Here is a 72,089-nt window from a genome sequence, read left to right as displayed (position 1 = left end):
AACTCACCATGCCTCTTACTAAATACCTTGGACTGTCTACTTTACAAAAAGGGGTCATTTGGGGGGTATTTGTACTGTCCTGACATTTCAGGGCCTCAAGAAAGGAGATAGGCCATCAGTACATCTGGTGTGATCAATTTTCAGTAATTGGTACCATAGCTTCTAGACTCAATAACTTTCACACAGACTAAATAATATACACTAATTTGGGTTAATTTTACCAGAGATATGTAGCAGTATAAATTTTGGCCCAAATGTATGAAGAAAAATTAATTTTTTGCAAAATTTTATAATAGAAACTAAAAAAAAGTGTTTTTTTGCAAAATTTTTGCTCTTTTTTTGCTTATATCACGAAAAAAAAAAACCCCAGTTGTGATCAAATACCACCAAAAGAAAGCTCTATTTGTGTGAAAAAAATGATAAAAATTTTGTTTGGTTACAGTGTAGCATGACTGAGCAATTGTCATTCAAAGTGTGAGAGTGCTGAAAGCTGAAAATTGGTCTGGGCAGGAAGGGGGTCTAACTGCTCTGTATGGAAGCGGTTAAAGTCAGTCTGGCTATCAATGCTAATCAAATCGAAACGCCTAAAGAGATTAGAATATTAGAGATATTCTATATTTTACATTTGGCAAGCCAGCCATAGTCGTCATCCCCAATGCCTGCCAAAAGGGGGGAGACTTACACGATTTCATGATTGCCAAGTCTCGGGGAATCAACGATCAAAGAACCTAGAAAGAAAAAGGCGTTTGATCCATCAGATGTGGACAAGACGTCCAGTGATTGAGCCGACTGAAGACGAGGAAATCTTCTGATCACGGTGAGTAAAAAAATTATGGAATTTATTGATGACTTAGCTAGAGAAAGCAAGCTAGCATTTAAAGATGTGTCTTTTTATCCAAATGACAGTCACTTATGGGAATATATGTACAATGAATGTTTACAGGCCAATACAAAGATTGACAAATCCAGGTTTATTATGCACAAGTTACGAAAAAAGATAAATAATGTGTTACAGTTAGTAAGAATATTTAATAAGATGGTTATTACTATACCTGCCAAAAATGTTTGCACGTTAAATCAGACAGAGACTAACAATGTACAGAACACAGGAATACATGAAAATTTGTCCCAAGACTCTCTTAACTGTCCAAACTGTGAAATCTTCTGTAGTTATATAGAGGATCTTGAGGAACAAATTGACTCAAAAACAAATCTTTTGTTACAACTACAGAATGACAGTAGACAGATTGCTGTAATAACAACAGGTGACAAAAAGACTGAATGCAAGTCAAAAGCTCAACCTTCTTATATTCCTCAAAGTTCGGAAAATGAGAAAGTTGATGCTGATGACGAAACAGAGATTAAACATAAAAACTTATTATGTAGAACTGCAAAACTAAAGTTGCAAATACATGACCAACTAATGAAAGTTTTAAATGATATCCCACCATATAATTTGAATTTGAATGCGTTTCACAACGCAGATGTATTTGAGTCATACACTGACAGATACAATCTGATAGACGAACAGCGCAATCATATATTCTATCTCTGGTTGCCAGCACAGTATGCTCAACGGTTAACAAAGTCTCCTGTTGCTGATGACCAAGGTCAGGAGAGACATAGTGACGCAATGGACAGATTGCAACAATTGCTGCTATGTACGACTGGTGAAGAAGTACCATCCATAGAAATGTTAGAATTATTACAAACTACTGTAGACGAAGATCCGTTTGAATTTAAGATTAAATTTTGCAAAGCATATAAAATGATTTTGGGTGTAGACGATGACAACGACACTGGATTGATACATTCATTTGTGAAAAAGTTCAATTACCTTGACCCAACTTCATTAGCCATAGTACAGGAACGACAAAATTTGAACGATATAGTAAGCTTCATTGATAAAGTTAGGAGACAATTGAAACAGAGCAATCTCACATATGAGGTAGCTATGATTCAATGTGACGACAATAGTCTGACTGGAGACATGTCAGATACTACAGATCTCAGCGAGAATGATGACGACAGCTGTAGGCAAGTGAGACAAGGAGAGTCTATCACATGTTTTTACTGTCATAAAGTTGGCCATATGAAAAAACATTGTTGTAAACTTAAGAGAGACTCACAAATAAACCTTCAAGACATGGAGAATGAAAAAGCAGTTTTTGAACAACCTGCTTTATTATGTCAAGATATATTTTTGGCTGAATTGCCTTATGCCACCGAAGTCAAACAGATCAGTAATTTAACTGTTCACAGCAGTCCAGGCAACATGGCAAAAGGAGCTGTCACTGACAGAGATGGTTTATTGCCATTGCCAAAATTAGAATCACATCGACCTTCAATTTCTCTACCATTAGAGTATGTTGCACCAATTATATTGGATGAGAATGGTAGACCACATATACAAGGTTTGCTAAATGGTAAAAAAAATGAATTTTCTCATTGATAGCGGAGCTGAGATTAGCCTAACCAGAGAAAACATACCTGTGAAACCAAATACCCCTATATGTCATATTATGGGTTTTAAAAATACAAGTAAATCCACTGCTAGACAGGTGTCTAATGTAACATTTGAAGTGCCCGGACAAGTTAAAACTAACATTGACATTTGGTTTTGTCACGGTGCAGAGAATATACTTGGCAGTGATGTAATCAACAAACAAAAGTGGGTGATTGATTTGGCTAATAAAAGTATTTGAAAAGATCCATCTAGGCCCAAATCAGTGCTAATAGATCCCTCTGTGTACAGTAATGTTGGTTCCATTACTGATATGTCCTCAGAACAAAAATGGCCTAATACTGATGGCAATTGTGCTTTAAAGGAAGTGGTACAACGTTTTCCATGTTTGTGGTCAAAGTTCAAAAATGACATAGGGACTTTGAAAAATACTGAACTGAATATTGAAGGAAAAGATCCAGAACCTCATAATCAGTATGAGTTACCACTAGAATCAATTGGTCCACTTTCTGCCATTATTCAAGAGTTTGAACAACTAGGAATTGTAAAGAAAGCACAATCAGTGGTAAATAATAGTATTTGGCCTATCAAAAAACTGACAATTCATATTCTTTATCAGTTGACCTAACGACATTGAACAAACATGTCACAAATAATGTGGTCATTCCTGATAAATCTAACTTAAAGCTAAATTTGGATACCAAAGCTAAAGTGTTTTCGGTATTAGAAATCTCTAACAGTCATTTTTCAATCCCTTTAACTAAAAGTTGTCAATACAAACTTGCGTTCACATTCAACAAAGAGAGTTATACGTTCACTCGATTAATACCTGGCCTAGGTATTGGTGATGGTGTAGTTCATGAAACTATAGCAAAAATATTGTCAAAATTTTCAAGGCCAGAATGTATTTTTCAGCATGTGGATATGATTCTGCTGAGTACTGAGAATATTGATGAACATATTGCTCTTTTGTCTGAGTTGTTTACGTTGTTACAACTTGCAGGTCTAAAATTAAACACGGCAAAAGTTCAGCTGATGAAAAGTCAGGTGAAATACCTTCACATGCAAATTAGTCAAGGAAAGAGACAGTTGTTGCAAGAAACAATTAGAGATATTACTTCTATCCCAACTCCAACAACTCAAAACGCATTGCATCAGTTTTTGAATAAAATAAATAATTGTAGAGAATTTTTAAACAATTTCACAGAGAAAGCTAATCCACTATATAATCTTTTGAGGAATAAAGGTAATGTAGTTGACCAATGGGGTCCAAATGAGAAATGCGCTTTTGACGTGTTGAAAAAAGGTTTGCAGAATGCTCCAATGTTAAGTACAATTGAGGTTTGTTCTGAAGTACCTTTTGTTTTGAAAACTCATGTATCTGAAAATGCAATCTCAGTAAAGTTGTCTCAACTAAAAGATGGTAAGGAGAAAATAATTGCCTATTTCTCCAGAGTTTTATCATTTTTGGAAAAAACTTTTGAGACAGATGTAAAGCAACTGCTAAGTGTTTACTATGCAATTAAAGCTACAGAGAGCACAGTGAAATCAAACAAGATAATTTTAGAGACATCTGATTGTTCACTAAAAGATATTTTTGAGAAAGATGGAAAATATCGAGAAATATATCCTCAATGGATTAGAACATTTTCATCTAAAAACACTCAGATAGGTGTAACAAGACATTTTCAGCTAAGCACACAAGCACATGTTTGTACAGCTGTATCTGAGAAGTCTGTACCTCGTGTTTCCAGCATAAGAGCTGAGAAAGGTATTGAGCCAGTACTTGTTACTGCAGAACAGTCTAACACTAGAATAAATGCTTCAACACAGAAAACAGTTACGCATATTTCTAAATTTATAGAGATGAGAACAAAGGCATAGTCCATTGTCTTCTCTGGGGTGATACAAAACCTTTCTTTGTTTGTGAAAACAAGATTTTGTGTCATGACCAAAAGGAGATGTTGCGTTCTGTCACACCTAAACTTCATAGGATATTTGTATTATAGTTTAGGGCATCTTAGACAGAATGAGTAAAGTACATTTCATACAGAAGTTTTTCTTGAAGAAACATATAAAGTATTTTTTCACATATAGTTTTACAAATTCATGAAACTTTTGTCCCATAATGTTTTAACATTTGTTGGAAAAAGAAAAAAAAGGGGTAAAAGAATAATGTAAATTGTTTATGCCAAAGCAATGATACTGCATTTCTTTTACAGAATGGCATTTAAAACCATATTGGGTTGGTGAAATTCTCGCGCTGTCACTCTATATGAATCCTAAATTCCTTTAAAGCTGCAGGTACTGTTATTGGTAACCTACGCAATTCAGAAATTTATAACAGGGGGGAGTACCGCGCTTAAAAGGTGCTTAGTGCATGTTATTCATACTAATTACATTTAATAATTTACTTTCAGTGCTTTCAAATGTTTATAATAAAATCCCTTGTGCTAAAATTATATAGATATTCTCCAGTGCATAAAATTATATAAATATTCTCCAGTGCATAAAGTTTTAAAAAAATTCTCATTAATAAATAAAATATTTCTTACAAGTGATGTAAATATGTGCTATAAACAATCCTTAAATATATCAAAATTTGTTAAAATAAAGTGCCAGTGATAAATTATGTGCTTATAAATTTCCAATAATTAAATAATTCAAAAGTGAAAAAGTGCCAAAGTGTCCTTATATATATAAATAAAATGGTGTATATTCAGACGCCTTTTCTTTCCCAAAATTCATGCAGGTGCTCTTCCATGCAGTGGCCACTAGGTGTCCTAAGCGCTCACCTCAATTGGCTTTATAACCAGCTTTGTATGGTATCATATGTAATGTTTCCTCCTTTTCTATGGTTGATGGGTCCGGTCACTAATTCTCACACTTATCCCTTTTAACACGATATTCCAGGGGGTGTGTGTGGAGCCTTTGAATCTCCAAAATAAATGGGGCCACAATAGTGAGGTACCGTTTGGTGATTTTATTAAAAGAGATTAAAAATAACAGACTCACATTTTCCTTCGTCTTTGCCAATGCATAACAATTGTAATGTCGCTACGTCACTTCCGGTTTGGCGTCCTACGCGTTACGCTGCGTGCCCACACAGCTTCTTCCAGGGATACCTTGCCTACCGTTGTGACGCTCTATTTATATCACTGAAGCCGGAAATAAGCTTTCCGCCATATTTGTTGTTTATATAAGCTTTAATAAGAACCGGAAGTGGTGCTATGGCCATTTTCTTGGAGTCTATTACAACATCGTTCCCCTTACTCTCTTTTTCTCACTCTACATCTATAAATAATAAACTAATATTGCATATTCCCCTTTACCATTAAAATCCTTTTATTCATTGTAATAACGTTAAAATCCATGTCTAAAACCCAAATTAATCTAAATAAAAACCGGAAGTGATGTATCGGCGAATCCATATACCAAATGATATAATATTGTATACAATCACTATGCAATTGTATGAATCATTATACATTCCATTTAGTGTATTATTATTCTTCTATATCTTAAATCTACCCTTAGCCTTATAATGACCTGTTATTATTGTATTATATTTCATCTTCACCTACTTTTACTATGCTCCATTTATATTATTATTATATCCAACTTTTTTTCTTATTTCTTATTTTTGTCAAACTTATGTATACTCTTACTTCTTTTCTTGTATATATTAGGACTTTTTTGGGGTATATTTTCTCTACGTTCTTCGTCCACTATTTTATAAAACCTAAAATTTAAAAGATTAAAATCTTCCTCTAAAATAATTTTCTAAAAATTACTTATAAAACAATTCACATCAAATTCAATATTTAACCCATTTGGTGTTAAACAATCCAGTGTGTGAATCCAGTATGATTCCCTTTGACTTAACGTACGGATTTTATGACTTCCTCGCCAATGCCTCTTGTATGGTTCAATTGCCCAAAATTTCAGATGTGTGGGGTCCCTTCGATGGTATTTATCAAAGTGCCTGGATACACTGTGTTTATCATAACCATTTTCAATGTTTTTCACGTGTTCCTTTATCCTGATTCTTAGTAATCTCTTGGTGCGGCCTACATACTGTAGACCGCAACTGCATTCTAGACCATAGACTACTCCTTCTGTATTGCATCCTATGAAATCTCTTATTTTGTATATTGTGTTCGTTCTTGTGGATTTAAATTCATCTATTTTTCCTTTTGGTTTTTTTGTGTGGAGGCATGCATAACATCTTTTGCATGGATAAAATCCCTTTCCTGTAAAAAATGTAAATTGTGCTTTAGGTGGATCCATAACTGTTTTCACTATCATGTTTCTGATGGTTGGTGCCCGTTTATATACAAATGCTGGGTGTTCCGGTAATGTGTTCTTCAAGTGTTTGTCTCTCTTTAAGATGTGCCAATGTTTTTTTATAATTTTCTCCACTTTCTTGTGTTGCATACTGTACTCCATTACTATAGGTAATTTTTCCATAAATTTACTCTGAGTTTTGTTTTTATCTTCTAATAGATTTTTTCTTTCAATCTTTTTGACTTCATTAATCTTTTCTTTTATAAATGTTGTTTCATAGCCCTTTTCTATAAATCTTTTGCCTATAATATCTGCCTGTTGTTCAAAATCTTGGTCCTTTGTGCAGTTTCTTTTTATTCTTAGGAGTTGTCCTTTTGGGATGTTGAATAGCCAATTATTGTGATGACAACTGTTTATTGGCAGGTAACTGTTTTTATCTACTTCCTTAAAATGTGTCTTTGTGATGATCCTTCCATTTTCTTGTGTGATAGCTAGATCTAAATATTTTACTTCCAGATTGCTTATATCCCATGTCAATCTAATGTTCTTATCATTTTCATTTAATTTATTTAAAAATTTAATCAAAGTTTTTTTATTCCCTTGCCATAAAATCAGTCCGTCATCTATAAATCTCTTGTATAAAATCATTTCCTCTGGGTTGTTGTTAAAAATATTGTCTTCTTCCCACTGTGACATAAAAATGTTGGCGACACTTGGAGCAAATTTCGAACCCATGGCTACTCCCACTTTTTGGTAATAATAAGTTTTCTTGTACCAAAAATAATTTTTCTTCAGGCAGAAATCCAGGCTTTTAATTATAAATTTTCTTTGCTTACATACCAAATTAGTGTATTTCCTTAATGCCCATTTCACTGCTTCACATGCTTCAGTATGGTTTATAATGGTGTACAATGCTGCGACATCGATGGTTGCCATATATACATTCCTATCAAAATGAGGTAGATTTTCAATTATTTGAAGAATGTGTTTAGTGTCTCTCACATAAGCTGTTGTGGCTGGTATTATCGGTTGTAAAAACGTGTCTATATATTGGCCTAATCTTGCTGTTAAGGACTCTATTCCATTGACTATCGGTCTTGGGGGTGGGTTTTCTCTGTTCTTATGTAATTTTGGGATTGTATATATGATTGGGGTTCTGCATGCCTCTGGTGATGGAAGAAGATAGAAGAGCATCCCAAAATCAATATAGAGAAGAAGAGAGAAGTAAAGAACAACCCCAAAAAAAAGAAAAAGAACAAAGCAGGCCTTTTTTAGAGAAGGGCCAGAACACTCACACACCAAAAAAGAAAGAAGAACCAAAGAATCAAAAAAACAGCACGGAAAAAAGAGAGGAAGTAGAGGAAGAAAGAGAAAACAAAAGGAAAAGAAACAAATAGGACAAGGGGTATTCAATTTGAGTGAGAAAACTTTAACACAAGAAGAATTGACTGTTTTAGATAGGGGTTTGAAATATGCCCCAAAGAAAAATTTAGACAGATTTGGCACATATATAGGCATTCAGAAATATGTGAGACAACTGAATGTAAAAAAGTATATTTTAAGCAATCCGGTTAGACATACAACGACCACTACAGCCAGACAATCAGTAAGACAAACAACAACTACCTCAGATAAAGATGATATCCAACACAGCACTTTACGTAATAAATCAGTTTTTAACCCACAGAACACAGACAATAAATATATAAGTGTTTTTAAGGATTTGGTTTTAGAAGATGTGAAAAATTTGAAAATAAACAAATATGAAGAATCCAGAGCAATGAAATCAGGCCTCAATAAATTGAAAAAGAGGAAAGACATAGTCATAAGACCGGCGGACAAGGGAGGAGGAATTGTGATTGTAACGAAAGAACAATATGAAGAACAAATGATGGAAATGTTAAGAGATGAAAACACATATGAAATACTATCGAGTAATCCTCTTGGAAAATATAAAAAGGAATTGGAAAAATTAATTCATCTTGGTTTAAAAAAAGAAGTGTTAACGAAGAAAGAAGCTAAATATTTATCACCAGAGGCATGCAGAACCCCAATCATATATACAATCCCAAAATTACATAAGAACAGAGAAAACCCACCCCCAAGACCGATAGTCAATGGAATAGAGTCCTTAACAGCAAGATTAGGCCAATATATAGACACGTTTTTACAACCGATAATACCAGCCACAACAGCTTATGTGAGAGACACTAAACACATTCTTCAAATAATTGAAAATCTACCTCATTTTGATAGGAATGTATATATGGCAACCATCGATGTCGCAGCATTGTACACCATTATAAACCATACTGAAGCATGTGAAGCAGTGAAATGGGCATTAAGGAAATACACTAATTTGGTATGTAAGCAAAGAAAATTTATAATTAAAAGCCTGGATTTCTGCCTGAAGAAAAATTATTTTTGGTACAAGAAAACTTATTATTACCAAAAAGTGGGAGTAGCCATGGGTTCGAAATTTGCTCCAAGTGTCGCCAACATTTTTATGTCACAGTGGGAAGAAGACAATATTTTTAACAACAACCCAGAGGAAATGATTTTATACAAGAGATTTATAGATGACGGACTGATTTTATGGCAAGGGAATAAAAAAACTTTGATTAAATTTTTAAATAAATTAAATGAAAATGATAAGAACATTAGATTGACATGGGATATAAGCAATCTGGAAGTAAAATATTTAGATCTAGCTATCACACAAGAAAATGGAAGGATCATCACAAAGACACATTTTAAGGAAGTAGATAAAAACAGTTACCTGCCAATAAACAGTTGTCATCACAATAATTGGCTATTCAACATCCCAAAAGGACAACTCCTAAGAATAAAAAGAAACTGCACAAAGGACCAAGATTTTGAACAACAGGCAGATATTATAGGCAAAAGATTTATAGAAAAGGGCTATGAAACAACATTTATAACAGAAAAGATTAATGAAGTCAAAAAGATTGAAAGAAAAAATCTATTAGAAGATAAAAACAAAACTCAGAGTAAATTTATGGAAAAATTACCTATAGTAATGGAGTACAGTATGCAACACAAGAAAGTGGAGAAAATTAGAAAAAAACATTGGCACATCTTAAAGAGAGACAAACACTTGAAGAACACATTACCGGAACACCCAGCATTTGTATATAAACGGACACCAACCATCAGAAACATGATAGTGAAAACAGTTATGGATCCACCTAAAGCACATTTTACATTTTTTACAGGAAAGGGATTTTATCCATGCAAAAGATGTTATGCATGCCTCCACACAAAAAAACCAAAAGGAAAAATAGATGAATTTAAATCCACAAGAACGAACACAATATACAAAATAAGAGATTTCATAGGATGCAATACAGAAGGAGTAGTCTATGGTCTAGAGTGCAGTTGCGGTCTACAGTATGTAGGCCGCACCAAGAGATTACTAAGAATCAGGATAAAGGAACACGTGAAAAACATTGAAAATGGTTATGATAAACACAGTGTATCCAGGCACTTTGATAAATACCATCGAAGGGACCCCACACATCTGAAATTTTGGGCAATTGAACCATACAAGAGGCATTGGCGAGGAAGTCATAAAATCCGTACGTTAAGTCAAAGGGAATCATACTGGATTCACACACTGGATTGTTTAACACCAAATGGGTTAAATATTGAATTTGATGTGAATTGTTTTATAAGTAATTTTTAGAAAATTATTTTAGAGGAAGATTTTAATCTTTTAAATTTTAGGTTTTATAAAATAGTGGACGAAGAACGTAGAGAAAATATACCCCAAAAAAGTCCTAATATATACAAGAAAAGAAGTAAGAGTATACATAAGTTTGACAAAAATAAGAAATAAGAAAAAAAGTTGGATATAATAATAATATAAATGGAGCATAGTAAAAGTAGGTGAAGATGAAATATAATACAATAATAACAGGTCATTATAAGGCTAAGGGTAGATTTAAGATATAGAAGAATAATAATACACTAAATGGAATGTATAATGATTCATATAATTGCATAGTGATTGTATACAATATTATATCATTTGGTATATGGATTCGCCGATACATCACTTCCGGTTTTTATTTAGATTAATTTGGGTTTTAGACATGGATTTTAACGTTATTACAATGAATAAAAGGATTTTAATGGTAAAGGGGAATATGCAATATTAGTTTATTATTTATAGATGTAGAGTGAGAAAAAGAGAGTAAGGGGAACGATGTTGTAATAGACTCCAAGAAAATGGCCATAGCACCACTTCCGGTTCTTATTAAAGCTTATATAAACAACAAATATGGCGGAAAGCTTATTTCCGGCTTCAGTGATATAAATAGAGCGTCACAACGGTAGGCAAGGTATCCCTGGAAGAAGCTGTGTGGGCACGCAGCGTAACGCGTAGGACGCCAAACCGGAAGTGACGTAGCGACATTACAATTGTTATGCATTGGCAAAGACGAAGGAAAATGTGAGTCTGTTATTTTTAATCTCTTTTAATAAAATCACCAAACGGTACCTCACTATTGTGGCCCCATTTATTTTGGAGATTCAAAGGCTCCACACACACCCCCTGGAATATCGTGTTAAAAGGGATAAGTGTGAGAATTAGTGACCGGACCCATCAACCATAGAAAAGGAGGAAACATTACATATGATACCATACAAAGCTGGTTATAAAGCCAATTGAGGTGAGCGCTTAGGACACCTAGTGGCCACTGCATGGAAGAGCACCTGCATGAATTTTGGGAAAGAAAAGGCGTCTGAATATACACCATTTTATTTATATATATAAGGACACTTTGGCACTTTTTCACTTTTGAATTATTTAATTATTGGAAATTTATAAGCACATAATTTATCACTGGCACTTTATTTTAACAAATTTTGATATATTTAAGGATTGTTTATAGCACATATTTACATCACTTGTAAGAAATATTTTATTTATTAATGAGAATTTTTTTAAAACTTTATGCACTGGAGAATATTTATATAATTTTATGCACTGGAGAATATCTATATAATTTTAGCACAAGGGATTTTATTATAAACATTTGAAAGCACTGAAAGTAAATTATTAAATGTAATTAGTATGAATAACATGCACTAGGCATTTAAAACCAAATAAATATGGAGGATAATAAGCTCCTAAGAAGCGCAAAGATAATATCAAGAAATTCAAAGTTGAAGAAGAGATCTTTTCGAGAAGAAGATTGGACGAACGATTTATACTTCATATTTATGACTGTTTTATCTTAAACACAAGGTTTTTCTAACCTAAGAGAACATTAAAGAAGAACATATTTCATAAACATTACATGAAGAAAGGATTCATCAAAAGAAACTTTATCTATTACAGATAAAAATAAGGACTGAAACATTATTATTTTTTTCCACATATACATTTTTAATTATCCAATTATTTTGAAACTAATGTTCATATTAAGTTAAGATTATCATTATTATTTTTTTTTATTTTTATTTTATTTTTCCTTATTCATATATTGAATATTTTTAGGTTAAAACTTCACTATCATTCTAGTTAATAGGACATCCTTTGTTAATAAGTTAAGAAAATATATCACTCTTAAAAAAGAAGAAAATTAGGAAGTTATGACAAGTATATTTCCAAAGAGCTAAAATACTATTTAGGCACAAATATGGAAATATAATATTACATAATTGAATTATTATTATTATTACCATTATTATTCATTATTTTATATAATTATTTTAGAAATTTGAATAGTTAGATCCAAGAGGAGCTAAAGTTAGGAGAAGAGTTTAGAAGGAGAGTTATTTCTGGCTGGTTCAGTTCTGAAGAATATTGTGTTCGATCATTTGATACAAGGTTGTGTAAATGAGATACGAATGTTTTGTGTGGATTTATTATTTTAGTATGATTAATCATAATTCAGGGGGAATTGTTAAATATTTATTCCAAATTCATAATTCGGCACTTATTGAAATTATATTATATTCACAGCAAGCTTGCAAAATATATGTGATTTTATGATTAATCATAGTATTATATGTGTGAATGACCTTGATCCAGTGATTAACAATGGAGTTCTTCATCTGAGCTGAGACAGTAAAATGTCAGATTCTGGAGTATGTAGCTAGTTGGAAGATGACATATAAGGTATCTGTGGGATAGTATGTCATGGAAGTCAAGAATAGGATCCATGTGTAATACTAGGAATAGCATATATTAGTTTAAATAATGTTAGGATTAGTGTAATCCCAGTCATAATTAATCGTATTTGTATGTATTTACTTAAAGTTATACAAGTCGTATAAGTTGGTTATATGTGTTACTTTTGTGTAAGATAAATGATGGTTATATGGTTTACACGACATCAGCCACATTAGACGTACAAGAATAGAGTGTTACATGTGGGCTTGTCAATCAAAGTAGTTCAAGACTAATCAGCTTTTTGGTCATATACATATTAGGAATTATGACTTTATGGGCTTAGTACCTCCTCTTGTATAGAATAACTGACGTTAGCAGAAGTTATGGATGCCATACAAGGCTTGGAGTATTGGAAGTTCATGACGTATACATGTAAGATAAATTGTCAGGCGATTCGGACCTTGATTGAGACTAGAGCACACAGACACTCAGACCAAGGAAGATCACACACATTACTTCTGCTCCACACAAATCTATTGATAGTCCTTTTTGACAACCTAAGCAGGTGTTTTGCTCTCTGAAACCTAGCAACGTCATTTCCTGCTTCTAACTAGACATTTGACACTGAAGGACGACTCTGAGGATCACATTTGTCTATACAGCCATGTCTTCAAACTGAACACATTTTTCCATGAATTATTGTTTTTATTCTTCATATTTTTGACCTACACTGAACTGAACTGTTATACCTTTTACATTGTATTGTTGATGTCAAGTGTGTTTGAATAAACTCACACTTTGTTTTTAAAGTCAGTCTGGCTATCAATGCTAATCAAATCGAAAACGCCTAAAGAGATTAGAATATTAGAGATATTCTATATTTTACACTGACACAGTCATAGCTGATCAGCTGCATTCCCATGGGGTGAAGAATTTACTGTTACACCAGTTCCATAACTGCCTGTTATCTTGTCCCAGTGCAGTTTAGTGTGCTTTATGTAGTTAGGCTTCCCACTCCTCTCCCCCAGACTGCTTCCTGACCTATGCAGCTTTGCTTCTTCTCCCGTACACTGTCAGTTCCCTCTGCATCCATGTATCAACTCCTTCTATTTAACCATTTATTAAATGATCTAGCAGGAGTAAACTCCATTTTTTATCTTGTATCTACAGGTAAGCTTATAATAGGGCTTACATGTAGGTACAGTGAATATCTCCTAAACGTAGCAGCTGGTTATAGCACCAACACATGTGCACTGCGCTCTCAATGAATGACATAGAGCTGTGCTGTGACCATCATAGCAATTTGACCAAACGACTGGAACCCAAGAAACCAGATGAAGATAAAATCCCTCTTAGTAGTGACAGCACACGGCTGGAGAGATCTGTTTTTTAGGTTAGTTTACATACATACATTTACATACAGTAAATGAACCACTGACTCACAGACCACAGCACCCATGTGCTTGAGCCCCAAAACCTCATTCACACACAGAGATTTATTTATCAACTCAGTTTCATCTTTTAGATTTAGCAACAATTCTGTGAGTTATGTTGTATTTGTGTCTGCTAGTAATAATTTTATTGTATTTTTATCGAAAAAAAAGTTTTAATGTTTTTTTTGGTGGGCTGTCAGGTAGTCTGTACGGGGCCCCGCAATTTCTATCAGCAGCCCTGCTTTTCATGTTCAAGGTAACCAAAGAGCTGTGTTGGATGCTGAAAATGACTCACTTATATACCTCAATGTACCACCCCAAACTGATGGGCTAGTAGAACAGTTCAATAGGACCCTGATGATATAAATAAACAATTGGTTAATGAAGATGGAAAGGACTGGGACTTCCTGTTACCATACTTAATATTTTCAATAAGGGAAGAGCCACTGTCCTCCACATGGTCTCCTAGTTTGAATTTTGGATCGGTAGACATCCTCTCCTCAATGTATCCAGGATATACCCTGGATAACATCAAAGGCATGTTTTTACAAGAAATTCTTGACTGAAGTTGGGAGTGGTTAAAATTGATCCTTTACATATTCCATTTCAAAATGGTAGACTTGCTCTCTTTAGTGGGAACAATAAATGGAGCTGCTATATTAGCAAAGTTGGGCACAAACCTATAGTAGCTTCTGACAATCTCTAAAAAAAATATTTCATTTCTTGACGTCGCTGCAGATCCTTAGACTTCCACCCAGCTTAGGGATGAACACTTGACCTTGTTTGATGTCTCTCTGACCCCTGTCTTTTTTTCTGAGCTCATGACAAAATTCTTAAGTTCAACCAAGTAATTCTGAAATTTCCTCTTGATTTTTCTGCATGATCTCTATCACCCCCTAAAACTGAGTAGCAGACAGGGTCTCTGACACCCTAGCCTCTTGCATCCCTTTTGTCATGACCTGATACTTAAAGGTCACTTTTTTTAAAACAGCCACACAATTCTTTCAGTGGTTTTATTAGGTTAACATGGTATATTTGGAAGCACCATAAATAAGACTGTCTACTAGGTTAAATGTTCTGGTTTTACCAGACCTGGTATAGACTTTGACCTGCACCTCTTGAGCTTGCTACATATGTTCCCAAACTGTGCACACATTTGGAACCTTTTGGGGGGAAGGGGGGGGGGGGGCGGGTAGCTGGTTTTGACAGGTACTCACTCCCGCTTCCGGCTGATCTCGCCAGAGCGACCCCCTCTTTCTTCCCCTGCTGCCGGGTCATTCACAAAGTGCAGCGCGCTTTGAGCATGCGCAGTACGGAATGGGCTGTGATGGGAGTGAAGATAGCGGCGGCAGCACCCGACAGCCAATTGAAAAATCGGCTGGGGTGAAGACAATGCTGGATTTGTGGACAGGTAAGTGTCCTAATATTAAAAGTCAGCAGCTATAGTATTTGTGCTACTGACTTTTAACTTTTTCTGAAAGAGCCTGGAGCTTCGCTTTAATAACCTAGTCATAGGAATGGAACTCAGTCATTAAGTGAGGAGTGTCTGTAGTCAAGAAAAGCAGCCAAAAATAAATTATGGATTGTTGGATCACAAACATTTCTGCCAAATTATACTTTGTGTGATTAATACTATAATTTGTTTGTACAGGCTCTCACATTTACAAATTTTTTGCCCTTAAGGGTAAAATTTATAAGAAATTCCAAAAGTGTATGTGATACATAATAGCCAAAGAAGCATAGGTAAATTATTTGTGTATGATGAAAATACTGGTACCATTATAGATCTTTGTGGTTATGCAGCTGCAAAACATCAGCATGTCAAGAAGAATTTTTCTTTTTTTTATACAATTTACGTTGAAGGTGATAAATAGGTAGCAAGAAATGCACTCTTACCCTAATGTGACGTAACCTGGTCACTTTGCAAGTATTCCTCTGGAATTTTACATTAGGTCACAGTATTTTTAAAAGATGTCAGTGTCTGTAAACATTTGCGAAATTGGATTGTGAAAGGAACAAAAAAATGAAGGTATTTCTCTTTGAATAATTAAGAACTGGCTGACCTGTTCATCTGAAGACAGGTAATATTTTCTTTTATGAGCAAATCTTGTAGGAAACCAGTTAGGAGAGGAAGAGAAAATAAATGGCTCCTGAGAACATTTTGGGGGTACCTTTGAGGTCCAAAGGGAGATTTCTACCCATGCTGGTGGTTATGCAAATGTTTTATCATCTGTGCAAGGTATATTTAGCATTACTGACTTGTCTTTTTTAAAGCCTTAGTGTCAAGAACATAATTTGTGATTATTGATTGTTTTCTTTATTCACACTGGCCTTGTACTTTTCAGTTTAAAATATTGTATGGTGGTTTTATGTTTACAGTGTTCAAAAACTGTATTTTGAACATTGTTTTTTAAAAAAAATTGTTTCTTAAAGTCTAAAAAGCACATTGTAATCAAAAGTCATATTTTGTTTTTTGTGTCCTGTTTGTCCATTATCATTCTCCTGCAACTTATTTTTACAATTATCCTTTTTTTCCCTTCCAACTGAGTAGAGGGGCATGTATTTAAAAATTATACGTTTCTTCTCTATAGATACATCTAAACTACCCTTTAAAAAATGTGAGGGTTTAGAGAAAGGCATTCAATAGATGGACGATTTACTGGAAAACAGAGTACCCAAATCATTTGCAACACTGGCAATACAATATAACCTTCCTAAAGCATCTCAATTTACTCACGCAAGTATCACTAACGTTTTTGCTAAACACCTGCCCCCCCTCAATCCAAATTTACTCACAAGTGTGGAACTTCTACACTAATACATTATCTTCGCATTAAGGCATATCTTCACTGTATAACATACTTCAACAGAAGCAAAAATTTGTCAAATCTCCTCCAATGTTGTCGTGGGAGGTAGATCTAAAGACAATATTTGCACCCCAGCAGTTGACTGCAGCCTTTTGGTATAAATACACAGCATCCTTCTGTATCAACCATTGGGAACTAACCCAGAAAATAGTGGCTCGATGGTATAGAACCCAACACCAGTTGGTGAAATATTACCCCTCCCAATCCTCCCTACTGTATGTTGAAGGGAATGTGGTCATTCTTGTAACATTTTTCACATCTTCTGGGCTTGTAAAAACCTTACCAGCTATTGGGGGAAGATATTTAGCACCATCGCAAATATCACCAGTATACTAATGCCGCCAGATCCTGCTTTGGCAATTTTACACATAGGCATAGACAAGTATCCTCCTGCATACAGGATAGTAGTTACGCATATACTGATAGCCAAACTTGTCATTGCCAGACACTGGAGGAGCAACCTCATTCCATAACCTTCGGAGATCCTAGTATAAGTCAATCTCAATTATAAAAATGAAAGACTCCTAGCCATTAGGTCAGTCTCTTGTATATTCTTTGACAGAAATTGGAAATCATGGGTTGAATGGTACCTGTAAACTGAACTTGTGGAATCGATTTCATACTCATATGTGGTTCTGCTGAAACTACACTACTAGCTCTTGTACTTATAAACCATCTTTTCTTGTTCTTGTTATTCTGTTGACTTCTGCTCTACAAGTCATGTCTTGCACCTTACTTGTACATTCGCTTGTATTCTGATGCTTTCCTATGGTTTTATACACCTTTCTACACCTTTGTATTTTCTCATGTGTGTGACCTTAAAAAATCATTAAAAACGTATAAGACAAAAAAAATAAACAAAATGTGAGGGTTTGTGTTGCCAAAGACTCAACTTATGGGATAGTTAATTCAGTTACATTTTGGTGCTAAAATCTAGCAGTAGATAGCAATGTTTATTAAGTCTTGTGTGCTAATGCTCATAGTTTAGACAACAGGCTTTTTGAGCTGACGGCTCTTATGTCTAGGGAAAACTTTTTTTTGTGATAGACATGGTTCAGGGATTCAAATGGCTGGGAAATAACTATACCAGAGTACACACTATGCAAGAAAGACATAGTAGGAAAGAGGGGAGGTGACATATAAGGCTACTGTTAATTCAAAAAAGGAATTAGCTACCTTCAAACCAGAGAAGGATAATCCCTTAGAATTGATGTGGTATACAGACCCCAAGGATAGTCTGAAGATTAGGATATCCTGTTCATTGATGAGTTAATTCAAATGACAATGAAAGGGAGAGGTTTTAATTATGGGTGGCTTCAACATTCCTGACATTAAAGTGGTAGTAAACCACAAATAAAATTTCCAAAAAAATTTCCCCTGCAAAACAATAGCATAATGTGCTAGTATGTATCGCATAAGACTTTACTTGTGCAAGAAAATTAGATTATCCAAGTGCTTGCTAGTGCATTCACATAATACATTAATATACCCTATAAAATCAATATATCTAATTAGTAAAGTGCAAGTGCTATCCTTTACTTGTGCAAAAAAATATTAGCTTATCCAAGTGCTTGCTAGTGCATACACATAATAAATTTATATAGCATACAATATATCAGCAATAAATATATGTGCCCACTAGTACCGTGCTAAAACAAGTGATAAAACGTGCTAATAAATAATTAAATAGTCCAAGACAATTCATGCAAAAAAAAATGCTGTGTAGATTTTATTGCTTGGATCTGTGGTGCTCCAGGTGGTGGGGTGTGTCACTCGTTGCCTCTTACCAAATTGAAGCAGGTCGCAAGGACCCCCAACGCCTGTGATCCCTTTATTTAGGTGGATCAGACCTCTTAATCGCCTCCTTTTTTCCGAATATCCTGCTCCTTTTCCTTTTGTGCGTTACTCGTACATGAAACAGTACATTCCGCATATATAAAGACACATAAGATAGCCAAAAATAGTGTAATACTGTTTGCTTTAATGAAATACACAAAAAACATATAGTTGGCTTCTTACATTTAGGTGTGCCCTCCTGGCACTGGGCAATTTGGCAGAAAGTGGCTTGCGGGTATTAGGATGACACCATCCGAGGATCTGCAGCACCCTCCCGTGTCTCCTGTTTCCCTGTTCACTTGCGGCGGTCGCAGCGTCCCAGCCTGTGCTCCAAAATGCCTATACTTCCGGGTTTAGCAGAGACCACAATGCATTTCGCGATGCTTGCTTGATGAACCGCCTGATGACGCAAGCATCGCGAAATGCATTGTGGTCTCTGCTAAACCCGGAAGTAAGAAGTATAGGCATTTTGGAGCACAGGCTGGGACGCTGCGACCGCCGCAAGTGAACAGGGAAACAGGAGACACGGGAGGGTGCTGCAGATTCTCGGATGGTGTCATCCTAATACCCGCAAGCCACTTTCTGCCAAATTGCCCAGTGCCAGGAGGGCACACCTAAATGTAAGAAGCCAACTATATGTTTTTTGTGTACTTCATTAAAGCAAACAGTATTACACTATTTTTGGCTATCTTATGTGTCTTTATATATGCGGAATGTACTGTTTCATGTACGAGTAACGCACAAAAGGAAAAGGAGCAGGATATTCGGAAAAAAGGAGTCGATTAAGAGGTCTGATCCACCTAAATAAAGGGATCACAGGCGTTGGGGGTCCTTGCGACCTGCTTCAATTTGGTAAGAGGCAACGAGTGACACACCCCACCACCTGGAGCACCACAGATCTAAGCAATAAAATCTACACAGCATTTTTTTTTTTTTGCATGAATTGTCTTGGACTATTTAATTATTTATTAGCACGTTTTATCACTTGTTTTAGCACGGTACTAGTGGGCACATATATTTATTGCTGATATATTGTATGCTATATAAATTTATTATGTGTATGCACTAGCAAGCACTTGGATAAGCTAATATTTTTTTGCACAAGTAAAGGATAGCACTTGCACTTTACTAATTAGATATATTGATTTTATAGGGTATATTAATGTATTATGTGAATGCACTAGCAAGCACTTGGATAATCTAATTTTCTTGCACAAGTAAAGGATAGCACCTGCATTTTACTATTTATATATATTTATTTTATATACACTATTTATGTTTTGTATGGAAAATAACTTTATTTTTTAAACATCGCAAAAGAGCACCAGCGCCTTTTTACCAATTATCTATACCTATTTATTGTTTTCTAACAATTAATAGGGCAGCAGGTTTTAATATCTTTTTATTAGGGCTAGGCGCCTTCGTCAAATTTTTATTAGCATTTAATCGCATAAGACTTACCTGAAGATGAAGCTCTCCAGTGGCGCGCTGTCACCGCTGAAGGTGCGATATTAATGGGCGAGCCAGCGATGACGTAACTCACGCGTGTGCGTGCAGGAGTCGCTGTGTACTGCACAGTTTAGAAGGAACATCACAGGTATGCCGTTCCTTCAGAGCACATGCGCCAGTGATGTCACCAGCTGCATCTAAAGTAAATATCTCCCAAAGGTACAGGTTTAGGAGATATTTACAGTACCTATAGGTAAGCCTTGTTATAGGCCTTCTTATAGGTAAAAATCATACAAAGGAGCCTACTCCCACTTTAACTGGAATTCTCAAATTAATAAGCAGAAGCAGAGATATAATGGAGGTACTGAATGGGGATTCTCTGAAACAGTAAGTAAAAGCCCAACCCGAGGAGATAAAATTCTGGGCTCTAGCTACTAACTACTGAGAAATGTGGATTGATTGTCTGAAAATTCAGGGATTCCAGGGATAATCAATAGCCTTTGAATATTAGCCTTTGGTTTGGTTTTAAAGCAAGAACTGAAAAATAATATACAAAAACAAATTTTTTGAATTTCAAAAGGACACATTTTGCTGAAATGGGTGAACTTCTAAAAAGCAAATAGTTTGACTAAAAGGACAGCAGCCAGGATTCACTGCACAATATTAACCACTTTAATACCTGGCACTTTCTCCCTCTTCCTGCTCAGGCCAAGTTTCATCTTTCAGTACTCTCGCACTTTGAATGACAATTGCGTGGTCACGCAACACTGTACCAATGTTACATTTTTATCATTTTTTTTTAAAGATAGAGCTTTCATTTGGGGTTATTTAATCACCACCTGGGCTTTTTATTTTTTGCTAAATAAGCAAAAAAGCCCCAAAGTTTCGAAAAAAAAAAAAAAAGGTTTTCTTACTTTCTGTTACAAAATTATGCAAATAAGTAATTTTTCTTCTTCACTGATGTGCGCTGATGAGGCTGCACTGATGGGCTTTCATAGGCTTCACTAATGGCCATTGATTAGGCTGCACTGATAAGCTGCACTGATGCAGGTTGCACTGATAAGGCAATGCTGATGGACACAAATAGGCTGCACTGATGGGCATTGATGAGGCTGTACTGATGAGGCAACACTGATGGGCACTGATATGCAGCACTGATAGGCACTAATAGGTGGTACTGATGGGCAATGATGGGGCTGCACTGATATTCAGGGTGCTGATGATCAGTGTCCTGATTATCAATGTAAACAATGTAATGACAGCCTTGCCGGTTATAAGCTCTTCTTACCTTGATCTATGATCAGCTGTGTCCAAAGCGTGCCCGATGCGCATAGAAGGCGGGGTTCTAGGAAGTGAAAGTGTGTAGGAAAAGCCTATAAGTAGTTCAAATATGTGAAAAGGGAATAGAACAACCAGTGGTCTATCCTTGAAAAACTTTATTAATCAGAAAAATTAGAAAATTATACACAGTTAATAGGCAATAGACAATATTTAAAAGACTGTTAATGGTGTCATACATAAAATGCATGCCAGGGTATATATAACCACATCCAGGTCAACACACTGTAATACCACATAAATCAAAGGTCACGATTATAACAGCTCAATGGTAAGAGGCAGTGTATATGGGGTGTGAAGGAGTCCCAGGTAACCGTCATGGTGTCAGCGCCTAGCAGCCGTACAGCTCACATTGGACATCTGGGCTTCTTATTTCCCCAAGTGGACCAGATGAGCTAAACAAGAAATGGTAGGTCACTACATGAACTAAGGTTCCTGCAGATGTCAGATGGCATGCTTAGGATGTGCGAGCTGCAGCTGGAATGGACCGGATCTGTGGGTTCTTTACTTAGAGCAATTTACTAGTGCAAGTATCTGCAGTTCTGTTGAATGTGAGTGATGGTTTAAGTTTAACCTATGACAGTCTGTGTTGTGCATATAGATACATGCAATTCCTGGTTGAATAAGGCAAATCTATGCAGCGTTAGGTGCGGTGAGTGATCTGATCAAATTCACACTGGCAATGTATGTAACCGTCAGTTAATCTGACGTGTGGACAGGAAGCGCTGTTCCCCGTAGGGGATAATTCACGGTTCTTGGACCAGCCACAGAGGGACACTGGTACACAATCCGCACTCTCCACTCTGCATGTCCTTCCTGCATTGCTGTTTCCCAGCATCAGTAGATGTGGAAGTGGGGGCCTCGGGTCAAGGTAGTAGCCTCGGGAATTGGAGCCTCAAGTCAGTATGGTAGCCTCCGCAATGGGAGCCTCGAGTTAAGGTGGTAGCCTCGATATTCGGATCACAGGGTGGCGGTGCTGAGCGGCAGGATGCCATCGGTTGCAGTGTGTGGTCATGTGGGGACAATCATGCCTAAGCGTTTCACCAAGTGGTCACCTGGGCTTCTTCAGGGTAGTGTGACAACCATTTTCCTTGCCTTGAAGCATGAATGGTGTCTCCTTAACAGGACATCCTGTGATGTCACACCTGACTGAATCTTTAACCCAATAAAGGGTCCTATGTACAGTAGTGTGTTTTCATTTCTGTATTGCAATGATGTGGTCATTTAAATTACAGCAACATTAATGTGTTTGCATATGTATAGAGGCACAATTAATTGCATACAGCAGTCCCGTAACATCACGGGTAAAAGTATGTCACCATCTTGTGGTCATATACATCAATGCAGATATTTATATAGACAGATATACTTTGATTTTCCAGTAAATTTCATGCACATATTACTCAAAATAATTAATTTAGTTAGAAGGTAGGGGATGGGAAGGTAAAGCACAGACAAAGATATAGGTGTATATCTATCTCACCCTCATGGCTCAGCATCCTTTCTGTGGGGGTGCAGAAAAATGGATGCTGTAGGGGGCGAGGGGAGGGGGGGTTGGGGTTCAGTGCTGTTCATGGGAATCAGGGTCCCAGGGATACCTGCAGATTAATTTCAGTGTTCAGGCCCCTGGGCACCAAAGTCCACAGACGAAAGATGCATTCTTTTTCACATTGAAAAAGTACAGTATCAAAATTTCCCCTTTTGCGTGATAATTTTAGGGCGAAAAATAATTTTACCTTTAATCCTTTAAGTTGGCCCTTATGGCACAGCATGAAATTCTGAGCCAGTGGGGACTCATATTTTTTGCCCTGGATTCTTGAGAGATGTTCCCTGATGCAAATTTGTAAGGGGCGTTTTGTCTTACCCACGTAATATTTATGGCGCGGGCACTCTAGTATCTAGAGTACCTTAAAGACCAGCCACTGCAGATATTCTGCAGCAGGCTGGCTCTCCTGTGCAAACAGCTGTACCTGTACGGCGGCTCGTAGGGCTTTCTAGCCCTGCAGCTAAGCAACAGGTCCGGCAGCCGCGATGGCCCGCCGGGAACCCGGCGATTGCTGCAGGGACTGACAGAAGGCGGTGTGCCGTTGTAAACACGGCACACCGCTCATCTGTCACTGATTGAAACAGGACTCCTGTGTTATTTCGGAACACAGGTTCTCTGTTTCCATCCACCAAGTCTTGACCCCACACAGTTAGAGTCACCCCCTAGGTACACATTTAACCCTTTGATCGCCCCTAGGTTAACCCCATTCCCTGCCAGTGTCATTATTACAGTAACAGTGCATATTTTTAGCACTGATTACTGTAGTAATGTCACTGTTCCCCCAAAAGTGTCAAAAATGTCAGTTAGGGGTCTGTCCACTGCAATGTCGCAGTCCCGCTAAAAATCGCAGATCACTGCCATTACTAGTAATAAAAAAATAAATAAATAAAAATGACATAAATCTTTCCCCTAGTTTGTAGACGTGATAACTTTTGCGCAAACCAATAAAAATACACTTATTGGGATTTTTTTTAGCAAAAAATATGCAGGAAAATACAAATTGCCCAAAAATGATGAAAAAATTCGATTTTTAATTTTTTTTTTTTTATTATTATTGGGAATGGTATATAGCAGAAAGTGAAAAATACTGCTTTTTTTCAAAATTGACGCTTTTTTGTCTATATCAAATAATTAAAAAACCACAGAGGTGATCAAATACCACCAAAATAAAGCCCTGTTTGTGGGGGGAAAAAAGGACGTCAATTTTATGTACAGCTTCGCATGACCGTGCAATTGTGAGTTAAAGTAATGCAGTGCTGAATCGCAAAAAATGGCCTGGTCATTAAGGGGGCAAATCCTTCCGGTCCAGAAGTAGTTAATTAATTGCTTAATCTTTTTTAGATTCAGATTTTGACTGTCCCACATCGGTGAATACATTGGTCTTTCTACGTATCAGCATATGTGACATTTTCAGCAGGGGTACATGCCTTTTAGTTCTGGCAGGTCCGTTAGCCAATTCCTTGGCTTCATGAGTCGCTCCACTCTCGTGGTCTCAAGGATGCCCATTTTTTGGAATTCCTCAACAGTCTGTGTGGGTATTTCCTTTCTCTGAATCTCCCATAAAGCTCAGTAGCTTCTTGCCTATAATCAGATTCTTGAGGGCAGTTCCGGCAGATCCGGAGGAACTGCCTGGTCGGTATTTCATTTTTTAGTGATTGTGGGTGATGACTGGTTGCTTCCAAGAGGATGTTGGCAGCCATCTCCTTACTGTATGTCTTGATGGTGAGCATGCCATCATTTATGCTTATCCAAATATCCAAGAATGAAATCTAATGGCTGTCTTAGGTGAATGTTAAATTGATGTTCCTATTGTTGGAATTCAGTTCACACATGAAGGTTTTCAGGGTCTCTGGGGTCCCTTGCCATAGCAGTACCACCTCATCAATGTACCTTAGCCATAATTGAGCATGGCTTCTAGGAGGATATGCATGGACGCCCTCCCAGAATTTCGATTATAGCACGGTCAGTAAGTGGTTAAAGTCTACAATCCTAGAGTCAACTAGATTTTATGTCAAGTAAATCTGTAAGAGCAAAAAAGAAGAAAAAAAAAATATGGTTCACTAAAGAGGTAGGTAGAATAGTTAGGGAGAAAAAAAAATCAGCATATAGGAGATTCAAGGAAACAGAAAGTGTAGCTGATAAGGAGAAAAAATGAGGCCAAAAACATTATCAGTGCTTTCAAAGCACAGAAAAGGGAAGAAATGGCTAAATCCATTAAAGTGGTTCTAAAAGCAGAAGGTTTTTTTTTTTATCTTAAATCATTCTATGCATTAAGATAAAAAAACCTTCTGTGTGCAGCAGTCCCCCTCAGCCCCCCCAATACTTACCTGAGCCCCATCTTGATGCAACGATGTGCACGAGTGCCTTTAGCCATTGGCTAAAACATAGCAACGGTGCCATTGGCTCCCGCAGCTGTCAATCAAAGTCAGTTAGCCAATGAGAAAAGAGAGGGAGCAGGACTGAACCTTGGCTCCGTGTCTGAATGGACACACAGAGCTGCGGCTTGGCTTGGGTGCCCCCATAGCAAGCTGCTTGCTGTGGGGGCACTCGGCAGAAGGGAGGGGCCAGGAGCACCGGCGAGGGACCCAAGAAGGGGAGGATCTGGGCTGCTTTGTGCAAAACCGTTGCACAGAGCAGGTAGGTATAACATGTTTGTTATTTTTAAAGAAAAAAAAGTAACTTTAGTATCACCTTAGGAAAGATGAAAAACTTTTCTTTTGCTGTTTTAAGATACATCAATGATGGAAGGAGTGAATAACAGTCTATCATCTATCATCAGTCTTCAGCACCTACCCCCTCCCCGCATAAACAAACAGCATTTCTCCTGCAGCTGCAGTTCAGAGGGGATCTTACCTGAGTTCTGCTACCTGGAATCTTCAGACTACTCAATGCACTGCAGCTCTAGCTCTTCTTCTCTTCTTCTCAGTCATGCAGGCAGGACTATGATTAGCTGTAATTTAGCACCACCTAGGGAGTAGAAGATAGAGAGAACAGCTGGAGCTGCAGTACACTGAGTAATGTGAAAAGCCCAGGGAGAAGGAGAACACAGGTAAGCAGTGCAGAGCAGTGTGATAAGTGAGAGTCACTTACTACAGAATTCTGTTTCTAGTAACCTCTGGACTCAGCATCACTTATTTTTGACCCCTGAACTCTATAGTACATGATGCAAAGGTCAGTAGTGGTGCAGAGGCCAGTAGTAAGCGATGCAGAGTTCAAAGGTCAGTAGTAAGTGGCACAGAGCTCAGAGGTCAGTAATAATTAATGCAGAGTTAAGGTTTCAGGAGTATGCAACACAGAGTTCAGGGGTCAGCAATAAGTGTAGGGATCTGTATTAAGTGACACGCTGTAAAAACTTTAAACTTTAAATTTGACACCCCTGTCAAACAGTTGCAATAAAATAGGTATTGGGTGTTGTTGGTGCCTTCACCCCCATAACCTTTTTAGAGGTAGTCTTGATGAAAGCAAGTATTGGCTTTGGTGTCAAACCTTTAGTGGAAAATTTGGTCTTTTGGTGTTGTTGGGGCCTTTAATTCGTAACCTCTCGAGGTAGTCTTGATTAAAGCAAGAATTGGCCTTGCTGTAAAAAAATTTAAATTTGACACCCCTGTCAAACTGTTGCAGAAAAATTGGTGTTTGGGTGTTGCAGAAAAATTGGTCTTTGGGTGTTGCTGGTGCCCTTCCCCTTCTAGAGGTGGTCTTTATGAAAGCAAGAATTAGCTTTGAAGTAAAAAATTTGAATTTGATGCCCCTCATTTGATGCCCCTGTCAAACTTGCAGAAAAATTGGTCTTTGGGTGTTGTTGGTGCCTTCGCCCCACAACCTTTCAGATATAGTCTTGATGAAAGCAAGTATTGTCCTTGCTGTAAAAAAATTTAATGTGATGACCCTGTCAAACAGTTGCTGAAAAATTTGTTTTTGGATGTTGTTGGTGCCCTCACCTCGTAACCTTCTAGAGGTAGTCTTGATGAAATCAAGAATTGGCCTTGCTGTAAAAATTTTATTTTGACGCCCCTGTCAAACTGTTGCAGAAAAATTGGTCTTTGGGTGTTACTGGTGCCCTCACCCCTTAACCTTCGAGAGGTAGTCTTGATAAAAGCAAGATTTAGCCTTGAAGTAAAAAAAATTTAATTTGATGCCCCCTACTTGACTCCCCTGTCAAACTGTTGCAGAAAAATTGGTCTTTGGGTGTTGTAGTCTTGATGAAAGCAAGAATTGCTGTAAATTGCTGTAAAATATTTAAATCTGATGCCCCTGTCAAGCCTTTGAGGAAAAATTGGGTGTTATTGGTGCCCCCACCTCGTAACCTCCTAGAGGTAGTCTTGATGAAAGCAAGATTTGGCCTTGCTGGAAAAAAATTAAATTTGATGCCCCTGTCAAACAATTGCAAAAAAATAGTTTTTTGGGTGTTGCTAGTGCTATCACCCCATATCCTTCTAGAGGTAGTCTTGATAAAAGCAAGAATTGTCCTTGCTGGAAAATTTTTAAATTATATGCACCTGTCAAACAAGTGTAGAAAAATTGGTCCTTGGGTGATAATTGTGCCCATAAAACCTATATTAAAACATGATTTCAAGATAAAATCAACACCCACACAGCTAGGCAGCCTAGACAGTCTTGCAGAAATTCATGATCCCAAAAACACTTTCAGTCACTTTCAGTCAGCAACATTGGCATCAGGGGCTTGATACTGTAGCTGCTTCTAATCCAGGACTGATTCATTTTTACAAATGTCAGTTGATCAAAGGAGTCTGTGGACAGACGCGCTCTTTTATCTATCACAAAACCTCCTGCAGCACTAAATGCCTGTTTGAAAAGCATGCTGGATGCAGGGCAGCCCAGCAGCTCAATTTCATACTGGGCAAGTTCTGGCCAGTGGTCTATTCTAATGACCCATAAACCCAATGGATCGTCTACTGAAAGCACCATGCCTGTTTTTGCCCCTAGAGAATCTTCCACCATTTTATACAGATCTTGTCAAGTTGATACATTTCTTTTGCCCTTAATCCCATTCCACACAAAAAATACTCTCCCCTTCTAACACATCATTCTCACCAAATCACTTTCCTCAGCAGAACTCCCCCCCTCCTCACTTTCAAAAATACTCTCTCCTCCTCAATACCCCCTCCAAACACAAATCCTCCTCCCTTCCCTGTATAAATCTTACCCCCCCCCAATCCCCCTTCTAGTACAAATCCTCTTCTACTTTGTGCACTGGCCCAAATCGTTTGGTGGAGGGGGATTATGGTGCAGGTTTGTTTCTCAGGGGTTGGGCTTGGCCCCTTAGTTCCAGTTAAGGGAACTCTTAAGGCGTCGGCATACCAAGACATTTTGGACAATTTCATGCTCCCAACTTTGTGGGAACAGTTTGGGGATGGCCCCTTTCTGTTCCAACCTGACTGCACACCAGTGCACAAAGCAAGGTCCATAAAGACATTTATGAGTGAGTTTGGGGTGGAGGAACTTTTTCAGGCCTGCATAGAGTCCTGACCTCAACTCAATGGAACACCGTTGGGATGAAATAGAGCGGAGACCGTGAGCCAGGCCTTCTCATCCAAAATCAGTGCCTGACATCACAAATGCACTTCTGGAAGAATAGTCATAAAGTCCCATAGACACACTCCTAAACCTTCTGGACAGCAGTTTGGACTTCTACCGAGGGCCTTCGGTAGAAGTCGTGATGACGAAATGCATCAGGACACGAGAATGTGGTCGACTTGGCGACGGGACGCTGTACACCTCATCCAGGAATCACTGAGGCTTCCATCGGCTCTGGAGGAGCACAGACGGGTGGTGAGAGGAGTATAGTTTGACCAGTCGGATTCTGTGCTGTGTGATGCGGAGGGGTTTTTACCTTGTATGCATTATATATGATATTTGAACGTTTTTTTTATATGTAAGCGCAATTTATGAGAGGGGTATTATTTTATCCAATAAATGTTTTAGCAATATTACGCTATTGGTCCCCCCTTTTTTTCTTACTCTTAAATATATGAGAGCACCATTCGCTGAAAGAGAGCAGTACCAAATCTAGAAGTGACAACCTAAAAAGTGATTATAAATCGAAAGGTTTTGTAGTCCGATTTGATGGTGCTTGGAGAAGGGGAGGCTGAGACCAGAGTTAACCTGACGGTTCAAAGGCGTATTAAATCTGTGGTCTGGTGAATGTCCATTGCCCTAAGGGTTGAGCACAATTGGTGTGGTGAAGGTGCATGCCATTAAGCCCTGGGAGATTTGAAACACCTGTGGAGGAATGAACTTGCCTTGGACTATCTTAGATATCTGATATAAAAAACACAGATTTTTTATATTAAGGACATAGTAGCGCTGCTAATGTTATTATTTCCAGGTTCATGAATCGATACTGGTTAAAGTAGCATAAGTGTTATATGGGAATATAGTGTATTTATTCGGCTGTTTGAAACCTTATGTCATGCGCTTTTAAGTTGATACTGCAAAACAAATGGTTCATTTTTTCAGTGGGAGTAATGATTTGAGACCTGACAACAACCTTTCTTGGCCTCAGATCGTCTGTAGTTCTTGTGGACCAAATCTTTGCTCTATTTCTTTGTTTTTTTTTAATAGTAGCACAAATTGTTTTTGTTCATTTTTATTCCACCTTGATATATGGCTATTGGTAGGGCCTTAACCTGTTATACGTATGAAAGAAGAAATAATTTCTCCTGCGCTTGGGAGTTGCTATGCGGCTTGATCCATAGAGGCGCAACTCCACTCGTATAGCTGCTATTTTAGCTGTGCTGCCACTCCAAACAGGTCAGGGAAACAGTCAGATAGGCTCTAAGAACGAAAAGAATACAGAGGGCGCATCAGCCTAGCGCATTACCTTTGTAAAAATGTGTTATAAAAAAGAAGTTCTGTACATCATACTCACAAATGAAATGGCTTGTTCAAGCATGATAAAAAATATATATATATATATATATATATATATATATATATACACACATCCACCAAATAACCATACAGCATGATCTACTCACTAGAAACAGTAGTGGGATGTAAATCTCCAAATGGTATACGTATGTAAGGTTGCAATATCTGTAGCTGGTGATAGAGTAAAGTATGAAAACCTGTGTGGGGCAATCTGTGGTTGTTTACCAGTTGTTATCATTTACGCCTAGTGCGCCTGAGGCCATTGCACCCGTTATGTATAGTAGTGAGCCTGAGACTTTTGCATTCATCGGAAATGGTCATCTGTGTGGCACATTCTGGTGCACATTTTTTGTGTTATTCGGTTTCTCCTGGCTTATGTTCCCAAGCTTGTCAGAGCCTGACCAAGCTTTAAGATTTCTTTCTGCTAAAGTATTGCTGTGTGATCTATAGGATATCAATTTTCCCTTGTGCTTGTACATCAGTTTGATTAGTGTGCTATGTATTTAGGTAGCCCATTCACTAATAACTAGTAAGTGTAAAGAATGACCTAAAATTGTCTTTACTTCTTTTCTTCATTATATATTTAAGTTTTTCATTTTACCACTGAAGAGCTGGTGGTGTTTCATTTATGACCATGAAATGTACAGTATGGTGCACATAACTCAAAGTTTCATTGAACAAGTGAAAACAAGGTCCTCAGCCTATTAGCAGACCTAATATTATGAGCAATGGTTCAACAATCTTCATTATTAGGTAAAGAATTTGTTTTTATAATAGAAACAAGTTATGGTTAATGAGCAACCCAAGGGTGCAGCAGACGCTAAATTTTCAGGAACTGAGCAGTCATTTCCTTTAGCGTTCTAGTCAAGACTTTGGGTGTATTCAGGTTTAATAAGCCCAAAGTTATGTATTTGTGTAGGAAACTGATGTCATCACATGTAGTTTGAATATAAGTTTTATAAGTCACATGTGGGGTTGAGTTTTATAAGCCAACATTTGAATCAATAGTAATCAGACTTATCGTTTTGAAGTCTGTTAGCCGAGCTGGAAATACAGGAAAGGTTCAGAATTAGTATTGAGCGAACACGGACTGTATTATTCGCGTTTGTACCGAATAATTGGATTTTTTTTACCCAAACACGGACACGGACACTTTACAGTATATTCGGGTAAAAATCCGTGTTCGGTCGTTTTATTTCCGAGTTTTGCATGCTTTGACGCGCTTTTCATGGCGGGCTTTCAACAGCCAATCAACAAGCGTTTAACTGGTGTGCCTTAAGCCATCCCAGCCATGCCTACAAATGTATCAGTAGCTGTGATTGGCCGTCTGAAGCATGTGACCAAGTCTTTATAAGTTCGAGGCAGCGCCGCTCCGGCGTCATTCTGCTGCTTAGATCAGGGAGAGAGCACACATCAACGTGCTGGCTGCTGATTAGGGACAGACAGGAAAAAAAAACCATTTGTGTCCGGATAGAATTGAGGGACAGGTCGGAGTGTATTAGGCAGGGCGAGTTGTAGGCATTTTAGGGAGAGAGTCTGCTGATTTTAGGGACAGTGCGTTCTACAAACTACAATCGACATTGCTGTGTGGGGTGGGGTCTGCAGTCCCGATCTACGATCTTATCAATCCTGTTAGGGATAGAGTCTGCTGATTTTTAGGGAAAGTGCGTTCTACAAACTACAATCGATATTGCTGTGTGGTGTGGGATAGGAGATAGGCAGGTGTCAGTGATCCACATCCATTTTGCTGTCTGTGGGCTGCAGTGAACACAATCTTTTTGGGGTGCAGTGAACACAATCTTTTTGGGGTGCAGTGAACACAATCTTTGTGGGGTACAGTGAACACAATCTTTGTGGGGTGCAGTGAACACAATCTTGGTGCAGTGAACACAATCTTTTTGGGGTGCAGTGAACGAAATCCTTTTGGGGTGCAGTGAACACAATCTTTGTGGGGTGCAGTGAACACAATCTTTGTGGGGTGCAGTGAACACAATCTTGGTGCAGTGAACACAATCTTTTTGGGGTGCAGTGAACACAATCTTTGTGGGGTACAGTGAACACAATCTTTGTGGGGTGCAGTGAACACAATCTTGGTGCAGTGAACACAATCTTTTTGGGGTGCAGTGAACGAAATCCTTTTGGGGTGCAGTGAACACAATCTTTGTGGGGTGCAGTGAACACAATCTTGGTGCAGTGAACACAATCTTTTTGGGGTGCAGTGAACAAAATCCTTTTGGGGTGCAGTGAACACAATCTTTGTGGGGTGCAGTGAACACAATCTTTTTGGGGTGCAGTGAACACAATCTTTGTGGGGTGCAGTGAACACAATCTTGGTGCAGTGAACACAATCTTTTTGGGGTGCAGTGAACGAAATCCTTTTGGGGTGCAGTGAACACAATCTTTGTGGGGTGCAGTGAACACAATCTTTTTGGGGTGCAGTGAACACAATCTTTGTGGGGTACAGTGAACACAATCTTTGTGGGGTGCAGTGAACACAATCCTTTTGGGGTGCAGTGAACACAATCTTTGTGGGGTGCAGTGAACACAATCGTTTTGGGGTGCAGTGAACACAATCTTTGTGGGGTACAGTGAACACAATCTCATACTTCTGAAGATTTGAGCGTGCTGCCTGTTCCATACTCCCCCTACTCCTCATCCATCCTTTTAGGGGTACAAACAATAGTAATTGGGGCCTAGTGTGGTTGTGTACGTGTGAGATACATACACTTTTTCGGATCATATTTTCTATTCCGCTATTTAATCAAAAACCTTTGGGGATCAGTTAAATTGGGGGATAGTCTGTGTTGGTACGTGTGGGAGAGATCCACCTTTCCAAGTGTTTGGGGTTCATCTCATACTTCTGAAGATTTGAGGGTGCTGCCTGTTCCATACTCCCCCTACTCCTCATCCATCCTTTTAGGGGTACAAACAATAGTAATTGGGGCCTAGTGTGGTTGTGTACGTGTGATATACATACACTTTTTTGGATCATATTTTCTATTCCGCTATTTAATCAAAAACCTTTGGGGATCAGTTAAATTGGGGGATAGTCTGTGTTGGTACGTGTGGGAGAGATCCACCTTTCCAAGTTTTTGGGGTTCATCTCATACTTCTGAAGATTTGAGGGTGCTGCCTGTTCCATACTCCCCCTACTCCTCATCCATTCTTTTAGGGGTACAAACAATAGTAATTGGGGCCTAGTGTGGTTGTGTACGTGTGATATACATACACTTTTTTGGATCATATTTTCTATTCCGCTATTTAATCAAAAACCTTTGGGGATCAGTTAAATTGGGGGATAGTCTGTGTTGGTACGTGTGGGAGAGATTCACCTTTCCAAGTGTTTGGGGTTCATCTCATACTTCTGAATATTTGAGGGTGCTGCCTGTTCCATACTCCCCATACTCCTCATCCATCCTTTTAGGGGTACAAACAATAGTAATTGGGGCCTAGTGTGGTTGTGTTCGTGTGATATACATACACTTTTTTGGATAATATTTTCTATTCCGCTATTTAATCAAAAACCTTTGGGGATCAGTTAAATTGGGGGATAGTCTGTGTTGGTACGTGTGGGAGAGATCCACCTTTAAAAAAGTTTTTGGGGTTCATCTCATACTTCTGAAGATTTGAGGGTGCTGCCTGTTCCATACTCCCCCTACTCCTCATCCATCCTTTTAGGGGTACAAACAATAGTAATTGGGGCCTAGTGTGGTTGTGTACGTTTGAGATACATACACTTTTTTTGATCATATTTTCTATTCCGCTATTTAATCAAAAACCTTTGGGGATCAGTTAAATTGGGGGATAGTCTGTGTTGGTACGTGTGGGAGAGATCCACCTTTCCAAGTGTTTGGGGTTCATCTCATACTTCTGAAGATTTGAGGGTGCTGCCTGTTCCATACTCCCCCCTACTCCTCATCCAGCCTTTTAGGGGTACAAACAATAGTAATTGGGGCCTAGTGTGGTTGTGTACGTGTGAGATACATACACTTTTTTGGATCATATTTTCTATTCCGCTATTTAATCAAAAACCTTTGGGGATCAGTTAAATTGGGGGATTGTCTGTGTTGGTATGTGTGGGAGAGATCCACCTTTCCAAGTGTTTGGGGTTCATCTCATACTTCTGAAGATTTGAGGGTGCTGCCTGTTCCATACTCCCCCTACTCCTCATCCTTCCTTTTAGGGGTACAAACAATAGTAATTGGGGCCTAGTGTGGTTGTGTACGTGTGATATACATACACTTTTTTGGATCATATTTTCTATTCCGCTATTTAATCAAAAACCTTTGGGGATCAGTTAAATTGGGGGATAGTCTGTGTTGGTACGTGTGGGAGAGATCCACCTTTCCAAGTGTTTGGGGTTCATCTCATACTTCTGAAGATTTGAGGGTGCTGCCTGTTCCAAACTCCCCCTACTCCTAATCCATCCTTTTAGGGGTACAAACAATAGTAATTGGGGCCTAGTGTGGTTGTGTACGTGTGATATACATACACTTTTTTGGATCATATTTTCTATTCCGCTATTTAATCAAAAACCTTTGGGGATCAGTTAAATTGGGGGATAGTCTGTGTTGGTACGTGTGGGAGAGATCCACCTTTCCAAGTGTTTGGGGTTCATCTCATACTTCTGAAGATTTGAGGGTGCTGCCTGTTCCATACTCCCCCTACTCCTCATCCATCCTTTTAGGGGTACAAACAATAGTAATTGGGGCCTAGTGTGGTTGTGTACGTGTGATATACATACACTTTTTTGGATCATATTTTCTATTCCGCTATTTAATCAAAAACCTTTGGGGATCAGTTAAATTGGGGGATAGTCTGTGTTGGTACGTGTGGGAGAGATCCACCTTTCCAAGTTTTTGGGGTTCATCTCATACTTCTGAAGATTTGAGGGTGCTGCCTGTTCCATACTCCCCCTACTCCTAATCCATCCTTTTAGGGGTACAAACAATAGTAATTGGGGCCTAGTGTGGTTGTGTACGTGTGATATACATACACTTTTTTGGATCATATTTTCTATTCCGCTATTTAATCAAAAACCTTTGGGGATCAGTTAAATTGGGGGATAGTCTGTGTTGGTACGTGTGGGAGAGATCCACCTTTCCAAGTGTTTGGGGTTCATCTCATACTTCTGAAGATTTGAGGGTGCTGCCTGTTCCATACTCCCCCTACTCCTCATCCATCCTTTTAGGGGTACAAACAATAGTAATTGGGGCCTAGTGTGGTTGTGTACGTGTGAGATACATACACTTTTTTGGATCATATTTTCTATTCCGCTATTTAATCAAAAACCTTTGCGGATCAGTTAAATTGGGGGATAGTCTGTGTTGGTACATGTGGGAGAGATCCACCTTTCCAAGTTTTTGGGGTTCATCTCATACTTCTGAAGATTTGAGGGTGCTGCCTGTTCCATACTCCCCCTACTCCTCATCCATCCTTTTTGGGGTACAAACAATAGTAATTGGGGCCTAGTGTGGTTGTGTACGTGTGAGATACATACACTTTTTTGGATCATATTTTCTATTCCGCTATTTAAGCAAAAACCTTTGGGGATCAGTTAAATTGGGGGATAGTCTGTGTTGGTACGTGTGGGAGAGATCCACCTTTCCAAGTGTTTGGGGTTCATCTCATACTTCTGAAGATTTGAGGGTGCTGCCTGTTCCATACTCCCCCCTAATCCTCATCCAGCCTTTTAGGGGTACAAACAATAGTAATTGGTGCCTAGTGTGGTTGTGTACGTTTGATATACATACGCTTTTTTTGATCTTATTTCCTATTCCGCTATTTAATCAAAAACCTTTGGGGATCAGTTAAATTGGGGGATAGTCTGTGTTGGTACGTGTGAGATCCACCTTTCCAAGTGTTTGGGGTTCATCTCATACTTCTGAAGATTTGAGGGTGCTGCCTGTTCCATACTCCCCCTACTCCTCATCCATCCTTTTAGGGGTACAAACAATAGTAATTGGGGCCTAGTGTGGTTGTGTACGTGTGAGATACATACACTTTTTTTAATAATATTTTCTATTCCACTATTTAATCAAAAACCTTTGGGGATCAGTTAAATTGGGGGATAGTCTGTGTTGGTACGTGTGGGAGAGATCCACCTTTCCAAGTGTTTGGGGTTCATCTCGTACTTCTGAAGATTTGAGGGTGCTGCCTGTTCCATACTCCCCCCTACTCCTCATCCAGCCTTTTAGGGGTACAAACAATAGTAATTGGGGCCTAGTGTGGTTGTGTACGTGTGAGATACATACACTTTTTTGGATCATATTTTATATTCCGCTATTTAATCAAAAACCTTTGGGGATCAGTTAAATTGGGGGATTGTCTGTGTTGGTACGTGTGGGAGAGATCCACCTTTCCAAGTGTTTGGGGTTCATCTCATCCTTCTGAAGATTTAAGGGTGCTGCCTGTTCCATACTCCCCCCTACTCCTCATCCAGCCTTTTAGGGGTACAAACAATAGTAATTGGGGCCTAGTGTGGTTGTGTACGTGTGAGATACATACACTTTTTTGGATCATATTTTCTATTCCGCTATTTAATCAAAAACCTTTGGGGATCATTTAAATTGGGGGATAGTCTGTGTTGGTACATGTGGGAGAGATCCACCTTTCCAAGTGTTTGGGGTTCATCTCATACTTCTGAAGATTTGAGGGTGCTGCCTGTTCCATACTCCCCCTACTCCTCATCCATCCTTTTAGGGGTACAAACAATAGTAATTGGGGCCTAGTGTGGTTGCGTACGTGTGAGATACATACACTTTTTTGGATCATATTTTCTATTCCGCTATTTAATCAAAAACCTTTGGGGATCAGTTAAATTGGGGGATTGTCTGTGTTGGTATGTGTGGGAGAGATCCACCTTTCCAAGTGTTTGGGGTTCATCTCATACTTCTGAAGATTTGAGGGTGCTGCCTGTTCCATACTCCCCCTACTCCTCATCCTTCCTTTTAGGGGTACAAACAATAGTAATTGGGGCCTAGTGTGGTTGTGTACGTGTGATATACATACACTTTTTTGGATCATATTTTCTATTCCGCTATTTAATCAAAAACCTTTGGGGATCAGTTAAATTGGGGGATAGTCTGTGTTGGTACGTGTGGGAGAGATCCACCTTTCCAAGTGTTTGGGGTTCATCTCATACTTCTGAAGATTTGAGGGTGCTGCCTGTTCCATACTCCCCCTACTCCTAATCCATCCTTTTAGGGGTACAAACAATAGTAATTGGGGCCTAGTGTGGTTGTGTACGTGTGATATACATACACTTTTTTGGATCATATTTTCTATTCCGCTATTTAATCAAAAACCTTTGGGGATCAGTTAAATTGGGGGATAGTCTGTGTTGGTACGTGTGGGAGAGATCCACCTTTCCAAGTGTTTGGGGTTCATCTCATACTTCTGAAGATTTGAGGGTGCTGCCTGTTCCATACTCCCCCTACTCCTCATCCATCCTTTTAGGGGTACAAACAATAGTAATTGGGGCCTAGTGTGGTTGTGTACGTGTGATATACATACACTTTTTTGGATCATATTTTCTATTCCGCTATTTAATCAAAAACCTTTGGGGATCAGTTAAATTGGGGGATAGTCTGTGTTGGTACGTGTGGGAGAGATCCACCTTACCAAGTTTTTGGGGTTCATCTCATACTTCTGAAGATTTGAGGGTGCTGCCTGTTCCATACTCCCCCTACTCCTAATCCATCCTTTTAGGGGTACAAACAATAGTAATTGGGGCCTAGTGTGGTTGTGTACGTGTGATATACATACACTTTTTTGGATCATATTTTCTATTCCGCTATTTAATCAAAAACCTTTGGGGATCAGTTAAATTGGGGGATAGTCTGTGTTGGTACGTGTGGGAGAGATCCACCTTTCCAAGTGTTTGGGGTTCATCTCATACTTCTGAAGATTTGAGGGTGCTGCCTGTTCCATACTCCCCCTACTCCTCATCCATCCTTTTAGGGGTACAAACAATAGTAATTGGGGCCTAGTGTGGTTGTGTACGTGTGAGATACATACACTTTTTTGGATCATATTTTCTATTCCGCTATTTAATCAAAAACCTTTGCGGATCAGTTAAATTGGGGGATAGTCTGTGTTGGTACATGTGGGAGAGATCCACCTTTCCAAGTTTTTGGGGTTCATCTCATACTTCTGAAGATTTGAGGGTGCTGCCTGTTCCATACTCCCCCTACTCCTCATCCATCCTTTTTGGGGTACAAACAATAGTAATTGGGGCCTAGTGTGGTTGTGTACGTGTGAGATACATACACTTTTTTGGATCATATTTTCTATTCCGCTATTTAAGCAAAAACCTTTGGGGATCAGTTAAATTGGGGGATAGTCTGTGTTGGTACGTGTGGGAGAGATCCACCTTTCCAAGTGTTTGGGGTTCATCTCATACTTCTGAAGATTTGAGGGTGCTGCCTGTTCCATACTCCCCCCTAATCCTCATCCAGCCTTTTAGGGGTACAAACAATAGTAATTGGTGCCTAGTGTGGTTGTGTACGTTTGATATACATACGCTTTTTTTGATCTTATTTTCTATTCCGCTATTTAATCAAAAACCTTTGGGGATCAGTTAAATTGGGGGATAGTCTGTGTTGGTACGTGTGAGATCCACCTTTCCAAGTGTTTGGGGTTCATCTCATACTTCTGAAGATTTGAGGGTGCTGCCTGTTCCATACTCCCCCTACTCCTCATCCATCCTTTTAGGGGTACAAACAATAGTAATTGGGGCCTAGTGTGGTTGTGTACGTGTGAGATACATACACTTTTTTTAATAATATTTTCTATTCCGCTATTTAATCAAAAACCTTTGGGGATCAGTTAAATTGGGGGATAGTCTGTGTTGGTACGTGTGGGAGAGATCCACCTTTCCAAGTGTTTGGGGTTCATCTCGTACTTCTGAAGATTTGAGGGTGCTGCCTGTTCCATACTCCCCCCTACTCCTCATCCAGCCTTTTAGGGGTACAAACAATAGTAATTGGGGCCTAGTGTGGTTGTGTACGTGTGAGATACATACACTTTTTTGGATCATATTTTATATTCCGCTATTTAATCAAAAACCTTTGGGGATCAGTTAAATTGGGGGATTGTCTGTGTTGGTACGTGTGGGAGAGATCCACCTTTCCAAGTGTTTGGGGTTCATCTCATCCTTCTGAAGATTTAAGGGTGCTGCCTGTTCCATACTCCCCCCTACTCCTCATCCAGCCTTTTAGGGGTACAAACAATAGTAATTGGGGCCTAGTGTGGTTGTGTACGTGTGAGATACATACACTTTTTTGGATCATATTTTCTATTCCGCTATTTAATCAAAAACCTTTGGGGATCATTTAAATTGGGGGATAGTCTGTGTTGGTACATGTGGGAGAGATCCACCTTTCCAAGTGTTTGGGGTTCATCTCATACTTCTGAAGATTTGAGGGTGCTGCCTGTTCCATACTCCCCCTACTCCTCATCCATCCTTTTAGGGGTACAAACAATAGTAATTGGGGCCTAGTGTGGTTGCGTACGTGTGAGATACATACACTTTTTTGGATCATATTTTCTATTCCGCTATTTAATCAAAAACCTTTGAGGATCAGTTAAATTGGGGGATAGTCTGTGTTGGTATGTGTGGGAGAGATCCACCTTTCCAAGTGTTTGGGGTTCATCTCATACTTCTGAAGATTTGAGGGTGCTGCCTGTTCCATACTCCCCCTACTCCTCATCCATCCTTTTAGGGGTACAAACAATAGTAATTGGGGCCTAGTGTGGTTGCGTACGTGTGAGATACATACACTTTTTTGGATCATATTTTCTATTCCGCTATTTAATCAAAAACCTTTGGGGATCAGTTAAATTGGGGGATAGTCTGTGTTGGTACGTGTGGGAGAGATCCACCTTTCCAAGTGTTTGGGGTTCATCTCATACTTCTGAAGATTTGAGGGTGCTGCCTGTTCCATACTCCCCCTACTCCTCATCCATCCTTTTAGGGGTACAAACAATAGTAATTGGGGCCTAGTGTGGTTGTGTACGTGTGAGATACATACACTTTTTTGGATCATATTTTCTATTCCGCTATTTAATCAAAAACCTTTGGGGATCAGTTAAATTGGGGGATAGTCTGTGTTGGTACGTGTGAGATCCACCTTTCCAAGTTTTTGGGGTTCATCTCATACTTCTGAAGATTTGAGGGTGCTGCCTGTTCCATACTCCTCCTACTCCTCATCCTGCCTTTAGGGGTACAAACAATAGTAATTGGGGCCTAGTGTGGTTGTGTACGTGTGAGATACATACACTTTTTTGGATCATATTTTCTATTCCGCTATTTAATCAAAAACCTTTGGGGATCAGTTAAATTGGGGGATAGTCTGTGTTGGTACGTGTGGGAGAGATCCACTTTTCCAAGTTTTTGGGGTTCATCTCATACTTCTGAAGATTTGAGGGTGCTGCCTGTTCCATACTCCTCCTACTCCTCATCCTGCCTTTAGGGGTACAAACAATAGTAATTGGGGCATAGTGTGGTTGTGTACGTGTGATATACATACACTTTTTTTTGGATCATATTTTCTATTCCGCTATTTAATCAAAACCTTTGGGTATAAACAATTAAATTGCGTGATAGTCTGTGTCGGTACGTGTATGATACACCTTTCCAATTTTTGGGACGCATCTCATACTGCCGAGGATTTGAGGGTGCTTCAGTCTGCCTCCTGCCTGTTCCGAACTCCTCCTACTCCTCATCCTGCCTTTAGGGTACAAAAAATTGTAATCGGGGCCTAGTTGGTGTTTGTACGTGTGAGATACACCGTTTTGTAAAATTTGTCCTATTCCGCTATTCAATATACACCCTGTTTGAGTGTAAAAAATTAAATTGCAGGATAGTCTGTACCGGTACATGTGAGATACACCTTTTTAAATTGGTTTGGCGCATCTCCTTCTACCGCCGAGGATTGCAGGGCGCTTCAGTTTGCCTCCTTTTCCCAACTCCTCCTACTCCTCTTCCTCATCCTCCCTTTAAGGTACAAAAAATTTTAATCCGGGCCTAGTCTGTGTTTGTACGTGTGAGATACACCGTTTTTTTATCCTTTTTCCTATTCCGCTATTCAATATACACCCTTTTGGGGTAAAAAACATTAAATTGCGGCATAGTTTGCATATTTGACTGTGAGATACACCCGTGCGATACTGTTGTTGTTTTGTTCCGCTATTCAATAAACACCTTTCTAGGGCAAGATCATAAATTACAGAAATATGAGGAGACCGCCAAATAGGGGCCGTGGCCTGGGTCGTGTTGCTGGTGGTAGAGCTCCTGTTGCAAGGAGAGGACGTGATCGATCTGTGCCAGCTACACGCACAAGTGAAACACCTTCCACAAGTGTGAGTAGGCGACAGAACCTGAATCAGTATTTGGTAGGGCATCATGCGCCTCTAGACGTGATGAGGCCTGAAGAAGTACAGGCGATAGTAGATTGGGTTGCTGACAGTGCCTCCGGTTCCTTCACATTGTCTGCCACCCAGTCTACTGCAGAAAGGTCAGAGTTGGCACCTGCAGCCAATGTCCAACCGTCTTTCACCACACCCCCTTGGAAATCAGGCAAGCAGTCTGAGCCCCAATCCATACAGCAGTCTCTTCTTCTTTTTGAGGACTCTGTCAGCAGGGTTTCCCAGGGCCATCCACCTAGCCCTGCCCCAGAAGTTGAAGAGATTGAGTGCAGCAATGCCCAACCACTTATTTCTCAAGATGAGTACATGCAAGGACCATCGCAGCACGTCTCCGATGATGACGAAACGCAGGTGCCAACTGCTGTGGCGTTCAGCATTGTGGAGACCGACAAGGAGGGCAGGGGTGAAGACTGGGTGGAAGATGATGTGGAGGACGATGAGGTCCTCGACCCCACATGGAATGAAGGTCATGCAGGTGACCTGAGTAGTTTGGAGGAAGAGGCGGTGGTCGCACAGAGCCACCAGCACAGCAGAAGAGGGAGCAGGGTGCAGAAGCGGAGCGGCCGTGCCCTAGACACTACGCCCGCTACTGCCCAACGCAGCAAGGGAACGAGCGCACCGAAGTCAGCTCAAAGGAGTTCTCTAGCGTGGAAGTTCTTTAGAAAATGTGATGATGACAGGACACGAGTGGTTTGCACCCTGTGCAATCAGAGCCTGAAGCGAGGCATAAACCTTCTCAACCTGAGCACAACCTGCATGATCAGGCATCTAAGTGCAAAGCACGAGCTGCAGTGGAGTAGACACCTTCAAAACCAAGAAACGTCTCTGGCTCATCCTGCTTCCTCTTCTGCTGCAGTCTCGGCCGCTCCAGCCACATCTGTAGTGATACCGGCACCTGCCACCCCGCAAACAGAGGATCTGTCAGCAACACCACCACCTGGGTCACCAACCATCTCCACAATGTCCCGTGGAAGCGTTCAGCTTTCCATCTCCCAAACACTTGAGAGGAAGAGGAAGTACCCCCCTACCCACCCGCGATCCCTGGCCCTGAATGCCAGCATTTCAAAATTCTTGGCCTTTGAAATGCTGTCATTCCGTCTGGTGGAGACGCACAGTTTTAAAAACCTTATGTCGGTGGCTGTCCCACAGTACGTCGTGCCCAGCCGCCACTACTTTTCCAGACAAGCCATCCATTCCTTGCACAACCAAGTGGGGGAAAAAATCAGGTGCGCACTGCGCAACGCCATCTCTGGCAAGGTCCACCTAACTACCGATACGTGGACCAGTAAGCACGGTCAGGGGCGTTATATCTCCCTAACGGCACACTGGGTAAATGCAGTGGCGGATGGGCCTGAGGCGGATAGCAATTTGGCGCATGTCCTTCCACCACCGAGGATTGCAGGGCGCTTCAGTTTGCCTCCTGTTCCTAACTCCTCCTACTCCGCTTCCTCATCCTCTACCGCCTCCTCATCCGGACAGCGTAACACCTTCACCACCAACTTCAGCACGGCCTGGGGTAAACGACAGCAGGCAGTTTTACAACTTGCCTGTTTGGGGGACAAACCACACACCGCGCAGGAGTTGTGGAGGAGTATGGAACAGCAGACAAATGAGTGGTTGCTGCCAGCGAGCCTCAAGCTCGGCCTGGTGGTGTGCGATAACGGGCGAAATCTCATAGCAGCTCTGGGCCTAGCCGGTTTGACGCACATCCCTTGCCTGGCGCATGTGCTGAAATTGGTGGTGCAGAGGTTCCTTAAAAACTACCCCGATATGTCAGAGCTGCTGCAGAAAGTGCGGGCCGTCTGTGCGCACTTTCGGCGTTCTCACCCTGCTGCTGCTCGCCTGTCAGCGCTGCAGCGTAACTTCGGCCTTCCCGCTAACCGCCTCATATGTGACGTGCCCACAAGGTGGAACTCCACCTTGCACATGCTGCAAAGACTGTGCGAGCAGCAGCAGGCCATAGTGGAGTTTCAGCTGCAGCACGCACGGGTGAGTCGCTCTGCGGAACAGCACCACTTCACCACCAATAACTGGGCCTCCATGCGAGACCTGTGTGCCTTGTTGCGCTGTTTTGAGTACTCCACCAACATGGCCAGTGGCGATGACGCCGTTCTCAGCTTAACTATCCCACTTCTATGCCTCCTTGAAAAAACAATTCAGGCGATGATGGAAGAGGATGTGGCACAGGATGAGGAGGATGAGGAGGTAACATTTCCAAGGCTTTCAGGGCAGTCATTCGCAAGGGGCTCCGAGGGTGGGTTCCTGCACACACAAACGCCAGGGACACAATTGTCCAGCAGGGGCACAGTTCTGGAGGATGAGGAGGATGAGGAGGAGGAGCTGGAGGAGGAGATGGAACCATGTTCACAGCAGGGTGGCACCCAGGCCAGCTCATGGCCATCACTGGTGCGTGGCTGGGGGGATACAGAGGACACGGACGATACACCTCCCACAGAGGACAGCCTTTCGTTGCCTCTGGGCAGCCTGGCACACATGAGCGATTACATGCTGCAGTGTCTCCACAACGACCGCCGAGTTGCCCACATTCTAACTTGTGCTGATTACTGGGTGGCCACGCTGCTGGATCCCCGTTACAAGGACAACGTACCGTCCTTAATTCACTCACTGGATCGCAAGATGCGCGAGTACAATTGCACGCTGGTAGACGCCATGCTGCTGGCATTCCTACCTGACAGCGGGGCCACGGTGGAAGCACAAGGCAGAGGAGGAGGAGGAAGAGGTCGCCAACGCAACCAGGGCACTGCCAGCACCTCAGAAGGCAGGGTTAGCATGGCCGAAATGTGGAAAATCTTTGTCAGCATGCCACAACAAACAGCAGCACCAGCAGCTCAGATGGAACGTCTTAGCAGGAGGCAGCATTTTACCAACATGGTGGAGCAGTATGTGTGCACACGCCTAGACGTACTGAATGAGGGGTCTGCCCCCTTCAACTTCTGGGTCTCCAAGTTGGGCACATGGCCTGAGCTTGCCCTTTACGCCTTGGAGGTGCTGGCGTGCCCTGCAGCCAGTGTATTATCTGAACGGGTATTTAGCACGGCTGGGGGCGTTATCACAGACAAGCGCAGCCGCCTGTCCAGAGACAATGTGGATAAGCTCACGTTCATTAAAATGAACCAGGCATGGATCCCACGGGACTTTTCCGTACCTTGTGCAGAATAGCGATGGATACCGACCTTACCCACCCATTGTTCCATTTTTGTTCTTTCTCATTCTTTTGGGGTGTTCCCTCATTTAAAATTTGTGAAAAGAAGCAGTGTTGGCTACCTCGTCCTCCTCCTCAGTGCCAGATTAATGTAGGGGCTATTGGAGCTGCAGCTCCAGGCACCTACCTTTTATATAGGCCCCGGGTTGGCCATATTCACTGTTACCGCTCTTCTGTCACTTGTAAACACAGAAGTCTGGCTTCTATGCTCGCTTCCCCAGGCAGCTCCCTCAGAACCTCCCCACACAGCATGAAGGCCGGACAAGGAGGGACAGTTGCCGATGCATGGATGTGTTTATGGGCTTCAGAGACAGCATCCCATGTTGAATTAGGCATGCATGGCTGCACCCTTCCTCCTCTGGGTGCATGCCAAGGCACGGCCCTTAAGGCCCTTCAAAATCCTCAGCACCAAGCCCATGATGCTCTCAATCTGGCCCTGGTCCTCCTCCACCGCCGCTTCCACCTACACCGCCACATCCACCACCACCTCAACCTCCCTCCTACTCCATATGGGCCTCGTCCTTCAGAGATGAAGAACATTGTTTTATTTTTCTGTTTTTTTTTTTGTTGTTTTAAGTTATTTCCCTATCCACATTTGTTTGCAGAGCACTTGCCATGCTCTTAATTACGTTTTGCTGCCATTTGCAGCACTCTAGCCCTTTCCTTTGGTGTTTTAGAGCCATTTTAGTGCCTGAAAGTTCGGGTCCCCATTGACTTCAATGGGGTTCGGTGTCCGGGAAGTTCAGCAAAAGTCCGGGACACGGACCCGGATTTTTTTTTAAAGTTCGGCCGAACCCGCCGAACACGGACATCCAGGTGTCCGCTCAACTCTATTCAGAATACAACAGAATGTTGTCCAGGTTTTGGGATCTTTCCAAATATAGTACAAACCTAATAACTTTTACCCCATGTTGTAAGCCACCTTTTACCTCCTTTGGCCTTAGTTCACACCTTTTGCATTTTTTTGGGCATATTGTAATGCATAAAAATGTATGTCACAAACATACATGGAGTCCAATGAGCATACCTCCCAGCCATCCCAGGTTCCCTTGGACCAATCCTGCGATTTCAACAAAATCCTGGTGACCCACAGATCCAGTTCCCAGAGTACATTGCAGGAATGTGCTCTGGCACTTTGCTCTACTAATTTACCTCACAAGGAAATGCTAGTACAGAGCACTTGCCTGCATCTCCTTCAGGGTTCCCCAGGTCCCTGATGTGGCTATTGCCCCCTCTGCAGCAGCCTGTATCTCTTCCTACCAGCTGTATGTGACAACAATACACATCAGAGCTAAGGGAAGCGGCATTTACAGTTAGGTCCATATATATTTGGACACAGGCACACTTTTCATACTTTTGGCTCTGTATACCCCCAGAATAAAAGCAAAACTAAGCAATCCAAATGAATTTGAAGTGCAGGCTTTCAGCTTTAATTCAACGAGTTAAACATAAATATCAAGTATAAATTTTAGGAAATGCAATCATTTTTTATACCCAGGCCCCCCCCCCCCTTTTCAGGGATTCAAATATAATTGAACAAATTAATATAATTATAAACAAAATGTTCATTTTTAAAATTGTGTTGATAATCCTTTACTGGCAATGACTGCCTAAAGACATTACCAAAGACTGGGTTTCCTCCTTTCTGATGATTTGCTAGGCTCTAACTGTAGCTGTCTTTAGTTGTTCTTTGTTGGGCTTTCCGCCTTTAGTTTTGCCTTCAGCAAGTGAAATGCATGCTTAATTGGGTTAAGATCAGGTGATTGATTGCATTGCAGAATATTCCACTTCTTTTCCTTCAAAAGCTCCTGTGTTGCTTTTGCAGTGTGTTTTAGATCATTGTCCATCTGTACTGTGATGCGCCATCCAATCAATTTTGCTGCATTTGGCTGAATCTGGGCTGACATTATATCTCTAAATACTGCAGAATTCATCCGGCTGCTTCTGTCACATTATCAATAAACACCAATGACCCAGTGCCACTGGAAGCCATGCATGGCCATGCCATCACACTGCCCCCTCCATGATTTACAAATGACATTGTGTGCTTTGGATCATGAGCTGTTCCAAGCCTTCTCCATATCTTTTTCTTCCCATCATCCTGGTACACATTAATCTTAGTTTCATCTATCCAAAGAATGCTTTTCCAGAACTGGTCTGGCATTTTTTAGATGTTTTTTAGATGTTTTTTTGCAAAGTCTGATCTGGCTTTTCTATTCTTCCTGCGCTCATCCACCGATGTTGTCTTCCGTGGACATCCAGGCCTTTTTATGTTGCTGAGCTCACCAGTGCATTCTTCTTTCCTCAGAATGTACCAAACTATTGATTTGGCTAATGTTCCTGCTATCTCTTTTAAGGATTTGTTTTTGAAGCTTTACAATGGCCTGTTTCACTTGCATGGACAGCTCCTTTGAACGCATAATGTAGGTTCACAGCAAAAAATTCCAAATGCAAATACCACACTTAGAATCAACTCCGGAACTTTTACCTGCTTATATGATTAAGAAATATTGAAGGAGTAGCCCACACCTGTCAATGAAACAGCTTTTGATTCAATTGTCCAATTACTTTTGGTCCCTTGAAAAAGGGGGGGTGGCTATTCTTAAAAGCTGTAATTCCTAAACCCTTGCTCTGATTTGGATGTACAAACCCTCAAATTAAACCTGAGAGTGTGCACTTTCAGCCTATATCCATTATATAACTACAGCTTGAATATGTTTTGGTAAAGACCTGAACAAATTCTAAAATGTGGACCTAACTGTAGAATCCTCCTTTTCTCTGATGTGTATTAGGCACGGAAGGAGGAACCTGAGAGGAGAGATATTCCCTTGCAATGAGCAACACTGTATCTGAGATCAGGGTAGGAAAATTTCACTGGGGAGACACAATGACCTGGGCGGGGAGAAGTTGCGTTCAACGTATATTTATAGATGTTGATTTATCTGATTAGTATGAATTATGGATGCTTAAGTAGCATGGAGAACAAAGAGAAAATTGGGACTTTAAAGGTAGCCACTCATAACCCCAGGAGAAATAAACTGTGTTTATATGAAAATATACATTTTATTTGAACATTATTAAAAGATTATATAAAATCAATTCAAAAACAGAATCAGTATCTCCTCATAATACATTAAGCAAAGGGCTCTCTCCTGTACCACAAGGAAGAGGCCTATGGAAATACCCATAGTATAAACAAATATTGTATGATAAGAGATGAAATTCTGTAGGTTCCACGGGTATCTCAGAAAATTGCAGGATCGCTACGCATTTCGCTTGTAGCTTTTTCAGGGACTCCAGTCAATACCAACTTCCAAAAGGAAGGAGATAGAACTGGAGCATCTGGAGCCGTAGGATGGAATAAATAAAATTCTCATATTTCTTGGATAATGAATTATGGATGTTATCACAGTATTAAATCTCCTAGCCAATATCTAGCAGCATAGCCTATATGACAAAGAAAGTTATTAAACTTAGCGCTGCTTCCTTAAAACAATGACACCTTCTAGTAATACATAAAGTGTCAGTGCAATCAATAATACATAAAGTGCCAGTGCAATCAATAATACATAAAGTGAAGGTGCAATCAAACAAATAAACATCCATCAATGATAGTAAGGTGCCAGTGCTAGTGATGTCTTCTCATATAGGATTATACACTCCATGCTCCCCTCCTGAGTCCCTCACCAACAATATGATTAAAAACAGTGTGGTATATGGATATATCGATCTAGCTCCTTCCTTCTCTGGCAGTAAACAAGGCTCTCAGCATTAGAGTTGATCGAACACCTGGATGTCTGGGTTCGGCGGGTCCGGCCGAACTTGAAAAAAAAAGTCTGGGTTCGTGACCCGGACTTAACACGAACTCTACCCCGATCCCAAACTCCATTGAATTCAATGGTGACCCGAACTTTTGAGCACTACAATGGCTCTAAAAAACACATGGAAAGGGCTGGAGGGCTGCAAATGGCAGCAACATCTTCTTAAGAGCATGGCAAGTGCTCTGCAAACAAATGTGGATATGGAAATAACTTAAAATAACATAAAAAACAGAAAAATTAAAAATAATAATCTTGAATGATGTAGGAGGAGGACGAGGCCCATATGGAGTAGGAGGTTGAGGTGGCAGTGGATATGGCGGTGTAGGTGAAAGTGGCGGCGGCGGTGGAGGAGGAGGATGAAGCCCATATGGAGTAGGAGATTGAGGTGGCGGTGGATGTGGTGGTGTAGGTGGAAGCGGCGGTGGAGGAGCACGAGGTGGCCAACACTGATTTTTGTTTTTAATTTTATTTCTTTTTAAATTAGGGTACACCCCAAAAGAGTTAGAAAGATCAAATACAACAATGGCTGGGTAAGGCAGGTATACATGTCTATTCTGCACAAGGTACGGACAAGTCCTGTGGGATCCATGCCTGGTTCATTTTAATGAACGTGAGCTTGTCCACATTGGCTCTGGACAGGCGGCTGCGCTTGTCTGTGATAACGTCCCCAGCCGTGCTAAATACACGTTCAGATAATACACTGGCTGCAGGGCAGGCCAGCACCTCCAAGGCATAAAGAGCAAGCTCAGGCCATGTGCCCAATTTGGAGACCCAGAACTTGAAGGAGGTAGACCCGTCATTCAGAACGTCTAGGCGTGTGCACACATACTGCTCCACCATGTTAGTGCTGGGTCGTGGTGCTGCTGGTGGAGCTCCTGTTGCAAGGAGAGGATGTGGTCGATCTGTGCCAGCTACACGCACAAGTGAAACACCTTTCTCAGCTGCGAGTAGGCGACAGAACCTTACAGCAGTATTTGGCAGGGCTTAATGCGCCTCTACAAATGTTGAGGCCAGAACAAGTAAAGGCGATAGTAGATTGAGTTGCTGACAGTGCCTCCAGTTCCTTCACATTGTCTCCCACCCAGTCTTCTGCTGAAAGGTCAGAGTTGGCACCTGCAGCCGATGTCCATCAATCTTTCACCTCACCTTGCAAATCAGCCAAGCAGTCTGAGCCCCAAGTCATGCAGCAGTCTCTTCTTCTTTTTGATGACTCTCTTAGCATGGTTTCCCCAGGGCTATCCACCTAGCCCTGCCCCAGAAGTAGAAGAGATTGAGTGCACCGATGCCCAACCACTTATGTCTCAAGATGAGTACATGGGAGGACCATCGCAGCACATCTCGGATGATGACGAAACACAGGTGCCAACTGCTGCGGAATTCCGAATTGTGGAGACCGACAAGGAGGGCAGGGCTAAAGACTGGGTGGAAGATGATGTGGAGGACGATGAGGTCCTCGACCCCACATGGAATTAACGTCATGTAGTTTGGAGGAAGAGGCGGTGGTCACACAGTGCCACCAGCACAGCAGAAGAGGAGCAGGGTGCAAAAGCGGAGCGGCCGTGCCCTAGACACTACGCCTGCTACTGCCCAAAGCAGCAAGGGACCGAGCACACCAAAACCAGCTCTAAGGAGTTCCCTAGCGTGGCAGTTCTTCAGACAATGTGCTGATGACAGGACACGAGTGGTTTGCACGCTGTGCAATCAGAGCCTGAAGCGAGGCATAAACCTTCTCAACCTGAGCACAACTTGCATGACCAGGCATCTAAGTGCAAAGCACGAGCTGCAGTGGAGAAGACACCTCAAAAACCAAGAAAGGTCTCTGGCTCCTCCTGCTTCTTCTTCTGCTACAGTCTCGGCCTCTTCATCCACCTCTGTAGTGAGACCGGCACCACCACGCAAACAGAGGATCTGCCAGCAACACCACCACCTGGGTCACCAACAACCATCTCCACAATGTCCCGTGGAAGCATTCAGCTTTCTATCTCCCAAACACTGGAGCGGAAGAGGAAGTACCCCCCACCCACGCGCGATCCCTGGCCCTGAATGCCAGCATTTCAAAATTCCTGGCCTTTGAAATGCTGTCATTTCGTCTGGTGGAGACGCAGAGTTTTAAAAGCCTTATGGCGGTGGCTGTCCCACAGTACGTCGTGTCCAGCCGCCACTACTTTTCCAGGCAAGCCATCCCTTCCCTGCATAACCAAGTGGGTGACAAAATCAGGTGTGCACTGCGCAACGCCATCTATGGCAAGGTCCACCTAACTACGGATATGTGGACCAGTAAGCATGGTCAGGGATGTTATATCTCCCTAACAGCACACTGGGTAAATGCAGTGGTTGGCTGGGCCTGAGCGGATAGCAGTTTGGCGCATGTCCTTCCACCACCGAGGATTGCAGTGCGCTTCAGTGTGCCTCCTGTTCCTAACTCCTCCTACTCCGCTTCCTCATCCTCTACCGCCTCCTCATCCGGTCAGCGTAACACCTTCACCACCAACTTCAGCAAAGCCAGGGGTAAACGACAGCAGGCAGTTTTAAAACTTGCCTGTTTGGGGGAAAAACCACACACCGAGCAGGAGTTGTGGAGGGGCATTTAACAGCAGACTGATAAGTGGTTGCTGCCAGTGAGCCTCAAGCCCAGCCTGGTGGTGTGCGATAATGGGCGAAATCTCGTAGCAGCTCTGGGCCTAGCCAGTTTGACACACATCCCTTGCCTGGCGCGCGTGCTGAATTTGGTGGTGCAGAGGTTCCTTAGAAATGACCCCAATATGTCAGAGCTGCTGCAGAAAGTGCGGGCCGTCTGGGCGCACTTTTGGTGCTCTCACCCTGCTGCTGCTCGCCTGTCAGCGCTGCAGCGTAACTTCGGCCTTCCTTCTCACTGCCTCATATGTGACGTGCCCACAAGGTGGAACTCCACCTTGCACATGCTGGCCAGACTGTGTGAGCAGCAGCAGGCCATAGTGGAGTTTCAGCTGCAGCACGCACGCATGAGTAGCTCTGCAGAACAGCACCACTTCACCACCAATAACTGGGCCTCCATGCGAGACCTGTGTGCCCTGTTGCACTGTAACATATGCAGACTAGGCCGCAATTTATTTATTTTCCCCTAAATGGGTTTTTATTGATAAGCGGAATATAACAACAGTATCCAATGGGTGTATCTCACTGTAACATATGCAGACTAGGCCGAAATTTATTTATTTTCCCTAAATTGGTGTTTATTGAATAGCAGAATAGAACAACAGCATCTAAAGGGTGTATCTCACATGTACAGATACAGACTAGGCCGCAATTTAATATTTTTTACCTAAATGGGTGTTTATTGAATAGCGAAAATGAACAACAGTATACAAAGGGTGTATCTCGCAGTAAAATATGCAGACTAGGCCGCGATTACATTTTTTTCCCCTAAATAGGTTTTTTATTGATACGCAGAATACAACAACAGTATCCAATGGGTGTATCTCACTGTAACGTATAAATGAAACATTTCTATTTTTCCCTTTAATTGGCGATTTTTGAAGAGCAGATTTGAACAGCAGTGTCTAAACGCTGTATGACAGTGTCACAGTAAAGTATGAATGAAAAACTGAAAAAAAATTATTTTTTTCCCTAAATACTGAAATATAATTATTTTTCCCTTACATTGGTGCTTTTTGAAGAGCAGATTAGAAAAAGCAGTGTCTAAACAATGTATGTCAAAGTAAAATATGAAGGAAAAAAGTTTTTTTCTTTTTTAAATGCAGATTAAGCAGACACATATGCACTGAGCTTGCATTACATGGCCGCTACACACCGCACGCTGCCCACCTAACAGACTGATAAAAGTTTTTTTTTTTCTCCCTCCTTCTCCTCACTGGGCTCAGGTCAGAGCACAAAGATCATGCAATGCACCCCCACACAATACAATCAATGTAGATCGCTGTCTGATTAAAGAAGATTCTTCCTATTCTTTCCCTGAAAGCAATCTCCAGCCTGCCCCTACAATAATCTCCTAGCTCTCCCTCAGGGCAAAAAGATTGTGCACTGCACCCCCCACACAATAAAATCAATGTAGATCGCTGTCTGATTAAAGAAGATTCTTCCTATTCTTTCCCTGAACGCAATCTCCAGCCTGCCCCTACAATAATCTCCTATCTCTCCCTCAGCAGCAGCATCAGGAACCTCTCCCTAGTATCGTTATAGCAGAGGGACGCGCGGCGCTATGTGACTCCAGCTTATATAGAGTCTGGGTCACATGCTGCACTGGCCAATCACAGTCATGCCATTAGTAGGCATGGCTGTGATGGCTTCTAAGGGCACACTAGTTAAACACTTGCTGATTGGCTGCCTTGCACCTGTTGAAACCACACCATTAAAACTGCGCCAAAACATCAAATAACATTACCGAACAACGGACAGTATCCCAAACATATAGTGAAATGTTCGGGTCCCTTTCCGGGTACGGAATACCCCAAAGTCCGGTACGATTCCGAATAATACAGTCCGGGTTTTCTCAACCCTACTCAGCATAATAATGGTAAATGTTCCAATGAAGAGAGAAATAATCATAGCATAATACTGTTTGCTTTATTGAAAGATAAAAGCATTAATGCACTTAAAATAGTAAAAAATGGTTAAGCGTGTAAACCAAAGGATCGTCGGCACAGCGTTCGTATCAGCTGCTGGTTTGGCGTCTCTATCTCTTTCCCCACTTAAAGCCTTTCGCCCCTCTGACTGGGCGTCTTTAGAAGCTCTGTCATTGTTTTAAGGAAGCACCACTAGGTTTAATAACTTTCTTTGTCATCGTATGAGGTTTTTAATCTTTCACATTAGCAGCAGCTTCAATTTCAATTTTTATTTATTTATTTATTTGACCTTTCATGCACTTTCACATTTGGTTCTATTATGTGTTAATTATTTACACATGGTTATGAATACACCATAACTGACAGGACACTGATCAAAAAAACCCATAGCGCAGGTAAAATCACCTTTTATTTTTGCCTATATGATGCACATTTATAAGGCTTCTTATCAATCTTTAGGATAAGAATTACCATTGCCTCATACATAGAATTTGGCAGTTCTCCCGTAGCGAAAGCCTATCTATACACCAAAGTCAGAATTGGCGCCACAATATCCTCATACCGACTTTACACATCTAGAGGAATACCATCTGGTCCTGGAGATTTACCAGCTGCTAAAGAAGAGATCGCCTCACACCTCCTCCTCCTCCATAATCTCCCCATCATCAATAGAACATGTTCTCTCGAGAATGTAGGTTATTCTAAAACTTCTAAATACCTATGCATATCCTCCTCAGTGCATGTTAATGAAGTAGAAAACATTTTAACAAAATACTCATGGAAGCGATTAATGACTTCTTCCGTTGTATGAACTACCATCCCCTGACCATTTCGTACTTTTGGAATCACTGAGGTAGATGTCTGTTGTTTAGCAATACATGCCAAGAGTCTAATGGACTGATTACCATATTAATAAAAATGCTGCTTCATAAAAAATTGTTGACTTCTATATACTCTAAGTAGACTTTTCTATCTAGCCTGATTGTCACTCGAGGGTTTAGATATAAATTCCACCTCTGCCTAAACACATGACCCAGCTAGCTCCTCCTCCCCCTGTCTAGTAGTCTGTTTAATATCGGATATTGTTGATGTTAATGCCCCCCGTCACATGTGCCATAAATGTCCCCCAAAACATACCATCCATTGGAGAATCCCCATGTGCCTCAGAAAAAAGCTTTAGCTGATCTGGTATACGATCATTGCATCTGATCTACAGTAGAACAGCCAAAAATAATGCATTTTTCAGGTTGGGCGACTCCCACTAGGGCATATAATTACTTAAATTGTTACTAAACCCAGGACCCTGTCACGGAACCATGAACCAGACGTACAACAACAGATAAGTGAAAATAAGAAGGCTTTATTGAAAATCAAGCTGTAAAGCAGAAGTCCAAACGGATGGCGAAACCGAGGCAGAGTCCTTGCGAAGCCAGAGGTCAGGAACCAGGAGGGTAGTCAGACGAAGCCGGGATCAGGGACCAGCAGGGTAGTCAGACGAAGCCAGGATCAGGAACCAGCAGGGTAGTCAGACGAAGCCAGGATCAGGAACCAGCAGGGTAGTCAGACGAAGCCAGGATCAGGAACCAGAAGCAGCAGCAGTCTTAGAAGCATGTGAACACAGGAGGACCAAGCAAGGAACTGAAGCCACAGACCTCCTATATATATGAGCTAGGCATCCAGCTCCTCCCAGTGGGAAGGAGGAGCCGCAGGGTGGGAGGCTACAAGAAACCCAGAAACCAAGATGGCCGCCAGCACATGTCAAACGAAGGAGAACAGCAAGAAGGTAAGACCATGACAGTACCTCCCCCTCAAGGGCCCCTCCTCCGCGGAGTAAAGAACGGTTTCTGAGGGAAGCGTACGTGGAAGGCTCGGAGCAAGGCAGGAGCATGGACATCTGCGGAGGGAACCCAGGAACGCTCCTCTGGACCAAACCACGCCAATGAACCAAAAACTGCACCCGACCGCGGACCAGGCGTGAGTCCAGGATATTGCTCACCTCATACTCCTCACGATTGCCCATTTGGACCGGACGGGGCAGAGGAACCGAGGAAGTGAAACGATTACACACCAGTGGCTTCAACAGGGAGACATGAAACACGTTGGAGATCCGCATGCCAGGAGGAAGCGCAAGGGCATAGGCTACCGGGTTTACCCTGCGAAGCACTCGGAAGGGACCAACAAAGCGAGGCGCCAGCTTGGGAGTGGGCACTCGAAGGTTGAGGTTGCGGGTGGACAACCATACACGGTCTCCGGCCTGGTAGGAAGGAGCAGGCGCTCGTCTGCGATCAGCCTGGAGTCTCTGGCGCTGTGCAGAGACCTCAAGGGACTTCTGGATCTGTACCCAAGAAGCACGTAGGACGGAAAGGTGATCCTCCACAGCCGGAATATCCTGGGGAGAGAATACCTCCGGTAACGCGGCAGGTTGGAACCCATAATTGGCCATGAAGGGAGACGTCCCAGAGGAAGAGTTCACCGCCGTGTTCCTGGCAAACTCAGCCCAAGGCAGGAGGTCAACCCAATTGTCTTGGTGATCGGAGACATAGCAACGAAGGAATTGCTCCAAGGCCTGATTGGATCGTTCTGCAGCCCCATTGGACTGAGGGTGGTAGGCCGAGGAGAAGGAGAGATGAATCCCCAACTGGGAGCAAAAGGCGCGCCAGAACCTGGACACAAACTGACTCCCCCGATCCGACACAATCTCCTTGGGCAGACCGTGCAACCAGAAGACCTCCCTGGCAAAAATCGTGGCCAACTCCTGTGCAGAGGGTAACTTCTTGAGAGGAACACAGTGGCACATTTTGGAAAATCGATCCACAATCATGAGAATGACCATATGGCCTCGGGATGCAGGGAGGTCCACAATGAAATCCATCCCCAGGTGTGACCATGGGCGCTCCCCGGTGGCTATGGGTTGCAGAAGGCCCAACGGAAGGTGCCGAGGGGACTTACTCTGGGCACAAACGGAGCATGCCGCTACATATGCGGCGATGTCGGAACGTAGGGAAGGCCACCAGAACAGACGTGAAACAGCCCAGGACAGCTGATTCTTTCCAGGATGCCCCGCGGTCTTGGAGTTATGGTAGGTTCGCAACAACCGAGTGCGCAACTCCTCAGGCACAAAACATCTGCCGTTGGGTCTCCCAGAGGGAGCACCAGATTGAGCCGCCAAAATCTGCTCACCCAGGGGAGAGGTCAGGCTGGTGCGAATGGCGGCCAGGATCTGATTCGGAGGTATGACCGAAGTCGGAATCGACTCCTCCCTGGACAGGTCGGAGTACTGCCGTGATAAGGCATCCGCCCTGATGTTCTTGGAACTGGGTAGGTAGGAGACCACGTAATTAAAACGTGACAAGAACAGAGCCCATCTGGCCTGACGTGGTGTCAATCTCTTGGCCTCAGAAAGGTAGGTCAGATTCTTGTGGTCCGTCAGGATGAGGACCGGAACCACCGAACCCTCGAGCAAGTGCCTCCATTCTTTAAGGGCCTGCACGATGGCCAATAACTCCCTGTCACCAATCTGATAGTTGCACTCCGCGGAAGACAGTTTCCGGGAGTAAAACCCACAAGGAAGCAGAGGACCCTCTGGTGTTCTACGCTGAGACAGAAGCGCGCCTACTCCCGTCTCAGACGCGTCCACCTCGAGGACAAAGGGCAACCCAGGGTTGGGATGCGACAGAATCGGAGCCGACACAAAGGCGGACTTTAGAGCCTCGAAAGCTCGGATGGCCTCGAGCGGCCAGACCTGGGAATTACTGCCCTTCCTGGTCAGATCCGTGAGAGGCTTGGCTAGCATGGAAAAGTCCCTGAAGAACTTCCGATAATAATTGACGAAGCCCAAAAAGCGCTGCAGGGAGTGAAGACCACTGGGCTGGGGCCACTGTAAGACAGCCGAAACCTTCTCAGGATCCATGGAGAACCCCTCAGCGGAAATGATGTAACCTAAGAAGGTTACCTGGGATCGGTGAAATTCGCATTTCTCAAGCTTACCGAACAGCTTGTTCTCTCGTAACCGTTGCAACACTCGTCTGACATCCAAAATGTGGGTCTCCATGGATTCAGAATATACCAAGATGTCATCCAAATAGACCACCACACACTGCTGCAACAGGTCACGGAAAACATCGTTAATGAATTCCTGAAAGACTGCGGGCGCATTGCACAACCCAAAGGGCATAACCAAGGATTCATAATGACCGGTCCTGGTGTTAAACGCGGTCTTCCACTCATCGCCCGCCTTGATCCTTACAAGGTTATATGACGCCCTCAGGTCGAGTTTGGTAAAGACCGTGGCCCCTTTAAGGCGATCAAACAGCTCGGAAATCAAGGGTATCGGGTAAGCGTTCTTGATCGTGATGCGATTGAGACCCCTGTAATCGATGCAAGGCCTCAACTCACTGCCCTTCTTTTTCACAAAGAAAAATCCAGCCCCTGCCGGGGACGAGGATTTGCGAATGTGTCCGCGTGAAAGCGCCTCCTTCACGTACTCCTCCATGGCCTCATTCTCCGCTACCGACAGTGGATAGACCTTGCCACGAGGAGGAACGGCACCAGGTTGTAACTCGATGGCACAATCGTATGGGCGGTGCGGAGGTAGGGCAACCGCGCGCACCTTATCGAATACATCCCGGTACTCCTCGTATTCAGGAGGCAACAGAGAGTCCGAGGAAGTACACAGCAACTTGACAGGCCCATGGATGCAACTAGCCCCACACTGCGGTGACCACGAGAGGATCTCGGCCGATCTCCAATCGAAAGTCGGATTATGCTTCTGGAGCCAGGGGTACCCCAAGACCACCGAGTAGTGTGGAGACGAAATAACCTGGAAGCAGACCGACTCTCTGTGAACGGCACCAATGGCTATCCCCACTGGATGGGTCTCATGAGTCACGTGTGGCGGCAGAAGGGGTCTGCCGTCTATCGCCTCAAGAGCCAGTGGAGAACCTCGGACCTGCAGAGGAATGGAATTGGCGGCAGCGAACACACTATCAATGAACAAACCACCAGCACCAGAGTCCACCAACGCCTGGGTCATCACTGAGCCCCCGACCCAGGAGAGGACAACAGTGATCAGTGGTTTGTCAACACGGGAAACCGGGGACGAGGAGACTCCACTCAAGATCTGCCCCCGACAGGATCTCAGGTGCGAGCGTTTCCCGGACGGTTCGGACATGCCAACCGAAAATGCCCACCGAGACCACAGTACATGCATCGACCCTCGCGTCTTCAGAGTACCCTCTCCCCCTCGGACAGGCGAGCAAAGCCCAGCTGCATGGGTTCACCCCCAGCCAAGTCATCCCCAGGAGGCGTGGGAGGAGAGGGAGGCACGGGTGGGACAGCAAAGGTAGGCGCCAATCTGTTAGGAGGCCTCCGCAGACTCTCCTTAAAGGAAGGTCTCTCCCTGAGTCTGGTGTCAATCAAAATCAAGAAAGAAATAAGAGACTCGAGCTCCACTGGTAGGTCCTTAGCTGCAACCTCATCCTTCAAGGCATCCGAGAGACCATGAGAGAAAGCAGCGACCAGAGCCTCATTATTCCAGCCCACCTCTGCTGCCAGGGTACGAAACTCAATGGCGTATTCAGCTACGGATCGTGAACCCTGTCTGATGGACATAAGGAGCTTCGCAGCAGAGGCAGCACGAGCCGGCACATCGAATACCCTCCGAAGAGAAGCAACAAAACCGGAAAACTCGGCAACCACCGGATTGTTGTTCTCCCATAAAGGGCTGGCCCAGGCCAAGGCCTTGTCCGAGAGCAGCGAAATTAAGAAGCCCACCTTTGATCTCTCAGTAGGAAAGGCATGTGGCAGCAACTCGAAATAAATGCCCACCTGGTTAAGGAAACCTCGGCACTGAGTTGGCTCTCCCCCAAAGCGCTGTGGAAGGGGGGCAGAACCGGTCATACCCCGAAACACCGCAGGCGCAACAACAGGTGTCGGGGTAAACTCTGGCGCAACAACCGGAGCGGCAGTAGGAGCGGACCCAGGAGCGACAACCGACCCATCGGCAACGGGAGCGAAATGAGCCGTGCGTTCAAGCAGGGTTTGCAACGCCACGGCGAACCGACCCAACAGGTGATCCTGCTGATCAAGTCTGGCAACCAGCGTGGGTAGCGAGGATGGCCCTGTACCGTCAGAATTCATGGCTTGGTCCTAATGTCACGGAACCATGAACCAGACGTACAACAACAGATAAGTGAAAATAAGAAGGCTTTATTGAAAATCAAGCTGTAAAGCAGAAGTCCAAACGGATGGCGAAACCGAGGCAGAGTCCTTGCGAAGCCAGAGGTCAGGAACCAGGAGGGTAGTCAGACGAAGCCGGGATCAGGGACCAGCAGGGTAGTCAGACGAAGCCAGGATCAGGAACCAGCAGGGTAGTCAGACGAAGCCAGGATCAGGAACCAGCAGGGTAGTCAGACGAAGCCAGGATCAGGAACCAGAAGCAGCAGCAGTCTTAGAAGCATGTGAACACAGGAGGACCAAGCAAGGAACTGAAGCCACAGACCTCCTATATATATGAGCTAGGCATCCAGCTCCTCCCAGTGGGAAGGAGGAGCCGCAGGGTGGGAGGCTACAAGAAACCCAGAAACCAAGATGGCCGCCAGCACATGTCAAACGAAGGAGAACAGCAAGAAGGTAAGACCATGACAGACCCTGGATTCACTATATCTGGTCTCCCACAGCACACACAACATGGAAATGCAATCATTATAGTAAATCAGCAGTATATAGCAGCCTTCTGACTTCTATCAGTGTCTAGTTAGAGCTTGTAGCAGGAGTTTTCATTCTCCCCTGATTGTCCTATGACCTCTGTCTGGACAGTGCTGATTGGCCCTCTGCTGATTACATGCACTCTCCCAAGAAAAAAAAACTTTCTAGCAATAAACACCAAACTGAACATGTGCAAAGTGCCTCCGAGGCTCTGTACTATCCGCAGATGGACTGGGGAGAGTGGGAGAAAGGGAAGGGTCAGAAAAGACAGGATCAAACAGCCTTTTTACACAGTGTGGAGGGTAACCCCTTAGGTTCCACAGTGGGTATAACAAACATGCTTTACTGCATATACAAACTGATTTTACTGTTGTGGGTTTAGTAACACTTTAAACATCACAGGAGAGTGATCAGATACCCCTCAGGGAAGATAGGCAACTGACTGCACCAATAGTTGTACTTTGCAATCCCACACACTATATCTATTTGAGATTAGCATTTTCCATCTGGGGCTGACCAAGAGTAGATCCTAGTATGTGAGTTCCCTTTTATAATGTATGTGAGTATCCCTATCCCTACTATAAGTCTGACCAGCCTATTTCATAGAAAAACCTTTGAAACATGGGATTATCAGTATCTAACACAATAAATGTTTCAGTCTCATGGTCATAAAAACTTTCAAGCTTGAGTAACTAGAAGCTTAAAGCAGATCTTCACTGCATTTGAGAAGCACAAACCAAAAATGCTATTTATTTCATTTTTAACCACTTTAAGACCGGAAGGATTTGCCCCCTTAATAACCAGGCCACTTTTTTCAACTTGGCACTGCGTGACTTTAACTGACAATTACAATGCTGTACCCAAACGAAATTTACGTCCTTTTTTTCCCACAAACAGAGCTTTTTTTGACATTTTCTATATTGTCTTTTAAAAAATATCCAATATACTCAATTTTTGTCATACATTTTGGCCAACATGTATTTAGCTACATGTCTTTGACAAAAAAAATCTCAATAAGCGTATTTTTATTGGTTTGGGCAAAAGTTATAGCTTCTACAAACTATGGTGTAAATACTGGAATTTATGCAGCTTTTACTTTCTCCCTGCTTATCTCATTTCTTGAAGTGCTAAAATGGCAGGGCAGTACAAAGTAAAAAGTAGACATCCTAAGGAATGTCATGAGAGGCATGTTGAGCCCATTGAATATTTAATTTTAAAATGATATATTGCTCACGCATGCCACGGGTATATGTGTAATTACACCCCAAAATATATTCTTCTGCTTCTCCTGAGTACAGGGATACCACATGTGTGAGACTTTTTGGGAGCCTAGCTGTGAACAGGGACCCTGAAAATCAATCACAACCTTCAGAATTTCAAATGGCGTAAATTGCTCATTGCACTTTCTCACTACCTATCACGGTTTTGGAGGCCCTGAAATGGCAAGATAGCACAACTCCCCCCCCCCCCCCCCCAATGACCCCATTTTGGAAAGTAGACATCCCAAACTATTTGCTGAGAGGCATGGTGAGTCCATGGAATATTTTATATTTTGCCACAAGTTTTGGGAAAAATTAAATTTTTTATTTTTTTTTAACACAAAGTTTTCACTTAAAGATAAATTGCTCATACATGACATGGGTATATGTGGAATGACACCCCAAAATACATTCTGCTGCTTCTCCTGAGTACAGAGATACCACATGTGTGAGAGCTTTTGGGAGCCTAGCTGTGTGAGGGACCCCGAAAACCAATCACCACCTTCAGAAATTCGAAGAGCGTAAATTGCTCATTGCACTTTCTCACTACCTATCACGGTTTCGGAGGCCCTGCAATGCCAAGATAGCACAACCCCCCCCCCCCCAAAAAAAATGACCCCATTTTGCAAAGTAGGCACTCCAAGCTATTTTCTAAGAGGTGAGTCTATGGAACATTTTATATTTTGCCACAAGTTTCTGGAAAATTATTTATTTTATTTTTTTTTACACAAAGTTGTCACTAAGTGATATTTTTCTCACACATTCCATGGTTATATGTGAAGTGAAACCCCAAAATACATTCTGCTGTTTCTCCTGAGTATGGGGGATACCCCATGTGTGAGACTTTTTGGCAGTCTAGCCACGTACAGGACCCTGAAAACCAATCACCGCCTTCAGGCTTTCCAAGGGCGTAAATTGTTGATTTCACTCCTCACTACCTATCACAGTTTCAGAGGCCATTTAATGCCAAGAAAGCACAAACTCCCCCCCCCCCCCCCAAATAACCCCTTTTCAGACAGTAGACACCCTAAGCTATTTGCAGAGAGGCATGTTGAGCGTTTTGCAGATCTCACTTTTTGTCACAAAGTTTTGAAATTGGAAAAAAGAGAAAAATAAAGGCATTTTCCTTTATTTTCTTAATTTTCCAAAATAAATGAGAGCTTCAAAATACTCACCGTGCATCTTAGCAAATACCCTGGGGTGTCTACTTGGGGGGACATCCCAGGGGTCATTTGGGGGGGGAGGGTGGTTGTGCTATCTTGGCATCCAAAACTGTGATAGATAGTGAGGAGTGAAATCAACAATTTACACCCTTAGAAAGCCTGAAGGTGGTGATTGGTTTTCGGGGTCCTGTACGTGGCTAGACTGCCAAAAAGTCCCACACATGGGGTATCCACATACTCAAGAGAAGCAGTAGAATGTATTTTGGGGTGTCATTTCACATATACCCATGGCATGTGTGAGCAATATATAATTTAGTGACAACTTTGTTTAAAAAAAAATAATAATTTTGCCGAAACTTGTGGCAAAATATAAAATATTCCATGGGCTCACCATGCCTCTCAGCAAATAGCTTGGAGTGTCTACTTTGCAAAATGGGGTCATTTGGGGGGGTTTTGTGCTATCTTGAAATTTCAGGGCCTCCAAAACTGTGACAGGTCACAGTGAGGAAGTAAAATGAGAAACTTACGCCATTAGAAAACCTGAAGGCAGTGATTGGTTTTCGGGGTCCTGTACACAGCTAGGCTCCCAAAAAGTCTCACACATGTGGTATCCCTGTACTCAGGAGAAGCAGCATAATGTATTTTTGGGTGTCATTTCACATATACCCGTGGCATGCGTAAGCAATATATCATTTAGTGACAACTTTGTGTAAAAAAACAAATTGTCATTTTCTCGAAACTTAGGGCAAAATATAAAATACTTCATGGACTCAACATGCCTCTCAGCAAATAGCTTTGGGTGTCTACTTTCCAAAAAGGGGTCATTTGGGGGGTGTTTGAACTGTCCCGGCATTTTATGCTCAATCTTAGTCACACATCACCCACTCTTCTAACCACTTGAAGACCAAGCCTTTTCTGTGACTTTTTGTTTACATGAAAAAATATTTTTATTTTTTACTAGAATATTACACAAATACACTATATAATTCCTAATTGTTTGGCAAAATTTAAAAGAAGATCTTATGCCGAGTACATAGATACCAAACATGACATGCTTTAAAATTGCACACGCCCGTGCAGCGGCAACAAACTACGTACATTTTTAAAAGCCTTTAAAAGTCTTTATGGGTTACCACTTTGGACTAACAGAGGAGGTCTGCAAGAATTACTGCCCTTGACTTGGCGTTCGCAGCGATACCTCACATGCATGCTGCAATTGCTGTTTACATATGACACTAGACCAACGCTTGCGTGAGCCTTTGTACACAAGCATGGGGGGACAGGGGTGCTTGAATTTTTTATTTATTTTTTTTTATTATTTATTTTGCTTAGGGTCTCTCAAAATGACGATAGCCGTCGAACATCTTTAGAGACCCTGTGTAAGTGTGCCCTAGACTGTGCTGTGCTGTACCCTATGCTAATACTCCACTAGTGTGTGGTAGCATTCGAAACATTCCTCGATGCAGAGACCAGGTTGGCCAGGAAAGGTGGGACAATAATAACGGGTGTCACGCCTAAATCTGCACTTCCTACAGACTCAACATCTTCTTTGGGGGTGTGTTTGGGTAGGGGTACTCAGGATGGCATACGGAAAATGCTTCTCATGCAGCTGGCTCACTGCATCTGGTAGGGGAAGCAGCTCCTGGATACAGGTAGGCACTGATGATCTCAACCTGGAATTGTAGGAAGCATCTACTTCGTCCTGACGCTTTGTAAAGCACAAAAGCATTCAGCAAAGCCAACTGGAATAAATAAACAACACTATTTTGTACCAGAGTCTGGCTTTTACGGGCAACTAAGTACGGCGACAAAAGATGGTCATTGAGGTCCACCCCTCCCATATTAAGGTTGTAGTCCTGGACACAGAGGGGCTTCTCCAAAACACCAGCTGCCGTAGAAATTTGGACCGTCGTGTCTGCGTGAATAGAGGACAGAACAAAAACATTCCATGTATCCCTCCACTTCACTGCAAGCAATTTGTCAGTTTTCAAGCAGGCTCTCTCCCCCTGACTAAGACGAGAATCTACAAGCCGTTGGGGAAAGCCCCGGCGATTAGGTCGCACGGTGCCACATGCGCCAATTTGAAATTGAAGAAGATGACTAAAAAGTGGCACGCTTGAATAAAAATTGTCCACGTACAAATGGTGCCCCTTTCCGAATAAGGGTGACACCAAGTCCCACACAATCTTGCCACTGCTCCCTATGTAGTCTGGGTCTCCACAGTGCTATCTTTACCCTTGTAAACACGAAAACTAACTGTATAGCCTGTGGCCCTGTCACAGAGCTTATACAGCTTGACCCCGTGTCTGGCACGCTTGCTGGGGATAAACTGCTTGAAAGCAAGGCGGCCAGAAAACTTAATCAGGGACTCATCAATGCAGACAACTTGTTAGGGGGTGAACAATGCTGCAAACGACTGATTGAAGTGGTTTACGAGGGGCCGAATTTTGTGGAGCCGGTCATATTCAGGGTCTCCCCAATGACGACAGAGTTCACTGTCACTGAAGTGCATGAGCCGCAGAATTTGCTCGCATCTCCCCCTGGCCATGCATGCAGAGAACACGCGCATATGGAGGACTGGGTTAGTGGACCAATGTGACCGCAATTCACTCCTTTTAGTTAACCAACATATAAATTGCTTTGGTCCACAATAGATCTGTAAAGATCTTCCATGAAAAACAGCTCGTACAAGTCAAGGGAAGTAAAATTGGCTGTTTCCACCTGAATTCCGGGTTTGGCAGTGAATGGGGGAAGTACGGGCGCTGTAGAATCTAGAATCTGTGGGCTGCCAATTAGGATATGCCACGCATCAAGGAGGAAAATATAAGCTCTACGGGCCTGTGTTCGAATTCTCGGTGGCTGCGGGCCACTACTTGTGCTAGCCACCGCACCAGCTTGAACTGCACTTATGGGACTCGCCACGTCACCAAGTGTTACTGCAGTGCTGCTTTGTCTACGGCCAGGGTGTACTAGGCCGCTGGTGCTTGCCAGTTCACCAGAAGTTTGAGAGGCATACGTGCACCCTGCGATCTCTGCACTTCAGCAACTCCAGAATGGGGTCGGGTATGCCTGACCTTAGCAGGGACCCCTCCGTCATCGGAGCTATCTGTCAGGGAGCCACTGCTCTCTACAGGTTCATAAACTGACCCTGATTGTACCAGTGAGGCTTCCCCATCACTCTCATCTGACATGGACAGTATCCTGTAGACCTCTTCACTAGTGTACCTCCGTTTGGACATTTTAACCGCTTAATTTATAGGTACCTATTGTGACTCACAGGTAAAAAAGCACCTGGTTGTCGAGGACTATTTGAAACGCTACACAAAAAAACTGCTGGTGCTAGCAGAGATCAGGCCTGACTCTGCTAAAGCTGCGGTTTTGTGTGATGTGTTTTTGGAAGTGACAGTAATCTATTGATTACTGCACTTGCCTGTGTGGGGTGAGGTGGGCTGGGCGGAGGGGCTAAACGCAGGTCCTGGCAGGTGTCGTGGCCGATCCTGCTAACGCTGCATTTTGGGAACCCTAAACTATTGGAGACACTAGTATAGTTCTGATCAGATCAAAGATATTAAACCGTTCAGATACTATACTAGTAATGGAGGTGTTTAGTGTGTGTATGTGTGTGTTACTGGTAATCAAAGGGTTAAATTATATTTCTAACTATGCGGCGGGGATCTGCGCTGTCCTAGACTGACGCTAACTAGTGTTAACGCTAACTAATGTCACCTGTGACACTAATATAGTGATCAGAAAAAGGATCTGTACACTATAAAAGTGACACTGTGACAGGGCAATGAAGGGGTTAACTGGGGTGATCAGGGGGTTAAATCTTTATTGGGGGGGTGGGTGGCGGATACCCAAAACCTATTTTGGACAGAAACTAACTGTCGCTAACGCTAAATGAAGTCACAAGGCCCACTATTACAGAAATCAGCAAAACCGCTAATTACTGTATATAGTTGACAATGTGACAGGGGGTGTAGGGGTTAACTGGGGGGTGATCGCGGGATTAAAAGTGCCTAGCTAGGTGTATGTAAGTGTGCTGTTTGGTGTACTTACAGTTGATCCCCTCTCTTCTCTCACGCTGGAACCCAAAAGGACTCCAGGAGGGAAGAGAAGAGCTTTTCCTGTGCCTGTGTTTACATTACACAGGCACAGGTTGGTCTGGGATTGGTCGCCAGGCCAAAAATCATTGGTCTGGACCTGATGACTGATCGGTTCTGAACCGAAACAGACCATCACCGGGGGGAGCGCGCCCCAGGAGTGAGCGACGTAGCCCTACTTCCCTCTGCCTGTACGAGCCAGCCTGCCGCAGTAAATATAGTGTAAGCGGTCTGGAACTGGTTAATATTCAAAGCAAACTCCACCATCCATCCATGTCTCTATGCTTTATTTTAGTGAGAAATCTCTTTTAAAAACATCCCCCTAAAATTTCTGGCCACTGCCGTCTTGAGTAATAAGTGATTTGTGTATATCATTTACTTCCTGCCCTTAACTCAAGTATGCATGCAGGAGAGTGAGCTTAGCTGAGAAAGCCCCTCCTCTCCTGAAGACTTTTGGGATGTCTTCGCCTAGGCGTGGAAACCAGGAAGTAACTAAAGAAATGTAAAAAACAAAAAAAGTTTAAAACAAGTAAATATTATATACTTTTCTATCTGTTTACTAATGCTAGCAGCACAAGGATTAAAAAGAATCAATGTTGATTGGGAGAGTGAAGTTCCACTTTAATAGATATTCCTCTTTGCTAATGGTATCAGATTTATCATCTGTCATAGCTCAGCTGGTAGAATAGCCGAATGTGCATTTCTGGTTGGCTGTTATTAGCAAAGAATAAAAGTACATCCACAGCAAGGCCATATATATATATAACTGTATCGGTTAAGTAGCAGCATTTTATTCCTAAACACCCCTATCCTAGGAGATATGGGAAGCAGATAAGGCCATTACCTCTCTTAGGTGAAATAGCCACCGATACCCATCATATTTGTATTCATTCAAACAGTAAATCCATGCTGGACAATAATATACACGTTTCCAGAAAATAACCTGTAGGTATTTAATGATATTAAAGTATAACTAAGGGCAAACTTTTTTTTTTAGTTTTGGATAGAGTGGAGATGGATTAAAACACCTGTCAGTTGGTATTGCTTCCTGTATACCCATTAAGGAGATTCATCCTCTCTATTTGTCCTGTTTACCATTATCATTAAAAGTGAAAGTAAAAGAAATCCCAAATGTTGAGTTATCCCCAGAAAAGTAATAGAGGGCTAATCTTCTAATGCAGACACTAGTTCTGGTGTGTGAATACAAATACACTTGCGCCAAAAAAACTATACCAATAAAATAAAATAAAATGAGAACTGCTACTGCTTCAAACCACCAAAGGGCATATAGAGAAAATGAACCGCAATAGATTTTGTGATCAGCAGTGCATGTTCAAAACATCAGTTATTAATTATTTACCAAATCATAATGTGATACAATCTATCAATACTAATAGTCATAAAAATAGTAATAAATGTAATATTAAAGTGCTCTGTGTAAATCAATAAAAAAAAACAAAAGTGTTAATATGTGAGTATCAAAATTGTGCAACTTCAGTCCATAGAACAGTTCAACATTAAGGCCCCTTTCACACATGCTGTCCGTTTGTCCGTTTTTCATCCATCCGTTGACGGATGAAAAATGGACATCAATGTATCTCTATGTAAAAACGGATGACAACGGATGATCATCAGTTAACATCCGTTTTCATCCGCTTCCGTCAATGTCCGTTTTTTTTAACGGATGAATGCCCTATTTTTCATCCGTCAAAAAAACGGATTGGACGAAAAACGTATGACAACGGATGAAAAACGGATGAAAAACGGATGACAAGACAACGGATGAAAAACGGATGACAACGGATGAAAAACAGATAACAACTGACAAAAAACGGATGAAAAACGGATAACAACTGACGAAAAACGGATGAAAAACGGATGAAAAACTGATACATTTTGACGTGACGGAACTGATGAACTGAACGGACCGTATGTGTGAAAGGGGCCTAACAGTGTGCTGGTTCCTTTAAATACCCCACCAAGTGAGCACACTCTTTCCAAAGTGCAAAGTGCAATCTTTTCTGGATTGTAGTGATGGTGACACCCTCCGTGCTGGAAAACTGGCAGAAAAGTTACACTCACCAGATAATGTTGACCCCTCTTACCATACGGTACGTAGAGATCCAAACAGGCCTGTAAGACCTCCGTGATCTAAATAGGGTACTCAGCTTGTCCTCCTGAAGGTCCTTCCCATATGATGGATGCTTTTAAATGTGGATCTCAGGCAACACAAAAATTAAAGAGAGAGGCGGACTACTAATAATGTAGTACCAAAAAACTGTATCAGTTTAATTAAAAAGGGAAAAACTTTACCCCACTAGGGCAGATGCAGTACATATCATAAAGCATAAGAAGGAAACCTGCAATCCTATCGGGGCTCCCGTGCGGATTGCCGCACTGTACTAGGGAGCTGCACTGCACCGGGAAAAGCACAAAGCGGCGTGCGTTCCAGGCTAGTGCGCAGAACGAGGCAACATGCGTGTCAGCTGCGGGAAATCGCACGGGAGTACAGTGCGGGATGTTTTCAGGGATCGTCTGCAAGTGGACAATGTAGAAGATAGTAGGACAGATTGGGGTACAGCATTCCAGAGGATGGGAGAAGCTCGGGAGAAGTCCTGGAGGTGGGCATGGGAAGAGATGACAAGGGAGATAGAGAGCAGGAGGTCCTGGGAGGAACAAAGAGAATGATTTGGTTGGTATTTTGAGACCAGGTTAGTGATGTAGCTGGGTGCCAAGTTATGGATGGCTTTGTAAGTTATGCTTAGTAACTTGAATTTAATTTGTAGGTTGAGTGGCAGCCAATGGAGGGATTGGCAAAAAAGGGGTAGCAGACACAGAGCAGTTTGTAAGGTGGTTGAGCCTGGTAGCAGCATTCATGATAGACTGAAGGGGGGGGGGGGGTAGCCTATTTAAAAGTAAGCAAATGAGAAGGGAGTTGCAGTAATTAAGATGAGAGATGACCAGGGAGTGGATTAGAAGCTTTGTGGTGTTGTTGGTTAGGAAGGAGCGTATCTTGGAGATGTTGCGGAGGTTGAGATGGCAAGCTTTGGACAGCGACTGGATGTGTGGTCGAAAATATTTTCAGAGTTCAGAGTCCAGAGTGGGGGGACGGGTTGATAGTTGAGCTGTTTATTTTGACAGAGAAATCAGGGGAAGAGAAACGTGGGGGAGGAAATATCATGGGCTCAGTTTTGGATAGATTGAGTTTGAGGAGGTGATGTGACATCCAGGCTGATACAGTGCATTGCGGAAGTATTCGGCCCCCTTTAACTTTTCGACCTTTTGCCACATTTCAGGCTTCAAACATAAAGATATAAAACTGTAATTTTTTGTGAAGAATCAACAACAAGTGGGACACAATCATGAAGTGGAAAGAAATTTATTGGATATTTCAAACTTTGTTAACAAATAAAAAACTGAAAAATTGGGCGTGCAAAATTATTCAGCCCCTTTACTTTCAGTGCAGCAAACTCTCTCCAGAAGTCCAGTGAAGATCTCTGAATGATCCAATGTTGACCTAAATGACTAATGATGATAAATAGAATCCACCTGTGTGTAATCAAGTCTCCGTATAAATGCACCTGCACTGTGATAGTCTCAGAGGTCCATTTAAAGCGCTGAGAGCATCATGAAGAACAAGGAACACACCAGGCAGGTCCGAGATACTGTTGTGGAGAAGTGTAAAGCCGCATTTGGATACAAAAAGATTTCCCAAGCTTTAAACATCCCAAGGAGCACTGTGCAAGCGATAATATTGAAATGGAAGGAGTATCCGACCACTGCAAATCTACAAAGAACTGGCCGTCCCTCTAAACTTTCAGCTCTTACAAGGAGAAGACTGATCAGAGATGCAGCCAAGAGTTGCATGTTCCCTCTGGATGAACTACAGAGATCTACAGCTGAGGTGGGAGACTCTGTCCATAGGACAACAATCAGTCATATACTGCACAAATCTGGCCTTTATGGAAGAGTGGCAAGAAGAAAGCCATTTCTTAAAGATAGCCCTAAAAAGTGTCGTTTAAAGTTTGCCACAAGCCACCTTGGAGACACACCAAACATGTGGAAGAAGGTGCTCTGGTCAGATGAAACCAAAATCGAACTTTTTGGCAGCAATGCAAAACGTTATGTTTGGCGTAAAAGCAACACAGCTCATCACCCTGAACACACCATCCCCACTGTCAAACATGGTGGTGGCAGCATCATGGTTTGGGTCTGATTTTGTTAAGCAGGGACAGGGAAGATGGTTAAAATTGATGGGAAGATGGATGGAGCCAAATACAGGACCATTCTGGAAGAAAACCTGATGGAGTCTGCAAAGGACCTGAGACTGGGACTGAGATTTGTCTTCCAACAAGACAATGATCCAAAACATAAAGCAAAATCTACAATGGAATAGTTCACAAATAAACATATCCAGGTGTTAAAATGGCCAAGTCAAAGTCCAGACCTGAATCATGCATGTTACAGAGTGGGAAAAGAGCTGAATAGAGAGACTAGAATAGAGAGAGGGTCACCTGCAGTTTGTTTGGTGCTTGTTGGTGTAGTTTGCTGTGTATGCTCGCTGTGTGCAATCACTGAAGTGCAGAGCTTGAAGTGCATATCACTTGAAGAAAGAATTACTTAAAGAAAGAAGCCTCAAGGAAAGATGCCCTGCAACGTGACCCCCCAGCAACGTGCTGACCCCTTCAGAGTGCACTAAATTTACACTGGTATAAGGGTGGGGGTGGAAATTAGTTAATTAATCATGAGTGGATATAAGAATGTCTAACAATCAGAGTGGACCTTTCACTTCTAAAGTCAGACTAGTAAGAGGCAAGAAAGGCTATAAAGATAAAACAAAAGGTAATACACTTCAGAGCAACAAAAGCATCATAGTAATGCATACAGGGCAACAGATGGAAAAGGCCAAATACCAAAAAGCACAGATACACAGAGAGAGTAAACAGGTTCCAGTTGCAGTGAAGAGTGGACGTATTTCAGCATACACATACCTGTGGAGGGATACAGAAGAGATGTTCAGATGAAGCAGAGCTTGAAGTCATTCTTAAAACCTTTTTTGTTTTGCTATTTTTAAACAATATTATGAAAAGTGTTAACCACTTCAATACAGGGCAGTTACACCCCCTTCCTGCCCAGACCAATTTTCAGCTTTCAGCACTCTTACACTTAGAATGACAATTGCTCAGTCATACTACACTGTAACCAAACAACATTTTTTTCACACAAATAGAGCTTTCTTTTGGTGGTATTTGATCACAACTGGGTTTTTTTGTGATATAAGCAAAAAAAGAGCAAACATTTTGAAAAAAAACAAAACACTTTTTTTTAGTTTCTATTATAAAATTTAGCAAAAAATGTATTTTTCTTCATACATTTGGGCCAAAATTTACACTGCTACTTATCTCTGGTAAAAAATAACCCAAATTAGTGTATATTATTTAGTCTGTGTGAAAGTTATTGAGACTAGAAGCTATGGTACCAATTACTGAAAATTAATCACACCTGATGTACTGATGGCCTATCTCCTTTCTTGAAGCCCTGAAATGTCAGGACAGTACAAATACCCCCAA

This window comes from Pelophylax lessonae (assembly GCF_965119305.1).
Source record: "Pelophylax lessonae genome assembly, chromosome: 8".
Classification (NCBI taxonomy): Eukaryota; Metazoa; Chordata; class Amphibia; order Anura; family Ranidae; genus Pelophylax; species Pelophylax lessonae.
Note: the sequence above shows the minus strand (reverse complement) of the source record.